Consider the following 56,289-nt stretch of genomic DNA (forward strand, 5'->3'; position numbering starts at 1 on the left):
GATCCGGTCCAGCCTACATCCAGGACATGATCAAAACCTACACCCCAGCCCGCCCACTCCGCTCTGCATCGACAAACCGGCTCTCTGCCCCCTCACTGAGAGGATCGCAGAGGCACTCGCAGAACTCGAGACTGTTCACTGTCCTCGCTCCCAAATGGTGGAACGATCTCCCCATCGACATCCGGACAGCTGAAAGCCTCCACATCTTCCGACGCCGACTAAAAACACATTTCTTCCAACTCTACCTTGACTAAGACGACAAAAAACAAAAAAAACAAAAACAAAAAAAACACAAACAAAACTTGTACATCGCACTTATGACTAGCACTTCATAGTTTGTTCTACTTGAAGCTCTTACTTACTTCTAGCTCTTATTTGTACCCAAATGTTTAAATGCACTTTTGTAAGTCGCTTTGGATAAATGACATGCTAAAATTGCTAAATGACATGTAATGTAATGTAATAAGCGTAGCCTCAGAAACTGGATCTTGATCCTGCAACCTGCATGATGAGAATACAGAGAGAGAGAGAGAGGGAAGGAAGGAAAGACACAAACTAGGGAGAGAAAGAGACAAGGTTAATGACATATAAAAAGTCATAATCAAATCCTGAGTGTGAGAGAGTGAATGTGCGTGTACCACAGGAAAATCCTCCAGCAGTTTAGTTCTATAGCAGCATAACTAAGAGATGGTTTAGGTTTCCCTGAACCAGCTCTAACTATAAGCTTTATCAGAAAGGAAAGTTTTAAGTTTAACTTTAAATACAGAGAGAGTCATGTGACAGAGTCATGTGACATCCTGAGCTCTACTGTGCTTAAATGAAAGACTGGGATGTGGAAGTTGTCCCTGTTATTTCGAGTTCATCCGTCTCCATAAGAGTAATTCATGTGTTGTGCATCAATCAGCTCCTGCAGAGTCGTTTATCGCTGTGCAAATAAACTCAGTAATTGACATCTCACATTGTCCCTCCACATGTAGAGCTTGTGTTTCATGAGCCTGGGACGAGGCAGTAATCTGCGTCTGCGACTCCACAGAGCAGCAGCAGCAGCAGCAGCAGCAGCAGAAGAAGGTGCAGCACGAGAGTTTGACCTCGTCCCACGTGGTCTCCATCCATGTGTTTAGAGGACGCAGTCAAACGTCCAGCTTCCCTTTGCTGACTCGGTGTAAATGACCATACAAGGTTCTGAGAGTTCTCCTCAGAAATCAGTCAAGACAGAAGATTACAGCAGATACTCAACCCTGTTCAGATCTTGTTCTCCTTCTTCTTCTGGTCCATTTCTTTCTCTCTTTCATCTGCATCTTGTCTTTTTCTCTTATCATTTCTTTTCTTTTTTCTTTACCCCAATCCACGCTTTCTCTTTTCATTCTCTTAATCTTCCTTTCTTAATCTTTTCTCTGGCTCATTCTAGTTCCCTCTTTGCTTTCATTCTTTCTTTCTTTTCCTCTCTCACAAATAGAGAGGGTACTCTCTCTAATAGACCTCCCTCAGGTCTCCTGTCCCTCCACTCCTCCCCTTCTCCCCTCCCTCACTCATTCCTCCCTTTTCTCAGCCAGATAAGAAGGGGGCAGAAGTATTTCTCCTCGGCCACTTCTAAAACTGGAGCCACCAGAATAGGATGAGAAGAAAAACTCCTTCTTTTTTTCCTGGGTATTTAAGGATTAGTAAGATCTTATTTACTTGCAACTTTAACCATTTTTGTCCTCTCACTGCTTCACATCCCCAAATCCTCCTCAGCTTTCTGTCTAACTCTGGATTTCTTGGAGGATCTGGACCTTCACCTGGAACATTGTGTTGGATCTGGTCAGGAACTCAGCAATGGACTTTTCCTGAGAACTTCATCAAAATGAAGACCTGAGGAAGAGAGAGAGAACGAGAATGCATTAAAACCAGTGAATAACTCATCCACACCGCGAGTGAGGGAGGCTTTCCAGAAAACTTCTTCTGGAGAAGTTCTCAGGAGACCTTCATGCACTGAGTGGTAGGAGCAGAAAGTCGTCCTGCTCTCTCGCACACACGTACACGTACACGCACTTACACACACACACACACACACACACTCAGAGAGCTCCTCTTGACCTCTGTTCACACTGCCAGAAAACACTTCAGCTGAGAAGAGCGTCATGCGAGGCCTCAGTCTCAGCCGGGGGTTTCTGGTCCTTCTGCTGCTTTGGTCGCTGTCGGTCATCGCTGATGCAGCTGGTGTCGAACGAGGAGGAACTGGAAGAAGCCAGAGGCGAGGAGGAGGAGGAGAGAAAAGGAAGAGGTACCACCGCATTCAACATGGCCAGTGCAGCTACACCTTCATCCTGCCGGAGCTCGACGGATGCCAGGACGGCACATCAAACTCAGAACTCTACGGCGGCTCTCAAAGCAGAGCGAGTGTCGTGCAAAGGGACTCGCCGCCGATCGACGGAGAATGGTCAGCTCAGAAACTGCAGCACCTGGAGAGCACGATGCAGAACAACACGCAGTGGTTGCAGAAGGTAAGACAGGAAACTGTCGTACGATCTCGGTATTTAGTAGTCTGTGTGTACATATATATATATATATGTACATATATATATAGATGTATATGCAATTGTTTAATGGCTCTTTTCTAGTATATACACTGACCATGCCAGTTTCAGTCATCCCCATGGAGAGTAAGGGCTGATCCTAATTAACCAGAACCTAATTGAGGTTCTGGTAAATTAATGGCACCTGGTGCTAAGCACCGGGAGTAACTAAAGGTCCACCTATAAAGCACACTGTGGCTTAAGTATATCTTCAAAATATGTTTTCCCCACATACTAGCCCCACCAAAGGAAACCAGCGATTTTACATCATGTGGTGTTGATCCACTGCTGCTTCCATCAGTAAGTTCAAATATAGAATTTTGTCACCTGGGTGTTTGAAATCCTTTTGTTCAGATTCACCTCAGTGACACAAACTGACCAGACGAGGCAGCAGTAGAGCGGCAGCTCCTGAGTCTCTGTGAGCAAAAATACCATGATTTTCTGTGGAAGGGTGTGCGCGTCACAAACTCCGGTTTCCAGTCACAAAACATCATCTAACAACGACAACGGTGAAGCACATATTTGTAAAAGCTATCGTAGACTTAGGCAGGTATTATAGATTATACGACGAGTGGGGGTTTGTTTTCAGTGAGGCTGGTTCCCTGTGCTGGGGGCACACATGGCAACGTTAGCGCTGATTTTATGTCAGTACTTTAAAAAAAACCTGCACTTCATTATAACAATGTGAGGAGATGTGGATTGTGGTCAGGTTTACGCAGTCTGGTTACATCTAAGGATCATGTTTTAGTTGTAATAGCTGAGTAATAGCTGCACAAACCTGTGTGTGTGTGTGTGTTCTTGTATTTGTTACCTCTTTAAGACTTTTTCTCTCATTAACACTGACCTTGTCAGGACCAGTAGTCCTTATGGAGAACAAAACCTGTTCCTAATGAGGCAGAACCTCATTTCTGATAAACTGGTTAAGTTTAGGATTAAGATTTGAATTGTGGTTAGGGTTAGTGATAAGATTTGTTTAGTCTGTCCAAATGAAGTTGAAGTTAATGGTAAAGTTAATGCAGTGTCCTCGGAAGAATAGCTGCACAAACCTGTGTGTGTGTGTGTGTGTGTGTGTGTGTGCCACATGGATGACCTGGACCGCTCAACCCGCTGAAACTAAACGATAAGAAAATATGTGCTGGACTGTGACTCGGGATTCTTTCAACACGAGCTACATTTGCTTTAGCAGCTGTGTATGCAGTGTGTGTGTGTGTGTGTGTGTGTGTGTGTGTGTGTGAGATTGTAGCAGCGCAGGTTTTGTTGTGTGTTAATCTGCAGGTTAGAGATCAGGTTTTGAGGTTGTGACTGCGGATGAGTGGCAGCTGGTTTCACTCAGGACAGAGCGGTGACTGTTCCCTCCTGTCGTCCTCACCAACTATTATTCTTCCATCTGTTTCTTTTACTCACTCTGTTCTCCGACTGTACAATGAAAGTCATTGTAAAAACATCGCCCCCCATTATTCTGCATCGATCCTGCATCGTAAAAACTTCTCACCATAAAAATAAGAAAACAACTAAACGCTTCCTTAAGAATACGCGCACGGACAATAACGAGCCTGTTATAGTGCAATTATTCTAGTAAATGTGTAGATGTGTAACATTTTCTCACGCAGACGTCATCCCTCATGGATTTTACTGAGCTGTTTTTCTCTCTCTGATCAAATATGAGAAGCTGTTATTACTTTCTTCTGTATTTTCCCGGCAGTTTGTAATTATCCCTGTTAGTGACTCCACTTTTGTCATCTTTTCACCTGCTTTTCACTGTGATGATGTGGCTCCTTGCACTCATGCATTAATCAGTTCATTGTGAAAATTAAGGTAATTAAGTTAATCATGCAGCTAAAATGTATGAAGATATATTTAATGTAGCTGTGACTTGAGTAAATCCATTTGCTGCACTCCAGTCCAGTAGGTGGCAGTGATGTTCCTGGACCTAAAATACAAGGGATTTATTAGACGTTTTATTTGTGTGACTGAAATATATGCATCACATAAAATGCATGTGTTCACATCCAAATGGATGGAAAAGTTATTTGCAATTGAAATATTGCAACGTAAATATATTTACATACTTTACATTTACCTATTTATAGCTAGCTAAACATTTGATTGTTCTATATAGTAGTGTTATATATATAGTTTCTACATATAGTAGAAAGCTGTGTTCCATTTACATTGGAACTCTTGGAGTGATGTCATACTCAAGTTCTCCGTGTTCCAGGTGAGAAGTCGGAAACCCAACTACATCTCAGGCTAACCGTTGTTAGCATTACCAGTCAATTACAGCGCTCTACATGGTACATAACATGTTTAAGATAAAATTACTACGTACTAGTACTACGTGTACGACTGATTTACTGTGCAACAAACTGCTATTAAACGCAAACGTAGCAGTGTTTGTATTTGTTTCCAAGTTGGAAATCCGAGTTCTGACTACAACTGGAATGCACCAAAAGAGTTCTCCAACCACCACACCCTCACCGAATGACTCAGATACAAACATAAACCATCAACAAATATTTTGTTTCAAAGTACTGTATATGTATTTGAATATGTCATTACAGTCCCTGTTGGTGTAATAATCTGTTTGTATATTGTACCTGTAACTACCATGAAGGTTCCACACAGCTGTTGTCAGAGTCTAGTGTTGACGTCCAGACTGAAGTGATTTCAGTGCAGCAGGTGATGTTGATCCATGAAATTGGATTAGTGAAAGAAAACGTTTTCAAAAACAAAATCCCCATTCATCATCATTAGAATCATTTAGCAGAAGAATGTGACTAATGATTCTGCTGTGAACACCTCGTGGATCTGGATTCCTACTGGAGGAATGTTGAATTATTTACTTTGTAAATGTCGCGTGTATCCGTCCACACTTAAACTGAAATTCTTGGACTAATTAGCCTGAAGTTTTGACTTAAACCTAAACCTAACCTTGTTTCTTGATTATTCTACTTAGCTTCGTTAATCCTTGTTTGGATGTTGTAACTAATCTCTCGTCTGTTCAGTGACCATTTTTCTACGTGGGGGGAATTTAAGGGATGACATCAACGTTTGCAGCTTAAACATCGTCAAGATTACAGGTGTTTGACCATGTGATCTAATCACTTGATTCGTCTATTGAGGCACCTGCTATGTTCTCACACGTGTTTGCATTGAGGACGTTCGTTTTGGCTAAAAATCTTTGATTCTTACCTTTAAATATATATCCATGTATTCACAAAAGATTCTCTCTACTTTATTTTGAAACTCTTGAAAGGACAGTCATTATTGTGAATAATCTGGATTATGTTATACACATAATTTCGAATAATTTTTGTCCGCTCGTCTTTTAGAGAAAAATACTGTGATTGACTGATTGATTTAAGAGCCACAGTCACAGCATAAAAAAAGACAAGGGAAGGTGATCCCAGTTAAAATAAAGGGCACATTTGTTGGCAGACAAACACACAAACACACTCTTTGTTTACTGCTTTACTGTATTTGAATATCCATATACATTTTTATTAAAAATACCACTTTATTTGTTCGACTACATTTGGATAATCCACATTCTCTGTTAAGGGCTGTGGACTCTGAACTGAAATTAAATTAATATCACAAATAAAAGAAAAACAGAGCTGCACTTTACATTTACTGTTTTAGGAGTCTTTGGTTTATTTGACTTGTAAGTTGTGTTTTAGTGTACTGTGTTGTTGTGTAGTTTTAGCATGTTTTATCATATTTTATTGTACTGATAATGCTTTATATTTATCATTTGATAAATGTTATTTAAATGTATTTTTATTGTAGTATGTAATGTAGTTATGAAGTAGGTTCAAGGGTGTTATACTGTGGTGTTAGCCCAACTCGGGACAAGAGTTGAAAACGAACATTAGCTATAAACTCTCCGTACAGAAAATCAGTTGCATTCTTTGTATTGGAACGATGCTAACTATATTAACCACATGTAAATATAATTCTATTCTATTCCAATAGCTTCCATGTAATGTGACTTACTGCAAAAACAGTCCCACCAGGAATTAGCCAACTATTCTTAAATGTATTCAATATTTGGTGTTGTAAGAAAATGAATCCGTCAATGAGGTGAGGAAATTTCGTTTGGCTAGAATTCTTAAAAGGATCTTGTAAATCTGTTCACTTTCAGACTGTAATGTGCCTGAAAAACAGACAAAAACACACAGTATAGATTTACAAAATACCACATTTTCAAGATAATCACAGGAGAGAGCAGAAGCTGTGCGGTTGTTTTTACTCTCCAAATAAGGGAAGAACAATCTTTTTCTTTGGTTCCATTTCATACAAACTATTTTTTTATCTTGTTACTGGTTGTTAAAACTTGAGCAGTAATGTACTATAATATGTGATAAATTGAACAAGACTATTCTTCTAGTGCAAAACGTGCCTGTTAAGATAATGGCAAAAAATAAGAACAATTTACCTGAAGTTTGGCTTTTTTACAGCCTTGAAATTCTGTTTTTACAGTGTAATATCTTTTACTTTATAAAAGTTTTCAATAATTTACTAATTCTCAGTAAAAAATATACTTTTTTTTATTGGAAAGGTGTATACGTCATGTAACACACTAACCTTTATATATTACAAATACGTACTGTATTTATATTAATAACATTCAGGAAATACCGTGAGATTTCAAACAAAGTCACATTTAGTGCAAAAACCAAAATATTTATTACAAAAACATTGGAATGATGGGATGACGCAAAGAGATCATGAAATAAACACTTTTTTCCCAGAAGAGAACGAGCGAATATTCATAACGAATCAAATTTATGACACAAATGCAAGTGAAAGTCAACAATTAAGCTTTTGTCCAGATTTTGAAACTCTGTTGAAACATTTCAGTGAAACTGAATCTCGGTCGTCCGGTGATGTTTTCCCTCGTCTCATGAGCAGAACGATGTTTTGTCTCCGGATGAGATTTTGGTCGTTTAACAATGGCAGCAGCTCAGACTGTGATTGATACTTTACAGAGGTTCAGATACATTCCTGAGTCACAATTTAATTATTCTGCTTTTCTCCAGAGCAGGTTTCTTTCTTCTAGTAGCTGAAGGATTGAATTACTGACAAGAAAAGATTTTTATCTGTGTGTGTGTGTGTGTGTGTGTGTGTGTGTTCACCACCCACAGAGGAGGTGTGACTCCACAGCAGAAGTGGAGACAGTTAGAGAGACAGAGAAAGTGGCTGACCTTTCACCTCCCACCTTCCAATATCTAATCATTGTCCGACTCCAAAACATCAGCCCATGTTTGTCACCATCTTCTCATCGCAGCTTTAATTTAATTCAGCGAGAAGATAACGGTGTCTCCTCAACTCGTGTCAGTGTCTCTGTCCTCCTCTTCACCTCCGTTTATTTTGTCCGCCTCCTCCTGAAACTTCAAATTTATTCTGAAGTGATAGTTATGTGAGTTGTATGAAGTTCTGTCAGAAACTGAACCTGTGGAAATGTGTTTAATCATCAAATGACCATCTACCTAAAGAGATACCTGATACCTGCTCACCAACCAAAATAGATACCAACCAACCAATCGAGATAGATAGCTGCCTACCAACCTACTTACCTAACTATATAGACACCTACCTACCTACCTACATACATAGATAGCATCAGTGAACACAAGACTGCTTACCTACCAACCAACCAACCAACCAACCAACCTACCAAGATAGATACCTGCCTACCAGCTAATCTACCTACAGCACATAGATAGATATCAATAGAAAAAAAGAATCAAAGGAAATGTGACCACAATAACAAAATAAACAGGAATCTGTGTGCACAAAAATATTGTATAATAGTTATTTATCATTGCAGTATCTTTGTTACACTTAACATACAAGTTGTATTGCATATGTTTCATATAATACAAATGACCAATAGGTTAAAACAATTAAGTTATTACAAAGACAAATTCTCTGATGAAAGAAGCTGGAAACAGGTTATTCTTTAAATAAATGAAGCTTTTCACATGATGAATTCAGTGTCTGCTGCAGATCTACTAAACCAGTGCTGTTAACAGACTTTTCCTGGACGTGAGCTGAAGATTTGCAGCAGTTGTGTGTGGGAGCCACAGCTGCGTCGTGTCTGGAAGTCAGGGAGTCAGAAACTGCTTCACCTCAGACACATTCTCTCTATTTGTTCAAATTCCTCTCTGTATTTGTGTTTCTTTTGTGTTGACGAATGTTTTCTCAGGAAGTCACAAATCAGGCCCGAAAGCCTTGAAAGTGTCCGTCACTTTGCTCAGAGTCAACCCGGTACGTTGTGGTGTTGTTTCACCTGGTTGTTTTTGTGATCATTGGTGCACGAGCTCACGTGACTCACAGCTATTACATGGAAATACACAAACAAGAAAACCTTTGTCAACCTCTAAATGCCATACCAATCAAAAATCGAATTCTAATTGAATTTTTTGACGGATCAATCGGAATTTTGTTCCCATTCAATTTTGGTAAGAAAGTACCCACTCATGACGTCACAACGACCAGATTTGTACAGGACCACACCCCTCCACCAAAGTCAAAGTACACATATGTTACCAGAAAATGACTTTTTTAGTTTATTAATATTACTTAAGTAAATTTCATTTACTGTCCTGTACTCATGGTGGCTCAGTGGTAGGGTGAGTTGGTTCATTTCCTGCCTTTGCAAAGACACTTAACCTCATGTTGCAGTGTATGAATGGGTTATGAAAGATGTGTGAATGGGTGAAAAATGTAGTGTCAAGACTACAAAGCCTCTAAACAGACCATAATACCAACTCTTCTTCTTCTGATTTTATTTGGTAGGAAGGAGTAACAAAGATATTAAGAGGAAAAGTACAAGTTGCTACAATAAGTCCAGATATGTGAATGTTTGTACTTAAGTACTTTGTTACATTACAACACAGATGGTAACGGCTATAAGCAGCTAAAGTTCTACACAGATCCAGAATCTCTGCAGTGGTTTGGTGGTTTGTGAGAGACTCAGTCTGTAAACAGCAGTAAGTGCGGTAGTTAGCAGGGGGCTTGTTTAGTTTTCTGCCAAATGACTGAGTTCAAATGGACCCGAGACACAGAGACAGAAGGACAGGGAGACGGGAAGAAAGACACATAGATAGAGAGAGACGGGAAAAGCACGCTTTGATGTGGTCAGACAAACCTGACAATTAGACGTCAGACGTCACCTGAGCAGTTCCTGTGCTTCATGTTGTGCATGAGTTACAAACATGTTAATGTTACATACAACATGTTTACGGCAGTGAAGTGTGTGATGCACGTGGAGAAGACTGAAACACTCGTTTTTGGGACGTTTATGGGACGTTTTGATGAACACGACGTGCTCCGCCTTCAGTCGGTGGGTTCGGCAGAGCGTAGTAGTTGCTAGGCAACAGGAACATGGACACCAGAGGAGACTCGTCATTCTACTCTTTTTTTCTTCTTCTTCTTAAAAGGATTTCTGTGAAATTCAGATATCGGATGTGCTTACAAATCAGATTTGGGCTGCAAATCTAAACAAGTTTGTTCATTCAAATATAATCACTGCTCTATTTTGCTGAATTACCGACATATGTCACCTCTCTTTTTCCGAATAAACCAGATAAATCTACCAGGAAAGAAATAGAGAATAGAGAAAGAGGTAAACATGTCCTGCTTGCCTTATTTAAAACACACTTTGACTTCATAGTGTTTCTTACTTTGGTAAAGACACAGAGTTGACCCTCCAAGACTGGGTCAATAAACACATGTTGCTATGCTGTTTATGTGATTTTCAGTAAAGGTCACAAAACTGGTTCTTTTTTGCTTTTCCATCAGTGATAGTACCTGGTACCTGTTAACAGTGGTATTTCAGTTCAGCTCCAGTCATGCAGGAAGTACTGTATGTAAGTACTGTAAGTACTGTAAGTACTGTAAGTACTGTGCAACCATTCTGTGGACAAATCTTTTTTAATCGACTGATTCTAATGATTCAGTTACACCCAAAACAACTGCTTTACAAGTCACTAGTTTGTGTGTTTGTGTCGTGAATAAAACAACGTCAAGGCAGTTTCATGCAGATGTGCTACGATAACTCCGCCCGCGTTGAGGAGGAGCTATAGTAATAGTAATAGTAATGGAGAACTATACCAAACTGCGTAGAGTCGAGCCGCGGTGAAACTGGGCAGTGGAAAAACGCCATTAAATCGCTGCTACATGTGTTTACAACTGGAACTTGTAATCGTGACATACACAATATGACGGGGGGGGGGTTTAACCATTCAGTGTGTAAATTGTAGGTTAAATAATTGTATGAGTTGTTTTTCATGACCTCAGAATGAGCGTTCTCTATTTATACCAGACGCCGGGCGAGCTCTATGGAGTCGATGGAGTTGATGTCACGAACCATCAGTGATATTTCTGTTATAATTCCATTCTGCTCAGTTATTGTTTCTGTCGGTTCAGATCTTGCTCGATCCTGAAGCTTCCTGCTCGCATTCCAGCTCCCCTGCTGCCTCCCTTCGTTGGCGGTTAAGTTGGACTGTTTTCTGATTGACCCTCCGTCTGACCTCTGCCTGGATTCTTTTTTGGAATAAACCCCCGAGCCGTGATTGGAGGCTGATTCTTTTTTGGTCGAGCTCGTGGGCTCCAAACTTATTGTCATTATTACAACAGCCCACAATGAGTTTTGATGCTAAGTGAAGGCTACAAAGGGTTCTTAAACACACAGAGAGGGAAAATCAGCAGCAACTTCACCAATAACTGTTGCTGAAGTTTACACACTTGCACACTTAAAGTGACACGGTGTCAGATTTGCTCTTGGGCTCCCCCCACAGTTGGTAAACTGCATTGTTTGTGACAACTGTAAAATATATCTCGAGGATACTGATGAACTTTCAAGCAGGACTTGTAATGACAGGTGAGGCAACATTTTAATGTAATAAAAGTGCGAAAAAGAATGAAATAAAACAAAAACTTATTTTATGATTTTTATTTTTATTTTATATTTATTTATTTAACCAAAATCCCATTGAGATCGAGATCTCTTTTACACGAGGTCAGCAACACACATTTGAAACTGGGTTATTTAGACATTAATTCTAACATAAGTTCTGCAAACGAACAACAAATGAAAATGTTCTACATCATAGAGTAAATAACACGCAACGAGCTGCTGTTTGTCAACAGAATTCATCACATAATCCACACGGGACTGAGGCACAAAAGACTTCAACACTGTCAATCCAAAACTGGCTCCGCCTTTCAGACAGTTCCTCCAATCCGCCGAGCTCATCGCGGTCAGAATTCTGACTTTGATCTCAGAATTCCTGTTGTTTTATTTATTTATTTATTTACATGTGGCACTGATACTCTTCCATAGAGAACAGCTGAAGCTGAGTTTCGAGTGGTTTTAACGCGGATACGAAAATCGCACACACACACACACACACACACAACCACTTCCTGTGTCGTTACATTTCCTGCATCACTTGTTGTTTTCCATGAAACGCTGCTTTATCTGAGACTTTCATAATCGTTTTTTTGATCTGAATCAGTGTCTCGTCTAAAATGAGCTCATATGAATGTTCTGAGGTTGGTGAGTGTTTCAGATCAGCACAAACATTTACATCACCGGCTTATAAACCCGCAGCTCCTCAGGCGGCGCTGTTTACGAGTCAACGCCGCCTCAGTGCAGCACAATAAAACCAGCCTGCTGCTAATGCTTCTGCTGCTGCGGCCGCTGCTGCTGCTGCTGCTGCTGCTGCTGCTGCTGCTGCGGCCGCTGCTGCCGCTTCTGCTGCTGCTGCTGCTGCGGTGAGAAACGTTTACATTTTCTGAACTAAAGGTTTGGGAATATTCTACAAATGTGTTTGAGTGACCCGTGACCCCTCAGCGCTCTTAATAAAAACACACGTTTGTTGCTTTAAACTAATAATAATGTGGAAGAAGACAAATGTGTGTGAGACAGACATAGTCGTACTCTTAATTATTTATTGTGCATCATTTCACTTGTAAGAATGACTGCTTCTTGAGCCTAAACATATGATAATAGTTATTTTACAGACATTTACTCCCCAAACCAGGCTGTCTCCGTGGCAACAGCAGTGTTTTTATTTTTGTTTTTCACACCAAAACATTCAGTTAGTTAGTAACTAGTTAACTGTCAATTCTAGCATCAGTTCTGCCGGGCCCAGATTCTGATGCTGACGGGTCACCAGTTGCTGACCACTGGCTTGGACCTTTAATGTCATAGTGGGACTTTTACTGTGTGTGTGTGTGTGTTTAGACTGAAGGAGGCCGAGCGGCAGATAATGGCCGTCATTAGGCTGCGATTAGAGCCGTCAGAGGCCGGCAGCTGTGTGAAGGATGATGGAGCGGAGAGCGGCGGCTCGGACCAGGTGCTCGTCCAGACACCTACGTGATAAATATTATTGATGTGCTCACATTTCTAAACCCGATGCCGAGCCTCGTGAAAGCACACGTTTCACACTTATATAGGTTATATAATAGGTTACACTTCTACTTAAAGCTGTAGTATGTAACTCTTCAGTCAGTACATGCACAGATGAATCAAGCCAAGGCTTCTGGCAAACAACTCTTCATGAAATCTACATTATGGAGAGGCTGACGTTCACTTTAAAACTGCAGTCGGAGGAAGTTAAGAGATGGTGGTGAAAACGGGACCACAGAGACCTGAACTGCTTCAAGTACCAGACTATTATCTATTGGGATCAAGGAAAACTGCTATCAGTAGATCTTGATGGGGAAACGAGGAAATGTGACATCCGTTTTTACACATTCTAAAAAATAAAAAAGGAAGAGTCATTATATGATTGTGCAAGTGCATGTTTCTGTGTGTGTATTATTGTACTGAGATGAACTTGTGTGTTTCTCCTTGATAAACATATAATAATCAAGCTAAGGCCATAGTCCGACTAAGACAGGCAATCAGACAACTTGAGAAAATTCATTTATTGGCCACGTACGTCTGACTCCGCCTCCGTAGGTGGAGCTGTATCTCTCTATAAGCTAGTGCGTATTGAATCTGTTTCCTGTTGACCTTTACGTCACAGAAAAATAAACGCCGAGATTGACGGTGAGATGGATCGCGCTGTGGTTCCTTCGTAGAAGCATAAATCTGTCTTTGTCAGTCCAACAGTGGGTTTTCTCTGCAGTTTATACGTCGTCTCTTTCTACTTCCGGGTCAAAGACTGGGTAGGACATTTTGGTGCATGCGCAGAACACCAAGTCTGACTCCAGTCTGACTCCAGTCCGACTCCAGTCTGACTAAGCATATACATGAAGATTAGAAATTGCATTATCCAGGTATGTTAGTCCAACTAAGACTAACTTGTTTACATGACGTTAAGAAAACCAAACTAATGTCTTAGCCTGACTAAAATTGGACTTTTAACATGCATTACCATTTCTCTGTGTTCTAAGTTCTAAAGCTTAGTTTTTTTTCTCTTGAAAAGTTAGTGTGGATGTGTGTGAAAGGAAAGACTAAAGGAAGATTATGAGAAGGATGAAACGGAGAGGAAGACATAGTTCAACACTTCCAGACACTTTTCACTCGTCAATCACTGCAGAGAGGCAGAAGAACAAAGAACACGATAAACATGAGATACATGGAGGGAGGAGACAGAGGTGAGAGGACACGTAAGACACAAACGAAGAGGTGAGACAGGCACAAGAGGCAGAGAAGTAGATTTACTGTGTCTACTTCACATTCAAGAGTCATTGGAGTGTCACTAACCTGATTTACATTTCAAAGTTTGGCAATTTTTCACAGAATTTTCAACAACTCTTGTTCTCTTATTTGTCTTTTTCATCGGCTGCTCTTAAGTGAATATTGAGAGTTAGTTTAGTTACATAAGCAGTCAAAGATAAATGAAGAATAAAATCTGTCAAATCTAAACCTGACCACGTTCATCATTTGTAAATGACTTTTTATACCAGAGATATTGATCTCTCTCAGTAATATTGTTATCACCACCGTTAAAGTACAGTGGTGTAAATAGACTCATTCGTTCAATTCCATGGTCCTCAAACTGTGGTATGTGTCGCACCAGTGGTAACGTTCCTCTGGTGGTACTTGGAGTAAAATCAGAAATTGAGAGTGGAGCTGAGGATTTATGGAATTACAGAGTGTGTAAAAAATTAAACAAATAACAAAAAAGTCACTCCGTCTTAATCTAATGTCACTGTGTGAAGTATATGTGAGGAAGAGGAGGACGATGAGAGAATAAATCTGCCTCCTGTGACTTTACATCACTGTATTTTAACGTTCACTGTTGTCTCAGGTCGTATTTGCTATGAAATGTTTCAGAACCACTGGTTTCATTTGAAATCCAGTTTTATTTAGTTTGGGTTTTGAGCGCTGGATGTTTCTCATTTCAGTAAAGTTGGAAAGAAATTCACACATTTGACCTTTAATGATCAACGTAGATCAAAGTTGTTTTATTTATAATAATAATAATAATAATAATAATAATCATATATATGTATATATATATATATATATATTCATTAAACAAAAACAATTGAGTTGTTTGACACACACACTCTCACACACACGCACACACGCACACACACACACACACGCACACACACTCTCTCACACACACACACACGACCACATTCTCTGGGTTCATTGGTCAGATGGTTTTTCCCAGAGAATCATTGTTGTCAGTAGAACAGCTGGAACAGAGACAAACACACCGTCAGCAACTTTCCCACTACTGTGTGTGTGTGTGTGTGTGTGTGTGTGTGTGTATACTTGTATTTATATCTTTGTGAGGACATTTTGTCTGGGCTCCACAACTTTAAAGGACGTTTACATTGTCAAGACCTGGTTTTAGGGTTAAGGTTAGGGTAAGGGCCTATGGAATGCATTGTGTCTCTGTATGTGTGTTTTTCATTCATTCATTCATTCATTCATTCATTCATTCATCATTCTTCTTGATTTATCTGGTTCCTTTTTCAGTACATTATTTTATTGGTTATTTTTATTGGTGTCAGTCAAATGTTTCGCTTTATAACATTTGTTAAGAAAGTTTATTAACAGTCGGAATCCATTAATATTGCATTTCTGCCTCTGAGTGGATTTAAACCTCCATTGCGTCTCCACTGATATTCTGTTTATGGTTGTTAGCAAGATAGTTAGTTAGTTTTTCATTGTTTTGTTTCTTGTAAGTTGTTTTGTTTAATTTTCTGGATTTAATCATCATTTTTGGTGGTTAGTTAGTTAGTAGTGGTTATTACACATATTACTTCTGATGTGGCGCTGTAACGCTCATTTGATTCTGACACAGATCAGTTTCAAAAGCCCATGAATGCTAATCTGAGTTGAACTCATGCTAACGCTAATGCTCATATGTAAAAGAAACCTCATTTTTGATTTGTGTTAAATTGTTAGAACTCACTTAAATCAGTGAGATTAAATGTCTCTGTGCAGCCCGGACAGGTGTCCAAGTCAAACAAGGACATTATGTCATTTAATCTTGATAAAGAGCAGAACTGAGGAAGTGATTTAATTTGAGTCTTTGGGCCAAACTTTGTGCTGAAATGACAACAAATCCATCAGTGCTTGTAAGAGTTTGCGTATTAAAGGCACATGAGCGTTTGCCAGCAGCTGATGATGGATACTGATATTTCACCTCTGACGTCTTTTGGCGAGTGTTTGTGTTCTTGGTGTAACACAGTACGTGCTGTTTGCGCTTGTAATGATTATTCACCCTGTCACCGAGCGCCGCGGCTACCGCCATTAGCTCGGTCCACTCCGCGCTACGTGCCACGCCACAGCAGCGAGCTCCGCTCTGATCCAGTTTTTCAATATTAGGCCCAATTATGTAAATCGCAGATCATGATGTAACAAAAGATTAAGATAATTTCACTGATTTCCCTGCGGAGACAAATTGAGATGAGATTATTGCAGAGAGTAAAGAGCAAAGAGTTTAAAAGTTAAACGTTGTCAGAGTTTAAAAGTTAAACGTTGTCAGTTAAGTTTCAACGGAGAGGTTAGCTAAATTTACACCCAAAGTAAGAAGCTGCCAAATAACAAGCAACTAAAATCTACACATTTTATATTTTATGTATGTATGTATATATATATATACAGTATATACATATATATATATATATATATACTGTATATACATCAGTTTGTTTGTTTTATGACCTTGTATTGTCTTGGGCCCACAGACCACCCATTGAATAATATTGAATAATATTAAATTACAATGAGTTATGTCTGTTTTTAGATTAACTTTGCATCATAAACTTTTTTTATTGTGATTTTTATATTATTCCACCTAAAAACAAACACATTTAAGTTGAAATTCTGTGAAATATCATCACAAATGTTGTTATTTTGATTTTGCAATATAAGTTTTTTTTTTCCCTTCTTGTCCAGACTATATGCTCATTTTATCAATTAATTGTATAGTACGTCAACACCTATTAGACGATTTTAGTTTTGCCCAAAACATAATGGCGGACATCTGCTTTAAGGCTGTTGCCCCCTGTTGGTCATTAAAGAGAATACAAAGTTCCATATGTATACACCATTATGTACAACACACTTCAGACTAACTGAACTGTTGTTTTGTGTGTAGAGTGTGTGGGAATTATGGGTAATGTAGGCGCACAGCTTTGATAATGTTCTCCTGTCCATCATGTGTCTGATGATGTTGTAAGAGTGGTTTCTACTGCTGAGTGTCCAGTTACTGTGAGTTCACACTGAAATAACACACACACACACACACACACATCTGAAGCCATTATTCTGTCGTTACTCGGGTTTCCTCTGGGGGGCAGATGTGGTTGATGATAAACATGGAGCGAAAGGTCTTCGTCTTTCTGATCCAATGAAAATGTTGTGCAAAGTTTACACTGTGAGGATTTAAGTATCTGAAATCCACTCACTCACTATCACACATGTCAATATAAAGCATTAAAAAGAGCTCAAATATACAATATGTAATTGAAAAAATAATTGAATTTCATTTTAAAGACTTTTTTGTTGATGACTGATTTATCGAACATTTTATTTAGAGTAGAAAATGTGTTTTTAAAGCCATGTGGCGGCTGCTCTCTAAAAACCTTTGACTGAGTTTTTAACTGGATTTTATTCAATATTCTTTAGATTTATGTAAATTTGTGCACAGTTAAAATTAATATTTAGGAAAAAAAGTATTTTATACGTAAAAAGAAAATGTACGTCAAACTCACACAGTGAAGCCAGATAGCATGTGTCACCTTGTCGTTTACTTCCAGGAAAGGCTAACACAGAGCGTGAGAGTAATCACGCTTTAATCACATGGTCGTGTGTTTATTCCACGACAAACTTTTACGCTGTGTGTGGATTTATATCATCTTTCACTGTGATGTGTCTCCACCCGTCCACGTTGGCCCTCTTCATTTATTGATGTTGTTTCAGTGCAGAGTTTCACTCCACGCTGACTTATACACACTTCAGTGTATTTACACGGTAAGAAAATCACATGAGGTTTGGATTTATTACAAACTGTTCCGTCGTCAAACCGGTACTTCATACTATAGATTTGTCCTCGTTGTTACTCTATAGTTGAGTTCTGATGAGTTCAGATGAGTTCAGTTGAGTTCTGATGAGTTCAGATGAGTTCAGTTGAGTTCAGATGAGTTAATTTTCATAAATTCTGAGTTCATTAATTGTCACATAACTTGTTTGCTCGGTGTTTTGTCTGTAAACATGTAAATACATCAGTCAACAAATGTAAGTACACAAATGTTGTCACATTTTTTTTTTATTTTGTAGACATATTAAAGGGATAGTCTGTGCTGTGAGGAGAATGTGCCTGTTCTAGCTGGAACATAAAGTTTGTGTCACTTTATAAATAACTCTCCCACACCAGATTCCACAGAGAAAATCATCGATTTTACATCACAGCGCGCAGGAGTTGTTGATCCACTCTGTCACTAAGTTCAAATATGTTACTTTGTGACTTCAGTGTGTGAAATCATTCGTTCAGATTTACCTCCAAAACACAAACTTACCAAAAAGAGGCAGCAGCCGACCAGAAGTGAGTATGTGGTGACTTGGTGAAATTTCGTAATACGTAAATTAATGTATTGGTGCCAAGCCTTGTTCCCTGAAGCAGAAGAAACAATGTTTACAACCAATGACGTAATCATTTCTTTGTTCTTAATGTCATAAAAGCCATGATTGATCATTAAAAACTTTTTGAATCATCAGCTTCTTAAATGTGAATATTTTTTGGTTTCTTCATAAAAAAACTGACTCATTTTGTTTTGTGGACAAAACAAGACACTTGAGAATATCATGTATCTCCTCAAATACAAGATAAAAACGCATAACCATGCATTCAACGTGGACAAAAAGTTATTACACGATTGGTCAGTTCCTATAAGAAGAGAGAAATGATCATTATTATTAGTATTATTATTATTATTGTTGTTGTTGTTGGTTATGACATGCTACAGGCTGCTACATCCTTGGATCGGACCTAAGAGCAGGTCAACATTGGAGACAACGCGTCGTCAGATCAGGGATCAGTTTGTTTTTCCAGTTTAACACTGCGAGGCCTTTACAAGCACCACAAATAAACTGTGTGGCTGTGAACATCTGAGGAGGAGGAGGAGGAGGAGGAGTCGCAATCACACAGCTGATTCACACCCGTTTAATCAGTGGGGTTGTACGAGGTTCTTTGCGAGTTACATACAAATGATCGGACTCAGGAAAGATTCGCAGTAACTGCAATGACACCTTGATTTTGACCCTCATCTATCTGCTGCATCGAGCTCAGTCTCACTGTGAGAATCACTTTCTTTGATTTCTCCAGTGCTTTCAACACCATCCAGCCACTGTTACTGGGAGAGAAGTTGCAGGTGGTGGGGGTGGACACGCCCACCATCTCCTAGATCACTGACTACCTGACAGGCAGACCACAGTTTGTCCGACTGGGTTGTGGTTTGTCTGATGTGGTGGTTAGTGATGTAGGAGCCCCACAGGAAACTGTGCTGTCCCCCTTCCTGTTCACCATAGACACCTCACACTTTAAATATGACCCTGTGTCATGCCACTTGCAGAAGTTCTCCGATGACTCTGCGGTGGTGGGGGGTATGAGGGATGGACAGGACAGTGGTAGCTGACTTTGTGAAGTGAGCCAGTGAGAACCACCTGATTCTGAATGTGACCAAGACTAAGGAGAGGGTGGTGGACTTCAGGAGGAAGAGGACAGCTCCACAACCTCTGAGGGTACTGGGGGAGGACATTCCTTGGTGTGAGGCTGAACAACAGACTGGACTGGAAGGCTAACACCAGTGCTGTGTACAGGAAGGGGATGAGCAGGCTCTTCTTTCTGAGGAGGCTGCGATGCTTTGATGTATGCAGCGAGATGTTCCCAGTCTGTTGTGGCCAGCGCACTGTTCTTTGCTGTGGTGTGCTGGGGGAGCAGCATGGAGCCGGTGAAACTAACAAACTCAACAAACTGATAAAGAAGGCCGGCTCCATCATCGGCTGCAAACAGGACACCGTGGAAACGGTGGTGGAGAGGAGGATGCTGAATAAACTTTTTTCCATCATGGATAACACCGATCATCCTCTCCACCACATCCTCCATTTGTGCTCGGAGCGATCTCACGTAGTTCTTACAAACGCGGCTTCTTTTCCTCTTCTCATCACTTGTGTTGTATTTGGTTCACAGTAAATCAGTGTCTTCATGTTTCCAGTGGCAGCAGCACAATATGGGAACACACTGCAGAGTCATCAATGACTACATGTCAATGAATGTGTTTTAACTGTCACTTTAAGGACATTTGAATACAGGAAAGAGTTTATATTCAAGTCTATTTTCATGCTTTTTAGGGTGTTTTGAGTTCATGTCGCTCACATTTTACTGAGCGAGGTGAAGTAACTCGTTACTCATGAGTTCTTCTCTTGTGTTTGTTTATGCGAGCCTGAGAGAGGAATCTCTCCTCTTGGCCCGGCGCTGCTCTTCCCCTCTGAGCAGCCGGGTCAAAGCACTCAGGCCCAGTTCTGGGGGAAGCCAGCACCATCTGAATTGCAAAGAAAACAGAAACTCCCGAACCCTATGATAACACGTAATTAATCAGCGAGAACCTGCAGGCGCAATCAAACCCTATCTACGTGTAATTATGAGTTAGAGGAGGAGAATATGAGTTTCTCCATATGAACAAACAAGCACAGGAAGTGTTTACAGCACGTCTTGTTTCTCTTGTTTTGTTTTGCATCGGGAACTTTTGTGCATACTGGAGGACAAATGGTTTGTTGATTAGCACATGTGAGAACATCTGATCAGAATCTGATCTTCCTGAGCAACTGTTCACACCACATATTGCAAGTGTCCATATTGACATTGTCTAGTCTCGTCTTCCATGTGGATTTCTATCGTTATACGCCACAGAAATCCGTGTCGGTCCAAAATGTCTTCCATGCGACTCCAATTAACTTAAGCGTCTTTTTGGATCTACGTCGTCGTTGCTGTTGTCGTTCAAGTCGTGCTGCGAGTGACGCAGAAGACACTTTGAGATCCTATCTGAGACGGATCTGTAAAAATTTGATCAGAATTGCCTTCAAAAAACCACCTCAGTATGTGGTTTGAAAAAAGTTGTATCTCATGTGTTTTTAAGGCCTTGCTTAGACCACATCCCAAATCATCTGAATCTGATCTTCTTCGTCAACTGTGATCTGATCTGCTTGTCCATATTGACATTGTCTAGTCTAGTCAACACCGGGGCTTTTATTCTGGGCTTAATGTTTCATGTATTCATGCGTTTTTCTTCCTGTGCCGCTTGTGAATTCTGAATTCTGCTGAATTGAAGCGTTGAGTTCCATTATCCGACTGGTGTATTTTCTGTGGAAGAATGACGGAACAGTGATGGAGAACGTACACGACGCAAAAACAGTCGGTGGAAGTCAACACGTTGACTAAAGTGAATGCATATCTCTCTGTGATATGTGACGGATTTAAGTCTTATCTGAGCGACCGAGACTGATCTGTAAAAATCTGATCAGAATTTCACTCGAAACCACCTCAATATGTGGTTTAATCAGTGTTGGAAAAATCAGATCTCATGTGTTTCTTAGCAAAAAACCCCAAAACAAACTAGATATAATCTGAATATGCTTAAAAAATCTGATTTTGGTTTAAACAAGGCTTTAATTCAAAGGAAACTGGAGAGAATCTGGACACAGTTCAGATTAACGCACGCAAAATGTACGTTTCTCTCCTCTCAGATTCTTGTGTTCTCAACGCCGCCCCCCTCTGTTCACACATGAAACTGTCCATGAACTCGCTCAACTCAAGCCTAATTATCAAAATACTAATATATAAAATTAAAATAATCAAGTAATAATTTACTTGAGTCATAATTAATTAACAGTGGTTGAATAACTGGTGTAGAGCTGAGTTGAACTTTTGCAATAAATCGAGATTAGGAAAAATAGTTATTGTTTGAAACGATGAGTTCAGGTTCTTCCTGTCATTCAGGAAACTTTCAAATCCATGATTTAATTTGCAGATGATTTATTTTCCTGTGAACTCACATGAACGTCTGCTGTGTGTTTGTTTCTCCGCTGAGTTCAGTGCGACAGGTATAAACAACGACACACTTCCCTTCCTGCCCATTTAATGACTTACAAACATTTGTTGCTCCATGTTATCCGCTTCCTCGCAGCAGGTGAAACGGTCAGTGATCTTATCACAGACAAACACAAAGTCGGACCACCGGCGTCTCAGGAGTAAACACGGAATAATAAGATAATAAAAATGACACTGAAAAGATGCTGCAAAATAAACGTGTTTATGAGAAAGAAGCATGTGGTCCTGACGTCACTCAGCTGAAGCTCTGCACGTTTGTATCCACGTTAAAACCACGTTAAAACCACGTTTGTAAAAAGCCCACGTTAAAAATCCGCGGTTAAAACCATGTTTGTATCCACCCACGTGTTTATCTTAAAACTTAAAACCACGTTTCCCGTTAAAACGTTGTATCCAAAACCATCCGCCACCACGTAAAAACCCGTTTGTATCCGCGTTTGTAAAAACCACGTTTGTATCCACGTTAAAACCACGTTTGTATCCATAAAACCAAAACCATGTTTGTATCCGCGTTAAAACCACGTTTGTATCCACGTTAAAACCACGTTTGTATCCAAAAACCACGCAAATCCACGTTAAAACCACGTTTGTATCCATTAAAACGTTTGTATCCGTTAAAACCGCGTTTGTATCCATTAAAACCGCCGTTAAAACCACGTTTGTATCCGTAAAACCACGTTAAAACCACGTTTGTATCCACGTTAAAACCATCCACAAACCACGTTAAAACCACGTTTGTTAAAACCATTTAAAACCCGCTGTTTTTGTAATCACGTTAAATTTTAATGTATTAATGAATTTCTTAGAAATGGTGAAAAGGCTATGATGAAAAGTTTAATATTTGTTGAGAGTTTGCTGTGGGCTTTTATTATATTTTTTTAAACTTACATTGTATATATTTGCATCAAAGAAAACCAATAAATCACATATGCTGAATTCTCTGATTGTAGTGATGATTATCATGAGATCACCGTGATGCTGAGGGAACATTTAAATGGTTCTGTGTCTTTTTCTCTCAGTGGATTTCAGGGAGTTTTTGACATTGGAGTTATTAAAAAGTTGTTTATCATGTTAAAGTGTGTATATACATTTGAACATATATATATATGTATATATATATATATGTGACCTCATGTGACACAGTTAACTAACTTAAGCCGTTTAAAGTTGCATCTGATGAAAGTCTTACTTGAAAGTGATAGACAGGGTATCAGTATCTGAAAATAGTGAGACGTATCTGGGGTCCTGAACCAGATATTGAGACACAACACACACAAGAGAGAAAGAGAGAGAGATTATCAGTGAGATTTCTCTTCTGTCCAAAAGGCCAACAAATGAATTACTGTTGCAGACGGAGTGTTATCAGCTCAGATACTCCTGTGTGTGTGTGTGTGTGTGTGTGTGTTCTTGTATTTGTCACCTCTTTAGGACATTTTGTCTGTCTTTAACACTGACCTTGTCAGGACCAGGAATCCTCATGGAGACCAAAACCTGGTCCTAATGAGGCAGAACCTCATATTCTGAGGAACTGGTTGAGTTCAGAGTAGTAAGATTTGAATTGTGGTTATGGTTAAGGTTATTCCATAAGTGTTCAGTGTGTGTGTGTGTGTCTGTGTGTGTGTGTCTGTGTGTGTGTGTGTCTTTGTGACGACCAAAGACACCAGGGAGTAAGGAATATTTGTTAGAGTGAGGACAATTTGACATGTCCTCACGTCCAGACACGTTTGTATGTGACTGTATCAGACTGAGTGTGTGCTCCGGTCATGGAGGACGTACTGAACAAATATGTTTAATTAGGACGTGTCAGAATGGTCAGTTATGACCTCTGTGTGACCTTTTCTTAACAATGTGTGTGTTTGTACGTCGCTGACTAAATACTGATGTGAAGTGGTGCGAACACACATTAGCTTCATATATAAAATCCTCTGTAAAACACTGTGCTCCACTGTGCAGCCACCAACAGCACACTTGTCCCTCCGCGTTGACATAATACCGCTCTTCCTCCCTCGCCTGCACTCTCGCAGATACTAAACTATGACGTTTTGGTGAAATTTTGGACGACATGCTTAACTATGACGTTTTTGTTAAATTTTGGACGACATACTAAACTATGACGTTTATGTCATATTTTCGACGCCATACTAAACTATGACATTTTTGTCAAACTTTGGACGGCTTACTAAAGTATGACATTTTTGGTGCAGTGGTTAGTAGCAAAAACGTCATAGTTTAGTATGTCATCCACAATGAGACAAAATAGTTTTAATAGTTAGTCATAGATGAATCATTTTAATTAAACAGTGTATTTGTATGTAAAAGGTTACTGTTTGGACACCGCAGTTTAAAAGCTTCAAGTTTTAAAGGTGCAATCCACCCAAAATCGTTAGCAAGAAGTAGGCATGATCAAAATTCCGCCATGTAATTTTCTAGTTAACGAATGTAAATGTCAGGTCAGTTCCACATCCTTGTCATTAACGGGAGTGGACGCCATCAGAAAGTCTACTAGAAAATGCAAGGTCATAATTCTGAACTAGTTAAAGTCTCATAAAGGAGAAAGAAATATGTTCTGAAATAGAGATTAGATTTTTTGTTTTAAACACTGGGAGACAAAAGTATTATCTTCACTCTGAGCTGAGATGAACAGAGAAAAACTCTGGTGATGTCTCTCTGCTAGTTGATTTCAGTGTAACACATGTCTTGTATGTATTAGTTATTAATGAATAATTTTATCCTTGATGCAGGAAAATCCCATTGGCCTTGGAAAACTCCTCCTCCTCTGTTGCACCAACCCATAGGACAAGCACAAACTCCCATGGTAGCACTCCCTCCTCAGGCTTCCTGGGCCCCCCTGCCACTTTGCCCCAGACTCCTTATAGCCAATCCTACGAGGGCAAATCCATGCTCTCCTATGGGACCACCTTAAATGCCCGTAGCTCCCCACAGGGCGGGGTTGAGCACCCGGCCTACGGCACCACGCAGGCCCGACAAGTGTCTTCGTTGCCGCAGATGCCTTCAGCCCACTCGTCCTCAGCTTCCTCTTCTTCAGCTTCCTCCCTCGCCTCAGGCCGGGCACTTAAGTCCCGCTCCTCCAGCAGCAGCAGCACTACCAAGTCGTCGTCGTCCTTCAGGCCCAAGGAGATCTCTTCCGGCTCCTCCATGGCCGTCATACCCAACACCATTGGTGGGAGCAGCAGTGGAGCCAACACTAACAGTAGCAGCACCGGCTTCAGCTCGGGGAAGAAGAGGAAGAATAGTTCGGTCCTCTCTTCATCGCACGGCTCCACCGAATCCTCCTCCAATACCAATTACTCCTCCTCTTTCAAGAAGAACTGTGCAAATGTCAGCAGCTCAGGGAGCACCTACCACCACAGCTCGTTAGGTTCCTCATCATCACTGTCCTCCTCCCACAGTGGTGTCCACAGCGTGGGACTCAACTGTGGCCCCAGCGTCCGGACCAACTCGCTCAGCCTGAAGGCCGAGTCTTCTGGAGGCTCGGCGGGCGGCTCCTCGGGGCCTCCTGCCCGAGGTCCTCCCTCAGGCAGCCCTGCAGAGTCCATCAAACGTATGAGTGTGGTGATGAACAGCAGCGACTCCACCCTCTCCCTGGGGCCGTTCGTCCACCACCAGTCCTCGACCGACCACCACACCAGCTTCAGCCACCACGCCTCAGACGGACGCCTGGAGGGCAAGAAGCGGAAAAGCTCTCCTGTCTCCAGCAGCACCAACAGTGGAGGAGGAGGAGGAGGAGGAGGAGGAGGACCAGGTCGAGCCAAAGTGGCCAAGTCACCCGCCATCAATAACATCCATGGGAAACATGGGCGGAGCATTCCAGGGACGCCAGGACTGCCCAACAACTCGCATCTACATCAGGTGAGTTTTTGTTTCAAAAGCTCCAGTTACTTAAGAGCAGCTGTCACGTCATTTCATTTTCTTGTTTTTCTCTTCTCTCTGTTTCTCTGCAGCCAAAGGCTCGTCCCTGACAGCGGTGTGTGTGTGTGTGTGTGTGTGTGTGTGTGTGTGTTGGAACTGGCACGCAGACGTGGGATTAGTCCGGAGTTCTGGACTGAACGAGGCCTTTAAAAGAAAAAAAAATTCAAACCCACATTACTCTCAGCTTCCCACAATCCTCAGGGTGGAGATGATCTGGACTGCCCAGTGAAGTCAATGTGGTCCTTACTAATTCTCCCAAAGCCATGTGTGTGTGTGTGTGTGTGTGTGTGTGTGAGCGAGTCTTGGACACGGTGGCGCTGTGGTTCCACCAGCGTCCCAGAGCTCTGTGAGGTCTTCCTGTTGAGGTTTTAGACATAGGAGAAATGAAAGCGGCGAGAGGAGCAGCCGTGTCTCTCGGCGTGGTCGTTCACGTTAAAGAGCTGCAGCAACAAACGTCGCAAATGCTGAGCAACGCAGGAAAAACGAGCCGATCTTTGTTTGTCGTAGAGCGTGTGTGTGTGTGTGTGTGAGTGTGAGGCTACATCCAAACTACTATGTTTTCTTTCTTTCTTTCTTTTTTTTTAAAAAAACAAACAAACAACAAAAACGGTGAAACCATGCTAGGTACGCTAGGTTAAGCATCGTGAAAAAACTTCACCGATGAAAACATGGATCTAAGGATTAAGGGTTTGGGTTAAAACCTGGTCCTAATTTGAATATTTCATGACACGCTAACGCTTCGCCGATATTCAGAACTCTCACTGCTCTAGTGTCGCGATCGTCCGCTCAAGTTTAGTTTAGTTTGTGACGGCGCGTTCATTTTTTTTAGAACATTGGCTAAAAAGGGCTAAAGGAGGACGTTTTTGGATTAAATCGAACACAAAAAGCCATCTCTACTTGAATCAAAGCCTTCTGTTATGAGAGAGTTCCAGTGTGGACCCTCTATCGCCCCCCTGTGGACAGCTGAGTAACACGTCTTTTAGTGTCGTAGCTTTGTAGTTTCTTGGCGTGTCATGTCGCGGAGCTCGGATGATTGCGTTTACGAGAAGCTGAAGACCCGTGCGACGGCGACATCAGTACGAACAAAAACTGCGAGAGAGAATAGAGTAAGGGACACTTGTTTACATTTAAACGTCACAAACTCCCGCAACGTCTTTGTCGAACAAAAAAAAACTTGAAAGTGTTAATGTTTGTTTTCAGTGAAAACAGCGTGAGTGTGGATGTAGCCTGAACGTGCGTCTGCGAGCGAGAGACTCTGCTTTTTGTTTGTCACGTCCAAGATTCTACTGGAATTTCCAACAACTCAATGACACCCCCAGCGCCTGATCTCAGAAGCCTTGGATTAAGAAGTCGTCGATGGAGAGCAGCAGCAGCAGCAGCAGCAGCAGCAGCAGCAGCAGGAGGATCAGGAGGAGGAGGACGAGCAGCAGCAGCAGCAGCAGCAGCAGCAGCAGCAAAAACCTGTTCCCTGCACTCAAACACCCGATCGTTCCATTTTCTTTTTTTAAAACGTCACCCCGCGTGCGTTTAAGCCTGAGGACGAACCCTCGAGGACGATCTGGTCAATTCTTTTATTACCCAGAATAATAACGATTATGCAAGTGTTAACTTTTTCCTTTTCCATGATTTCTAACGAGCTTTTTTTTTTTTTAAAGAGTTTTTGTAGACGCGGTGAAGTCGTGAAGTCGTGCTTTCAAATGTGAAAAGGACACCTGATGAGAGTGTGGTGGTGTTGAGGGACACGTGTGAATTATTGTCTTTTTTCATTGTGCTGAATGTTTGCCGCAGTCGACCTTCGACCTTCACCCCAACTGTGAACAGCACTAATTACCTGCTTTTCTCCACAGACTCTCACTCACCCTCTCACTCATGGCTCGCCAAAATAAAGCTGCTACCAGCTTCGCCAACTTGTAAACAAAGGTGGGTCAGGGCTCGTGAAGCAGTGACGGTGTTTTTCCAGCTTTTCATTTTATTATTTTTATCATTTTAACCTTGATGGGCAGATGTGAATTGTAATATTCAGGTACGTCTTAACTGGAACAAAATGTATGCACCGCCCCCCGCCCCCCCACTGTGTAACCACTATCCAACGTTTGAGATGACAGTGCAGGGATTTTTTGATTTGATCTACCGCTTGCTTAAGGTCTATATTCTCTTAAAATCTCACTGTTAAAGAGACTTTTCTAGACCAAAACCCATAGAGAAAAGCAGCTTCTTCTATTGTCACAGAGACGCAGGGGCCGCTGCTCTACTGCTGCCTCATTTGATGAGTTTGTGTCACGCGTGTAAATCGTCGATGTTACTGACGGAGGCAGCAGCGGCTCAACTACCTCCAGTGTGCTGTGAACTAAAAACGCTGGTTTTCTCTATGGGCTTTGGTGCCGGGGGAAAGTGAGTCATTTTTTTCCCTTGACAGAACAATTCTGTCTTAACAGTCGGATAAAGCGGCAAAGAATTAAGATTTTATAGACTTAAACTCGTGTAGATTTTTTCATTTTTAAGTGGTTAAAAGAAGAGCCTTGTTTTAACGCTGTGTGTTTGTTTGCGTCACACCCACAAACCAAAAACCTGAGCTGTCCCTTTAAGTTTCAACGCCTCGCTGTAAATGTAAATTTTGTCTGAATTAAGAATAAGAGACAACATTGCCAGGCTTTTTTTTTTTTTTTAATTCCTTTAAGGTCAATGTTTTGGTCTTCAGTGATCGGATACTTGCCCGGTGATTTTCACGTACATTTGCGCGTTTTTTTGCGTACGTTCTAGATTCATAGAGATGACTTCACAGGACATTATATTTGAACATCTTTAATGTTTTTTGTTTTGTTTTTAAACCAAAGCTCCAGTGATGTCAGATAGTGTGGACAAGTAAAAAAAAATATCGTAATTTAGCCTCTTTTTTTTTCTCTCCTCGTAGCCTGAGAATCAATCGAGTATTGAAGTTTTCCCCTTATCTGAGAATCACATATTTTGTTAACAAATTGTACATAGATACATAAATATGTATTTTTGCACAGGAAATGTTTTCTTAGACGCTAAAATTTTTTGGTACTTTTTAAGAAAAGTCAAAAATAACGTGACTATTTTGAAGTGGTTCACTGCCAAGTCTATAGAATGCAATATGCCTATACATATATATATATAGATATATATACAAGTGTATATATATCTATATATATATAAAACAGAAGCTGAAGCGTCTCATGAATCATGAACTGAAGAGCAGTGAAAGTGTTGCCACTGTAGCATGAAAAAAACGTTATTGTTTAGCGATCGAGGTCTCGATCGCGCGTTGCTTTTACGAAACATTTCCGTTGCCCGTGAATCAACGCGTTAAAAAGATTTCTGCGTTTACGATGCCGCGGCTCGTATTCTTTTATTTTTTTCCCCTTAAGGAGTTTCCTGGCGTTTGAAACCCACGTCAGTGAAGACGTTGTGTCCTCAAAATAACCCGCCGCTTCGCATCATCGTTGCCAAACGAGTCATCGTCATTTTTCTTTTTAAATCATCGAATTATAAAGAAAGTGCCTAAATTGGTTTCGCTGCGACTGTTTTTTTCGAGGACAGTATTTCTTCTTCTTTGCGTTGTTTCGTCTTTACTTGAATGTTCAAAGTGTTTCGGGAGTTTGTCGTTTTTAACGTCTGCCTAACAATCGAAAAACTAGGGATGAGCCGATGCGATACACCTCGATCGATATTTGGCCAAAGAGAAAAGACTTTGATACGATGTGATCTGTAAACTCTAACCATCACAGCGGTCTTGTCGTTCAGTAGGGCTGTCAAATTTTTACGTTGATTGTAAAAATGAACGGCTAACTCTGTTACGAAGAAGAGAAAATACTTAAACTAAGAGCCAAACTATGTGGTGATTACTTGAAACAGTGCTGCACTTCTGGGCTGTGTCCACATGGAAACAGAACTTTCCCTGTACAATTTTTATTCAGTTTTGTTCTTAAGGTTTCCCATAAAACATGGCATGGACTCTATAAATGCTGTAGTACATATGTCAGGCCTGTGTGTGGCGCTGTAACACTGCCACAGAAAGATGCAAAGAAGCTTGCAGTTTGCGATTGTATTTTCACTCTGAAACTTTGCATTGAAGTGCGGCGATTCCGACAACACGATACGTAGATTTTGCGAATGGGCTCCGTGGTGTTTTTTTAAAATACATTTTTTGGTCTTTAGCATATTTTTTTACATCCTTTCCTTGTGTTGCGTATTGGTTGCAATCTCTTTTTTCATTCCGGGGCCAGTTTATCCAAAAAAGCCAATTATGACACAAAGGTTTTACAAGAGACTTGCCCCACAATCATGTGACCAGCGTGACGACTGGCTGATGGAAAATTGACTATATTTACCTTAGCTTGAACAGATTTTAAGATGAAAAGTCGACAGCCCTGTGTGTCACGCTGATTATACGTCAATAGTGTTATTACAGCATTAAGTCACGTAAAAGATTGAAGGTTGTAATACACATAACAAGTCGTCCCTGCCCTGTTTGAAACACTGAGTCTTTGATTTTGTTGATGTAAAAGACGTCGTTAATCGTACGTCGGCCTCAGTGTGTGGCTGTTTCTACACAAAGAACGTTCAATCAAGTGTTTTTGTTTACCCTCAAACTCCACTGACATCTTGACCTTTTGTTTGTTTTTAAATCAGCACCATAGACTTGGAATGTGACAGCTGGAGTCAACCCACCGTTCAAACTCTGTAAAAGCGTGTATAGATTTCCTTTTTTTTTTTGTGTATACATTATCAGAATCATTTTCAGCTGGACTTGTATTGGCTGCTATGTAATTCATGAACAAACTTATAGGTTAGAATTAATATTTAAAAGAGGAAAAAAGATTGTATAGTATATTTGTTTTGTAACAAGTTTCTGTAAATAAAAAATAATTTATACTGCTATTTATATGAAAACATGCGTCTGCGTTGTTTCCTGGAGTCGAACACAGTGAACGTTTGGAGAAGAGTTAAACAAAAGTTTGTCGTTTTTTATTATATACATACACACACACTTTTACAGAAGTTTACTTTTAGTCAAAGAGGTTTGTGAGTTTGAGTTTTGTTTACATGTTGATGACTCGGGACAGTTTCTGGACTCTGTTGAGGAGCAGGTCGCCCTTCTTGATGGTTTCCTGGTACTGCCAGTTTTTACTGTCGGGTCTGGAGAAGAAGATCAGGGATCAGGTTTTTAGATTTCCTTCTACACTTTGTTACTGAGCTACATGTCAAACATGTGGAGGTTTTAAAACAATGGTCACCTGTTAGTTTCCACGATCTCGTTCACTTTATCGATTTTACAGTGGAGGCGCCCGGCGGCGATGAATCGTGACAGTTCCCTGAGAGAAAAGAAAACATGGAGTTGGATCACAACAGTTTTCCTGAGATTTCCTGAAACTTTAAGCAGGGTTCCCACACAGAGCTGGACCTCAAAGTCAAGGACTGAATGACACAGCTTAAGTCTTCGTCCATGATGGCGTCCAAGTGAAGTCAGTCTTTGGTGGGACAGACGTTGGAATTTTCATTTCCCAAACCTCACGTCGTGATTCACTCTCTCGTTTTAACTTTACTCGCTCACTGTTCTGCACGGAATCTCACGTCAACACCACCCGTCATTACAGCTTCACGTTTGTTCCGTGTTGTCTACGTACATCAAGCAATGCAGGGCATGAAACAGCAGGTGGCACCGGAACAAATGAAAATTCAAGCACTTTCAATGACCCATGTCGATATAAGGCTATTTTCAAAAGCAATTTTTTGTTTCAAATTCACAAACTTTCAAGGACCTGCGGGAACCCTGTTTGAGGGATCATTTCCAGTGTAGAACAACATTTAGTTTTCATCTGTATCTCACTGTTGAGCGTCAAATCCCATAGAGAAAATCACAGCACGCAGGAGTTGCTGATCCACTGCTGCCTCCATCTGTGACTTCAATTAACTTATTATATTGAAAATCCATCATTTGAATTGACCTCAGTGACAACGACTGACCACACGGGGCAGCAGTAGACCAGCATTTCTCTACAGGATTTTTCCTGCAGTGATGTCGACGCTGACTCTGAGTGAAACACTGATGAACGTGACGTGTGAACGTGTGACTCACTGGTCAATGAACTCCGTGCTGACGCCGAAAGCCTCTGCCATGTAGCCCAGAGTGAGCGAGCGATACGACTCCAGCAGCTGACTGTACGCCTGGATCCTCATCTCCCTGACGTAGTAACGATAGTGAGGAGCAAAGAGCCAGTCCTTCTTCATCTCCTGCTCCACCATGGCTGAATGAGGCAGAGAAGAGGAAGAAGAGTGACCACACGGCAGAGCAGGACAGTCAAAAATGTGTTCATCAACTATTCTTTTAATGCAGGGATGAAAACTTGACCTGGCTCTTAAACTGCCAGCTTTAATCTGCAGTGTGGTTCTTGTTAGTTCTATGCGTTTTGTTACGAGGTTTCCGGTTACTTTTTTTTAAAATTTTATTTTAGATACTTTATTAATCCTCTTAGGGAAATTATTCTCTGCATTTTGACCCATCCTAGAATAAGGAGCAGTGGGCCGCCACACTGAGTAGCGCCCGGGGAGCAATGGGGGTTGGGTACCTTGCTCAGGGGTACCCCCAGCCCTTTTCGACCTGGTGGGGACTTGAGCCGGCGACCTTCCGGTTACAAGCCAAGTTCCCTTTCCACTTGGGCGCGGGCTGCCCACACTTATTTATTATTTAATGTAAACGATGTCCTGTCAATCTGAAAACCTGCACAGATTGTGTACAAAGAAAATAGATCTCCCATAATCCTTTTTGACATTTATACCTCATCATGCTCTATATTTTATTTTGTCAGCTGTTACTATCCAACATAAACGTGACAAAACCATCCTGATCTGTTCAGATGTCGCTGAGATACACGTCTGAGAAATGTTACATTTAAATTGAAGCCGAATCTGCATGAAAATCAGTGTCTCACACACACACACACACACACATCAATAAAAACATACATAAACTAAATATGAAATAGAACGGCAACAAAAAAAAACATCTACCAACATTCTGAGAATAAGAAGGGTAACGGCACTTTTCCACTGTACAGTTCCAGCACGACTCAGCATCGCTTTCTATTACTAGTGGGTGGAGTCGTCATAGCAACGGCTTTTGGGTGTTACTGAATCATTAGAATCAGTTGATTTAAAAAGATTTGTTGAGAATCGTTCAGTATTTCCTGCATGACCAGAGTCACTGAACTGAAATACCAGTGAACGTTGGGTCGTGATTCGGCTCATGTTTGATTGATTAAATATTGACGTTTTAGACATTTCCTTTGTTGGAGATTAACATGTTTTCTGGGATTCTTAAGTCTTTTTAACTGATCTACAGTTCGACATTGTTCGCTTGGATTCTTGTGTCGGACGTTGCATTCGTGACTCTTCCAGTGACGACACTCTCTGACCAATCAGTGGACAGCAGTTGGTTGACGTCACATTTAAGAGCAGGCACTAAAAAGTCAGCCAGTACCAGTTATTAAAACTGAGCGTTAAATAACTAAGAGAAAAGGCTCGACTCACCCAGAGACTGGAAGAAGACAGAGTAGCGACACTCGTAGAGTGAGAACAGATACTGACGAACAGAAGGAAGACTGTGCAGCACCTCCAGGATCTCTGCTCCTTTTATCACCTGCACACAAACGTCTAAGGTTAACAACAGCAGCTCGACAGCCACAGTCTCTGCGACACGTCACGTAAAAACACCGTCTCATAAACACACACACCTTCTCACGCAGGTCTGGTCTCTTGAGTGCGATCATGCAGACGTAGACGGTGTAGGTGACAAACGTCTTGTAGTCCATGAGCTCGTAGGAGGTGAAGGTGGAGACGGTGTCGAGGAAAAGCTCGGCGGCTTGTTTGAAGTCTCTGATGGCCACGCAGTAGAGACCCTGGTAGACCTTCAGACGATTCCTCCTGTCCCAGTCCCCGCCCTCCTCGATAAGACTGCACAGGACAGACACAGAGACACAGTGAGCGGGGACAAGAGCTCTGTGTGGACATGTTTCCAGAACAAAGTCCTCACCTCTTTGCTTTCTCAGAGTTGCGTGTGATGAGGTCACTGTCCATGTAGAAGAGTCCGATCCTCAGCAGGTAGAAGACGATGTCCAGTCTGTGGCCAAGAGCAACCGTCTTATCATAGGTCTTCCTAAAGGCTGTTAGGGCGCCCTCCTGTGGACAGAACCAAATGAACCAAATAAAATGAAATAAAGTGTTGAGAAAGTTTCATAATACATATAACTATTCACATTTAAGAAGGTGAAAAAATATCAGAAAACTTATTTTTAATGTTCTTAAATGTGAATATTTCCTGGTTTCTTTGCTTCATAAAACAAATGAATGTTTGTGGACAAAAACAAGATTTCACCAAACCATTACTCGATTGGCCGAGAAAATAATGGAGATTAAAATATCAAAACATTCAAAGTGATTGACAGAGGATTAAAAATAGATCAAGTTTCATTTGATACTCAAATAATAATCGCACATTAAATGTGGGTGGTTTTATAACAACGACAGGGACAGATTTAAACAACAACTTTAATAAAACACAACTTCCACTACATCAGAGGGGAGAGTTCCAGTGTCTACAAACAACAACACGGCAGAAACGATCATTTTCTTGAATGATTCAGTTTTAATGATGTTTTTGTTATGATGGAGCAAAGAAACCAGAAAATATTCACATTCAAGAAAGCTGAAAAATCAACTTAAGCTGAATCTAATGCATGACAGGTATTTTTTTATTATTCCGTTTATTACCTTGTCTCCAATTCTGATCAGATATTCGGCTTTAGCCATCATGGCGTCTCGGATCTCGCTCTCTCCCAGGTTCTTCTCGGCGTCCTCGAGCACGTCGTCCAGGCGTTTGAGCTCCTCCTCGTTGGCCTTCTTCATTTTACTCAGCAGGTCGGTGTCCAGCTGCCACTTCAGCTCCTTACACAGACCCTCGTAATATGGAGCCATGTCTGGACACACAAGACAAGATACTTCTGTTACTACTGTTCCAGCACACTACTCTGTTTATTCTTAGAATCCCAGTATATTCTTTTCTGCTGAGTAATCGTTTGTTCAGAAAATGTCCGCAGCAAAGAAACCAGAAAATATTCACATTTAAACTGATTTAATCAACAGTTTGTGAAATACTCACACCAACAACAAACATGTGACATTTGCACTTTCAGAGCAAGTGTGGACAAAAATCACAAAATACATTATCGGCGCCAGATAAATTCTATGGCAAAGAAATTAGAGCTAGATTAAAAATGATTATTTATCGATGACTGAATGAATCGTCATCTACTCGTTTGGGAGTGTTTATTATAATTACCACAAGATTTCTGATTTTACAGCTTCTCAGATTATTTTCTGACAATAGCGTTTTCTGGTTAGAAAATCGGTTTGTTGACAGGTATTATTTCTAATTTAGTAACGATAAAGGATTAAAAAAAAGTCCGTGTTATTGGATCTCGACAGAAGATAATCTACACGAGGATATTAGCAAAGTTTGTATGTAGGGGTTTGGGCTATGTGGCTAGCTTTAGCTCGAAACGTTTACGAGCGTTGCCATCCGTCCTTAAAATACGGAAGAGACCATTTATATATAGAAAAAACAACACATACACCTGTTAAAACATGGTGTAATTACATTGATCTCAGCTACAGAGATGTGTAAATCAGAACGTTAAAGCTCCATGGTCTCATTTCAGACAGCGGAGAGAAATGCTAACTCACGGTTAACTTTGATAGCATCCATTAGCTCCGTCTTCACGCTCGCATCCTGCCGGTGTCCGTCCATGGTGAGCAGGAACTTCAGCTGCGCTATCCTCAGGTCTGGGTTCTTGGGCAGACCCTCCTCCTCCAGGTTCTCCAGCGGCATCTTGTCGGTCAAAAAAACGCACGAAAGTGAAGTCTTTTTCTTTGTGTGAACTCGCTGTTAGCAGCTAAACGAACGATGACTACAGAAAACACTGCGCGCTCCGTCGCTTCCGCTTCGGCGTCCGTCCGTGAACGGAGACACTTCTCATTCTCTGCCCCCTGCTGCTCAGGAGTGTCAACTACAAGTCCGTCACCTGAAATATTACTGCAATAATATGGAGGACGATAAATGACATAATAATAAAAATAAAAGAATGAATGAATGAACAAATACATGAATAAAATAACACATATAAATGAATGAATGGATAAATACAGAAATAAATGAATAAATAAATAAATGAATAAACCAATCAATCAATAAATAAATGAATGAATTAATAAATGCATGAATAAATAAATGAAATAATAAATAAAATAATCAATAAAAATGAATGAATAAATAAATAAATAAACCCTGACTTGAAAAACCCATGTTCCCGGATTTAATCCTGGAATTAAAAATTCAACCTGGGTTGAATCCCGAGGTCCTGCCTTTAATCCTGATATTAAAAATCCATTTTCCTGGGTTTAATCCTATGAATAGAAATCCACGTTCCCGGGTTTAATCCTGAAGTTAAAAATCCATGTTCGCAGGTTTAATCCTGAAGTTAAAAAGTCCATGTTCCCAGGTTTAATCCTGAAAATAAAAAACCCTAACCCAATTATAATAGTGGTACGTTTATTTGACACTGTGGTTAAATGTAACACTAGTGTGAATGTGTATGCATGTGATATTATATTTAAGCATGGCACAATGAAAAGAAAATGCTGATGTCACTCATCACTCAATCATTAAACACAGAGGTCTGTCAATCAAAGACATGTGTTTACATGGTTTCCCTTGTTATTACATCACAACAAGAACCTTGCACTAAAATGGGATTCGTAAAGCAGCACACGCACACACACAGTGACATTGACTTTATATCTCGCTAGAAGGTCTGAAAAGTTAATGATATCCAGCCTAAACTACTTAAGCGTGTCCATGTGTCCAGACTGGACACACCTAGAATATTGTCCTCTCCAGAGACGACACGATGGGATCAGTTTTACAACAGCTGGTAAGCACTCGGTGAATTTATTACAATTTACTTGACAGAAAACCGATAAGTGTGTGATAAGAAAATCGCGTAAATGTACAAAAAGAAAAAAAGATGTAAACCTGTCAGGAAAGGTACACATTTAGTTCGACTGTTACGTTTTGTGTTACACTAACACAAAAAGAGTTCCAATTCAGTTTCAATGTGCTAAATGTTCACTGGACATTTTTGTTAAATGTTAAAAAGTGTTCTATATGTATATGTTTCTACATAATACATATTTACACTGACCATGATGACTCATCAAAACAGGTTTAGGTGATTCATTGCACTTCTATATATTATTTTATATTATATTATAATATAATATAATGATATTATAATGTACTCTGGACAGTAAATGTATTGTAAGTGTTAAATTTTGTGTACAAAAAGAGTTCTGATTAGGATTAAATTTGCTAAATGTTCACTGGAGATTTTTGCTAATTGTTATATATATATATATATATATGTATATACATATGTATATACATATGTATATACATATATATATACATGTAAATGCCATTAATGTTTTAACTGATTTATTTTGTCATGTAAACTGGTCAGGAAAGGTTCAAATCAACATAGTATTACATAAAATGACATTATATTCTATAACATTACATTACATAGCATAGTGTAGTATATTAAGCTATAAGTTACATTTTCACTTATTTTTGTCATCATGTGAACAGTTTTGTGGCAGTACGTAGCGCTGTTGCACGTCTGAATAAATAATAAATAAATGATTAGTGGAGCGTGTCCTGTTGTACTTCTGTCCCTGTCCTCTGTCTCTGTCCCTGTAGTGCAGAGGCAACGCTTTGCTGGTAATCATTACTCTGGGATTTGGAGGGACGTTTCATCTCGGCTACCACATGACTGCTTTGAGTTCCCCGTCACCGGTGAGATATTTTTCCACATACGACCTCATGTTTGTCACTTCACATCTGTCGGTCTTTCTGGTTCCCCATGGCTCAATTCTAGGGCCGTTGTTGTTTCACACTTTTAACACTTACATGCTTCAGTTAGCTCAGATTCTGACAAAAACACACATAATCTATTACATTTACATCACCATGTCACCTGACATCACCATGTCACCTGACAAATGTGCCGCAGGTGCACCCTTGACACATTTGTGAGACACAAAATTCAATTTGATTTAAAAGTTGTGATAAAGTCGTAATATTATGAGAAAATGGCGGCAAGACCCTCACTAAAAGTACATGATGACAAAAGTGTTAATTACATTTTAAAAACATTATGTACAAAACATTACAAACATAACTGTGGGTGTGTCTGCAGTTTATCCAGAGCTTCATCAACAGCAGCTGGTTTGACAGATACGGTGAGGCTCCGCCCCCTCAGACGGTCACTATGATCTGGTCTCTCATTGTCTCCATGTTTGCCGTCGGTGGACTCTTTGGAGCCGGAAGTGTCAAGATCGTCTCCGGCAGACTGGGCAGGTGAGTGAGTGAGTGAGTGAGTGAGTTTGATAGTGAATAAGCTTGACAGTGAGTGATTGAATGAGAGTGAGTTTGTAAGTGTGTTAGAGCTAGTGAGTGAGTGAAGTTTGATTTTCCTCATGAGACTAAAAGTGACACATTTTGCTTCATCAGAAAAAAGGCGATGATGCTCAGCTGTTGTGTCTCCCTCGTTGCCATGGTGATCATGCTGAGCAGTAAAAAGGCCAAGTCGTATGAAATGGTGATTGTGGCCAGGATTCTGTACGGCTGGTCCACAGGTGAGACAACAGGACAGTCTGTGGTGAGACAAACACACAAACCTGAGCAAGAAGCTGAAGACGACAAACTGTACAAATATCATGTTTTCTGGTGTCGTCCAGGTGTAGGAAACAGCATCCATGTGATTTACCTCAGCGAGATTTCACCCAGGAAGATAAGAGGCATCGTGACTCTGACCTCAGCGACCTTTGCGTCCCTCGGCAAACTGTCTGGACAGTTTTTTGGATTGAGGTGCGTGCGACACAAACTTTAACATTTAAGCCATTAAACACAAGACTCAATGAACAAAATCGAGACCCACTGAAGTTTACAGTGTTCTAATAGACACGAGACAGTGTTTTCTGACAGGAAGCTGACCTTTGTAAATCATTTACTCTCCTGCACCAAACTCCATAGAGAAAATCTCCATTTTTGGCTCACGTGGACACAGGAGCTGCTGCTCTACGTTTGTATCTCTGAGGTAAAACCTGAATGACATAACAACACATTTGAACTTACTGACAGAGGCAGCAGTGGATCAACGACTCCTCTGTGTGTGTGATGTAAAATCATAGATTTTGTCTATGGACCTTGGTGTCGGAGTCAATCTGTGAGATAAATAAGGAGAGAAATCATAAACATGAGGAGGTGATGATTTTTGAAGTTGCAGCTTTGATTCCATCTTAATTCTATTGTTTATTTTTGATTCATCTAACACTCAGTAACTCGCTCGCTCACTATCAAGCTCAATCACTCACTCTATCTCTAGCTCACTCACTAGATAGATAGGTGAATGGATGACTATTCACCCCCAAAGGGAAATTAAGGATGGCCTCTTCCTCTTTTCTTCTTCTAATTTCTCGCTCTACATTAAAAGGCGCAGCGCTGCCCTCCACAGTTCAAAGTTCCCAAAAAAACACATTTTAAAGTCTGAAGTTCTTCACCCATACCATAATTCAAATCTTAGCCCTAAACTTGACCACTTGAACTCAGAAATGAGGTTCTGCCTCATCAGGAACAGGTTTTGGTGTCCATGAGGACCACTGGTCCTTACAAGGTCAAAGTGCGAGTGAAGCCAGATCAGTTCTCATGTGGTCACAGGAGACACCGTCTGCGCTTGAATCACTGAGGTTGGATGTTAAATTTCGGTTTTGTTTTTTTCCAGTGAGATCCTCGGTCGCAAGGAGCTGTGGAACGTCCTTCTCGCTGTCCCTGGTGTTTTCGCAGCAGTTGCGCTCATAACTTTGCCTTTTCTCCCCGAGGCTCCCAGATATTTGCTCATAGAGAAACACGACGACGAGACGTGTAAGAAAGGTTGGTACAGTTCTTCACCGTATAAAGTAAAATGGACGTAGTTTTCCGTAGTTGCACAACTAACGTCTGTTTGGAACCTTCGAGGTTTGAGATTTGACCGACGGCGTGTCAGTTTTTGAAACAGGAAATTCACAGATGTATGTTGGTGTCAGCCGTTGATGTGATTCCTGCGATACATGGGTCTCCTCGAAGACATAGCTCGGTACCACAGTCCTCGTCTTTGTTTGTTATTGTTGTTTTTAAATTCCAGCTCTCCAGAGTCTGTGGGGAAAAGGCGTCTACAAGGAGGAGATGGACGACATGTTGGCCGAGCAGGCGGTCATCGAGGCAGTGCCACCAAAAACCCCTCTGCAGCTTCTGAGGGACAGAATGGTCCGCTGGCAGCTCGTCACCATGGTCCTCATCTACGGCTGCAACCAGCTGTCAGGGATGTCCGTGGTGAGGATGCAACTTAACGGAACACTTTGAGATGCTTTGAGAGACGAGCTGAAGCTCTGAGCTTCATATAAATCTGTTTCTGTAGCCTCACAAGATCTAATGACTTCCTAATGACTCTGCGTCTTAGATCAGCACCTTCGCATTTGACATCTTCTTGCAAGTTGGAATCCAGCAAGGGCAGATCCGCTACATCACTCTTGGACTTGGAATCGTTGAAATCCTCACCTCCATCGCTTCTGTGAGTAACTCACTTCATGACAAGACCAGGTTTTTCTACGACCAATGACGATTTTTAGTAAATGTCTGATAACTGAAGACGATTCTTTGGCCCATACATTGAGCCAAGTTTCCTTTTCTCCCTCCATGTGATAAAATGTAACATTTAACGCTAACAAATGATACAAAAATGTTATTGAACAAAACCAATGGTCTGACTCTCCAATCTGTATTTTATGACAGGGCAAATTATCTACAGTATTTTAGGAAATTGCAAGTATGGGATTGAAATAGCCTCGGAAAGGTTTCCATATCAAATAACACTTTTTTACCAGGATTAATTTTTTTGTTATCATGGAAAATGATGTGTTATGATGTCTCTAGAAAAGTAGTTCAGTAGTTCATATACAATCGTTTTCGTCAATCGTTTTTGTTTTGAATAAGTTTAATTTCAAGACATGTCAATATTTCAACGAATAATCCTGACCTTTGGATGATGTGATGACATTTGTGGTCAAAGGTCAACCACCACAGGAAGTAAACAAACAGCTTTGATAACGAATAAAAAAATCAGACGATACCTAACTCAACAGGCTACCCATTAGTCCTAGTACAGGCTTTGGTCATCTCCCGCCGTAAATACTGCAACGCCCTGCTAACAGGCCTCCTGACCTGTGCTGTGAAACTGCTACAGACAGTCCAGAATGCGGCAATGTGCCTGGTCTTCAATCAGCCCAAAAGGGCACATGTCACCCCTCTGTTCATTGAGCTCCACCAGTTGCCCTTAGCCACCCGCATCAAATTCAAATCACTGATGCTAGCCTACAAAGTGCTTCATGGCTCTGCTCCCACCAACTTACAGTAAATGCTCTCCTAAAGGCTTGAGGAGAGCATTTACCCCTTGTACGGGGTGCACAAGACAATCCAGAATGTTTTCATGTGGTGGAATGACCTACCGAGCACTACCAGAACAGGGGTGTCCCTGTCTGTCTTCAAGAAGCTCTTGAAAACCCAGCTCTTCCAAGAGCCTCTTCCGTCCTAGCACTTACCTTACCCCTCTCCCCTGCCTGATCTCCTTCTGCACTTGGATCTACCTTAGCGCTCTCACCCTCTATCAGTCGACTGTTCCTATCTAGTGGAGTTCTTTCCAAGACTTCTTCCTCTGTTGTAAGTCGCATTGGATAAAAGCGTCTGCTAAATGCTTTTTCTCCACTTGTCCTCAGGGTTTGTTGCTGATCGAGCGACTCGGCAGGCGGCCGTTGATCTGGGGCGGTTACATCATCATGTCGTCCTGTTGGGTGTTGGTGACGATCATGCTGAACGTGCAGGTAAAATGGTCACCTTTGAACCCAGGTGGTTTATGAATTTATAGCAGAGACATGAGCATGTTTTATGATTTTATGATTTTCCTACCCTACACATGCCAGTGTTTATATCTTCTTTTATCACCACTGTATAGCAATCTATATAACATTACAATACCTGCAAGATACTCTATATATAGCAGTGGAATATATACTATATATAGCATTATTGTTCACACTCTGGATTATGTAATTGTCTCTTGTACAGAATCAGAGTGAATGGATTCCTTACGTAACTGCGAGTTTGATCGTCCTCTTCATCATCGTCTTTTGCGGAGGACCTGGTATGTTCTCTACAAGTTTTACCACGAGCCAAGAGTCCAAATTAGTATTTAAAGGACAGTTCACGGTTTAGTGAAGAGTGCTTGTGTTTGAGATTCTGACCAGTGGCGGATTGGCCATCGGGAGCACCGGGACACTTCCCGGTGGCCTGACTTGAACAGTCACCGGACTAAGTGGACTGACGAGGAGTTACCGGACTCCCGGTCCAATCAAATCAATCCATCTAGTTACGTAATGACGCCGCTCGGCGACCTGTCGGCGTCACACTACAATCAATTAGCTTCGCTGTCTTCACTCTAGTAGTCGAGAGAAATGGAGGGACAGAAGAAAAGGAAAGGTGGAGCAGAGAGAGAGACAGAAGAAAGGAAAGGTGGAGCAGAGAGACAGAAGAAAGGAGGGAGCAGAGAGAGAGACAGGAAGAAGAAAGGAAAGGTGGAGCAGAGAGAGAGAGAGAGGAAAGTGGAGCACAGAGAGAAAAAAGGGAAAGGTGGAGCAGAGAGAGAGGGAGAAGAAAAGGAAAGGTGGAGCAGAGAGACAGGAAGACAGAGAGAGAGGGACAGAAGAAAGGAAAGGTGGAGCAGAGAGAGGGACAGAAGAAAAGGAAAAGTGGAGCAGAGAGAGAGGACAGAAGAAAGGAAAGGTGGAGCAGAGAGAGAGAGGACAGAAGAAAGGTGGAGCAGAGAGTGGAGCAGAGAGAGAGGGGACAGAAGAGTGGAGCAGAGAGAGAGAGAGGACAGAAGAAAAGGAAAGGTGGAGCAGAGAGAGAGGACAGAAGAAAAGAAAAAGTGGAGCAGAGAGAGAGAGAGGGACAGAAGAAAGGAAAGGTGGAGCAGAGAGAGGGACAGAAGAAAAGGTGGAGCAGAGAGAGAGGGGACAGAAGAAAAGGAAAGGTGGAGCAGAGAGAGAGAGGGGACAGAAGAAAAGGAAAGGTGGAGCAGAGAGAGAGAGAGGGACAGAAGAAAAGAAAAGGTGGAGCAGAGAGAGAGGGACAGAAGAAAAGGAAAGGTGGAGCAGAGAGAGAGGGACAGAAGAAAGGAAAGGTGGAGCAGAGAGAGAGAGAGAAAAGGAAAAGTGGAGCAGAGAGAGAGAGAGAGGGACAGAGAAGAAAAGGAAGGTGGAGCAGAGAGGGGGGACAGAAGAAAAGGAAAGGTGGAGCAGAGAGAGAGAGGGACAGAAGAAAAGGAAAGGTGGAGCAGAGAGAGAGAGACAGAAGAAAGGAAAAGGTGGAGCAGAGAGAGAGAGAGAGGGACAGAAGAAAAGGAAAGGTGGAGCAGAGAGAGAGAGGGACAGAAGAAAAGGAAAGGTGGAGCAGAGAGAGAGGGGACAGAAGAAAAGGTGGAGCAGAGAGAGAGAAGAAAGGAAAGGTGGAGCAGAGAGAGAGAGAGACAGAAGAAAGGAAAGAGTGGAGCAGAGAGAGGGGACAGAAGAAAGGAAAGGTGGAGCAGAGAGAGAGAGACAGAAGAAAGGAAAGAGCAGAGAGAAGAAGAAGAAAAGAGAGAGAGAGGACAGAAGAAAGGAAAGGTGGAGCAGAGAGAGAGGGACAGAAGAAAAGGAAAGGTGGAGCAGAGAGAGGGGACAGAAGAAAAGGAAAGGTGGAGCAGAGAGAGAGAGGGACAGAAGAAAAGGAAAGGTGGAGCAGAGAGAGAGAGGGACAGAAGAAAGGAAAGGTGGAGCAGAGAGAGAGAGGGACAGAAGAAAAGGAAAGGTGGAGCAGAGAGAGAGGGACAGAAGAAAAGGAAAGGTGGATGGAGCAGAGAGAGAGAGGGACAGAAAACGGAAAGCCCTTATCACAGACGCAGCGAAATAAGTGACATGTTCACAGCAGGGAAGGTCAGTCAAAAACGCGTTAGCTTTCATTGTGTTTATCGTTCGATCCCCGTCACCACCGCAGACTGTGTGTCTCACGGAGGGTTAATTCCGTCACCTCTTAAGCAACAATAGTGGAAGTCACATGCGCCGCCCCAGCCCCCTCCACACACACACACACACACACAGGCAATTCTGCCCCATAAATGATAGTTTGACTATCATTATAATATATACAAGCTCTATATTGTACGACTACCTAGACACCTAGAGGTATGGTGGCCTGCATGAGAAGGGTGGCCTGGAATGGCATCAAATTCCCGGCCTGAATTATTGTCCCAGTCCACCACTGATTCTGACACAAATGCAGATTTTAGCCATTTCACTAAAGGCTCACCGAATTAAATCTACACCAGCTTAAGTCTGCAGCATCTTAACGATATATTCACATCTTTTTCTCATCAGACAGCTTTTTCTGAACTATTTTAATGGGGAAATATGGTATAATATGTCCCCTTTAAACCGTGCCATGTTGAGGCGAGTACAGCACCATTAGAAAAACCGGAATGAAGCATTTCAAACCAAGAAAGTCACAAAATAATATATTAAAAATGACTAAAGGAGGCAGCAGTGGATCAACAACTCCTGTGTGCCGTGATGTGAAATCGCTGATTTTCTCTATGGACTTTGGTGCAGCTGAATACTAACTTTTAACATTTACACTTTCACTCAAGTATCCCTCTGAGGTACTTTATACAAGACTGAAGATGTTGTAAAATGATAGATTTTAGCCATGTCAATACCTCATACAGCCACTCTTCAGAGAACCTGAACTATCCTTTCAAGTGAAGTGCATTAAACACTGATTTGATAAAACATGTTTTGTTCCTGCCATTCATCGACAGTGGGAGCAATTGCTGCTCTCAACAGTGAGTTATTTATCCAGACTGACCGAGTGGCAGCGCTCGTCGTGATAGGAGTCCAGCGCTGGTTGACCTTCGCTACCGTGGGTCTTGTCTTTCCATTCATTTTGGTGAGTACGGCTAAAGTGAGGCAGTGTTGTAATGTGCGGCTGCACACGAACATGAAGCTCATCGTTCCTCTCTGTCCTCAGACGTCCCTCGGCTCTTACAGCTTCTTGGTGTTTGCCATCATGAGTCTGGTGGGGTGTTTATACACCTTCTTCTTCCTGCCCGAGACTAAGGGGAAGACCATATTGGAGATCTCCGAGCAATTTAGAGCAATCACCATTTGTGGGAAATCCCTCGTGGAGAAAAAGCACATTGAGACCAAGTTATAAGTCGGTGGTTCGGATACTGAAGCTGCAGACTGTTGTTTGATGACTCAGTGTAGCCACAGCCTCTGTTTGGTCCAGTACGCGATGGTGTGCCTGGTCTTCAATCAGCCTAAAATGACACATGTCACCTCTCACGTTCATTGAGCTCCACTGGCTACCCTTAGCCACTACCAGCCATGTTATCGCTTCTAGAAGCTCTTGAAAACCCAGCTCTTCCAAAAGCATCTTCTGTCCTTGCACTTACACCCTCCACTATCTCCTTCTGCACTTGGATCCACCTCGGCACTCTCACCCTCTCCCTCATCGGTCCACTCTTCCTATCTAGTGGAGTTCTTTCCAAGACTACTTCTACTTCTGTAAGTCACTTTGGATAAAAGCGTCTGCTAAATGCTTAAATGTTCAATGTTATTAAGTCTTTTATAACTGATCTACGGTTCGACATTGTTCGCTTTGATTCTTGTGTCGGACGTCACTCTCATGCTTCTTGCAGTCACGAAACTCTCTGACCAATCAGTGGCCGGCAGCCTGTAGACTCAGCTAGATTGGAACCTAGCTGATGCCAGAGCAGGTACTGAAAAAAAGACCAGGTACTAGGTACTATCACTGATGGAAAAGCAAAAAAATTGAGTGGAGTTGAGCCAGGTGCCACAAGTGGTGTTCAAACTGTATGATGGAAAAGCAGCAATTGGGATAATAAACACATGGGAAATACAGAATCAGACGCCATTTTACCTCGGTAACGTTACCTTTGGTAAGTTCCATTTGTAGTCAGAAGTTGTTATTTCCAAATTGAGGCAGCGTTCCAGTTGAATGAATGCCCCCTCAATAACTCGGAAAAATGGAACAACCTCGCAAACTTCAACATAGGATTCCAAAATGGCTGCCACTCCTGACAATAGTTAAAAAAAAATCTACCTTTTAAAATTAACTGCACTTCTGTCTTATTTTACAGTAAATCAGTCATACACATAGTAGGCATACTGTTAAATCTTTATCTGTGGACATTTTTGTGTGTTGACTGGCATTGCTAACAAGAAGGATTTCTTCCAGCTCCTTCATTAAAGTCACTCCCAGTTCCGACTCCTGATGTAAATAAAAAACGCACAGGCAGCAACACACTGAGCTAGCAACGTCACTGTGTCTAACATGAGAAACAAACGACTGAGTTTAAAGCTACAAATGTAGCTAACCTGTTACATTAGCATCTGTTTTTCTATTTTTTCTCACCTGGCAAGACAGGACTCAAAAATTAGCGTCATTGTGCGGGAAAAACACATGCATTGTGAATGACGTTACAACAATGCTGTTGTTGTGACACGCACATTTTGAATTTACCAGCAACCAGCAACCCTCCATTCCTGCGCTAACTGGCTTTTGCAACATTGGGTCACACAAACTTTCTGTTAAAGTTCAAATTGATTTTGAGTCTCCTCGAGATTCACGTCGCCCCGGGTGCGTTGTGTCTTCGCATTAAAATGAATGTTATACCTCTGAATTTCCTCTGTTTTTGTCAAGTGTTTGTTGTTTTCTGCTCATGACAAAGTGTAAAAAACCAAAACCAAAGGTAATGCAGATTTTACTTGACATGAACTCATTAAAACCTCCTTTACTTTAAATTAAAATGATGTAACTGGTATATTTGTCTGATTACAGCTTATTAGTTGTGTCCAAATGAGTGTTATTAATATACTGTATCTATTGACATTTTTTTTAAAGTGTTACTATGTACATATACATCCATGTATATATGTATGTATATGTACATATATATATGTACATATATATATAAAGTGTAGTATATATTTGCCGTGTAAATGGATGTGAAATAAACTGATGTGACAAATTGAACATGGTTTTTAAAAGACTAAACTCAATAGAAGGATGAATGGATGGATGGATGATTTTTGCAATACATGTAAAAAACAAATGTACATACTCCCATGATTTACTGTAATGACTCATTTACATCAACAGATGGCACTGTTAGACTTCTGCCTGCACTGGAAAACCCTCACAGTCTACTGTATAACTGTGACAAAGTTGGGAAAAAAACAAATTTTTACTTAACGTACACTCTCGTTAAAATTAAGACAAATACTACTTTATTTATTTATTTGTTGGTTTATTTTTTTTATCCAATTTGTGCTTATGTATTAATGTACTGCTTTTTATTTGACAAATTTTATTGTCTCAATTCATTCTATTTATTGCTGATAACTAGTTTTTATATATTGTTACTGAACTCTGTTGCACAGTCAATTTTATAGAAATCTTTCAAAAATCTGTTTAAGACTAAACATGTTATTGTTATTTATTCTGCAAATAACAAACTGAATTCACCTTTTTTTTTTTATACCCAAATATGAGCCAGAAATGAATCAAGCACAACGATAACCTCAACAAAAACTCTGTTCAGGAATGTAGTAGTAAACAAAGTAAACAACTTTAATTTAACATTTTAATCAAGAAATAATGACGTGCTTTACTATTTTTTAATTTGTTTTCTTTAAAAACAGCACATTTGAAAATTCATAGATAACAATAAATAACTTGAATAAAACATATGGACCGAGTTTGATGTGGCTAGCGCAAACATGCTAAGATAAGTTTGTTCAAATTCATTTTTGTTTTTCCAAAATGGCCACCTTCTGGGTGGGCGGAGCTAATGGAAATACATTAGAAATGTTTGGAATCATGAGAGCAACAAGTGTACCAAGTTTAGGGATGGGTATCGAAAACCGGTTCTTGTTGAGAACCGGTTCCGACTGTTTTGATTCCTTGGAATCGTTTGCCAGTTTTGCAAACGATTCCCTTATCGATTCCGAGCGGGCGCGAATGACGTCACCACGCACGTTGCGTAGCTTACGCAAGATAGGTACGCAACGTGCGTAGCGACGTCCAGTGCAGTGCAGCCGGCAACATGGCACCCAAGCGGTACAAACGCTCGAAAGTGTGGTTACATTTCACGAGAAAGGGTGACAAGAGGGTAACTTGCAATATTTGCAAAGTGGAGATTTCATCAACGGGAGGAAATACTACCAATATGCAGAAACATTTGCGCACACAGCATGCGATAACTTTGAATGAATGTCGCGTTTTCGATACGCTCCGAGTCCGGAGTGATTCTCAACCCAGCAGCAGCAGCAGCAGCAACGTTAGCATGTCCTCCTCTGCTGTTAATACCGCAGTAACAACACTGCCTATCATGTTAGCGCCATTTGCCTCGTTGTAAAACCTGCTATTACTAACAGTTAACATTAAATGAATGCCTTCTGCATTTAATTTAGAAAATGACCGTGACAACTTCGTCATAGCTGTAATAATGCACAGTTCCATTGAGTTTGACTGAATTCGTCACTGGCTATTAGAAAAATGTTACTGGATGTTACTGGCCATTCTTGTATTTGCCACAGAATAACTTATCTTGTATTGTATGTTGTTAATTTCTAAATACAAGAATATTTATTTTATTATTATTATACCTCAAGACAGTTTGTAAAGTCATGTTACTTCTAACTGAACTAAAGTTGATTCTAATTGACCTGTTTGTTCTCCTTTTTTCCAAATGAGAATCGATAAGAGAATCGATAAAGAACCGAATCGTTTAGCAGAATCGAAAATGGAATCGGAATCGCAAAAATCTTATCAATACCCATCCCTAACCAAGTTTGGTTAAAATCGGAAAAAACAATTATGTGCCACTAGACATTGAAAACTAGACCCGACCTCCGTGCCAAATTACATTTTAACATTAAAAATATCATTTTGGTTAAAGAGCTGCAACATACTGGTGTATGAACCATTACGGAAACATACAAAAGGATTTTGCTGTTAATTTAGGGCAGCTGTGGCTGTGGTGAACCCATGACCAGCAAAGAAAAGGTGAAATAAAGGCCGTTATTGTTCTGCCTGAGCTCGTTCACTGCACGAGAACTGCAAATAAGATAAGACGAGGGAAGAGTGTTACAGATTAAATAATCCACTGATTTCTGTCTTGCTGTGTTCGACACATGTGAACGTGATTATTAACTGGAACAACCAGAGGAAGTGTGTGTGTGTGTGTGTGTGTGTGTGGAGGCCGCACACAAACACTGTCCATTGTGTCTGAAGATTATTTACTTTGTCTAAGTGGACGAGGATGAGGAGCAGATGTAGGAGGGAATTAGCAGCTCACGCTGAAGTGGAGGGCGATTTTCATTTTTTACTTTCCTGCTACAATGGCGAAATTTATGAGAGAAACATTTCAAAAGGAGAGGAAATGCAAGGTGCTTTATGGGAAATATAAAAGGCATCGTGGGAAAAATAGCAAAAAAGGGACACAAGGCGATGCAAAGAAATTGTATTGCGAAAAATCCTTAAATTGGCAGAACATGGCATAACAGAAGGGAACTATAGCCTGTACCTACAGGTTAAACAGGTGATATTATCTTAGAATTATATCCTGATATTCCATCTTGATAAAGCAGTAACAACATTTTTACAGAATTTCAAAATAAAAGTGTAAAGCCACATTTATAAAGCTAAATGAATCTATAAATATCAAAAATTGGAACTTGATATTGAGTTGATATTTAGTCCCACATGTTTGGGACTAAATGGAACCCAGCAGCAGGGGGGACCACAACCAATGTACATCTAGTACCGGTCCCAAGCCAGGATAAAAGGGAGGGTTGTGTTAGAAGAAAGATCTCTGCCAACTCATCTGCTGTGGCGCCCCCTATAGGGAAAAGCTGATAGCACCAACAAAAGGGTTTGAGTTAAGTTTTTGTGACGTGTGGTTGTAAGAGGTATGACAAGTATATGCATTTGTCCTTTTATATTATTTTAAATACGCTATGTTCAACTTGTACTTTAGTGAAACAATTTAATGTACTTTTGTAAAAATGTTTTTTTGCACCCCTGGACTGAGAGCTTGTATTTTGTGAGTTGGTTTCTTCCCATGATGATAATCAAACACACATGACGAGGCTAAACTGAGGGAAGAAAGACTGCAGGTAAGACTCCAGTCCGTCCAGTCACGGGTCTCTGATTTACCAGCACAGTGTGTGTGTGTTCTTGTGTTTGTGACCTCTTTAGGACCGTTCCTGTCATAAACACTGACCTTGTCAGGACCAGTACTCCTCATGGAGAACAAAACCTGGTCCTGATGAGGCAGAAGCTCATTTCTTATGAACTGGTTACGTTTAGGACACAGATTTGATGAATTGTGGTTATGGTTAAGGGTTCGGTTTAATCATTAACTGGCTAGTTAAGGCTAAAGATAAGGCTTTGTTTAGGTCGTCCAAATGAATGGAAGTCAATGCAGAGTCCTTAAAAAGACTGCTGTGTGTGTGTGTGTGTGTGTGAACACACCATTGGCATTCTTCATTTGTAAATAATTGAATCAGGCGATCTTAGTTTGCTGAGAGCGCTGCAGTCATTTCTCTTAAAGACGGGTAATTATGGCTTTTTAGAGTTTCCCAAAACAGCTTCAACGGCTTCAACTCATGACAGCTGTGTTCTCACACACACACACACACACACACACACACACACACACACACACGGGTCCACACAGCTGTCTTGTAAAAAGGGCTTTTTCAGGGTTACGGTAAGGGTTAAGGTAAGGCACTTAGTTGTGATGGTTAAGGTAAGGGGCTACGGAATACATTATGTCAATGACGTGTCCTCATGAAAACAGATGGAGAGATTTATGAATGAATGAATGCTGTTTTTTTTCCCCCAATCTATTTTTATACGGGTTAGGGTTACATCATTATCAATACTGGCTTCTATAAAAAATAAAAAAAATAATAATAATAATCACGGGTACTTGAGGTGAACAACAAATAAAAAACCCCAAAGATACAAAGAAACACACTCACTTCATTTTTGTTTCATTAGAGAAAGAAAACCGTTCACTCAAAGTTGAGATACGACTTGTTTTGTTTCTGACGCGTTTGTTACAAAATAGGAGTAAAAAATTGGATAAATTGCCAGATTTCAATCCCGATCTGGTCCTTCCGACATTTGTGGGTGTCTGTTACAACCCGGCTCGACGGAAGTAACATAAAGTAGACAAACAAGGATTAAATATAAGAAAACTGGGTTTATTGTTATGAATGGTAATCAGACTGGTAAATGGGAGCCATGCGGCCGGCCCTGCCTAGAGAGTCCCATGAGTGAAGCCTCCCAGGCTTTTAAGGCAGCAGCAGGTGCCAGGTAACGAGGAGAAGGAGGGGCTGAAGGAGGAGCTCCAGGAGCACTGCAAAACAAGGAGCAGATCTGCACATAACAGTGTCTTTTCCGATTTTTGTCTGATTTGAACAGATTGTTTGGACAAATTATCCCGTAGTGTGAGGGACCAACAGACGCCATTTTAAAGTCATCAGACTCTTCCCGATTTCAAATGTTAAGTATTAAACATGTTTGATATTATAAGACTTGAACAACGATGGGTGTGTGTGTGTGTGTGTGTGTGAAGTGAGCAGAACCTGGGAAACGGATGTTGCGAACCTTTGTTTAGAACCAAGTTCTGTCACAGTTTTTTGTTGCGTTTCTCAGCACAAAACATCGCACATAAAACAGCCACCGACAGTCTGTTTATATCGCGCTGGTTTCTGGGAGAAATCCCAGGAAGTGTTAAAGTGTGGAGTCTTGACTGGATCGTCTAGTCTGTGCTTTCTCAGGATTAAAAGGTTAAAAATCTGTGAGAAATTTCATTTGTAAAAACAGACTTTAGTTACATGAGCTACAGATCCTGATTTTCTAACAACAGCAGAAAACAGGGTTTGACCATCAACCGTGACAAGACGATTTTCACGCCGTCACCTGACTTACACATACCTCAGACTCAGCCGTCTGTTCTGCAGACACTGCTCACTCTGTCAGACGTGAGTGAACCACAGTGCAGCAAATCCAATTCAACGGGGTAATCACTGTGGACGTAAGCAAGGTTTACTAAGACTGTAAACATGTTTGTGTAATATAAAGAGCTTGCAGTGTACTGTAATAACAGTTGGTGTTGCTTTGTGAACCACTCTGTGTCTCCCGCGCCAAAGTCCATAGCACAGCACTCAGGACTTCAAATTATTATTATTATTTATTATTATTATTTTGTCATTTCATAATCCGTTCAGATTTACCTCAGTGACATAAATTGACCAAATGAGGCAGCAGTAGACTAGCAGCTCCCATGTCACTGTGAGCCAGGGGTCGCGTTAACCGAATACTTTCCACCATTGACCGTTTTTTTAAAACAGTGACGGAAAAATCTGAGGGCCATCCGTCGTTTTGACAGATTGCAGTTCACACCCCTGACCACTTGGTGGTGAAGAGCATATTACAGTAAGTAGAAAGTAGAAAGGAAGAGAAATGTCACGGCAGTCGAGTGTCAGTAGTTTCTTTAAAAAGCCCCAAAACTATGTCAATAAAAGAGGTGAAAAAAGAGGGATAGATGCAGATGAAGATGAAGGACAAACTCAGCGGCAGTAAGGAGGTTAGGCGGGAGAACAGAGTTCAGTGGGAGTGGGAGTTCTCCTGGCTGAGGAGGGAGGATGGAAAAATGTTGTGCGACAAAATAAAGATTCCCATCGGAGAATCTGAGCATCATTTCTGACCTGGACACCAATGCATCTCAATGCATCTCAATGCATCTCAATGCATCTCTATGCATCTCGCTATCCTTGTAGTGCTGACAGCGTGTTAAAGAGCTATGGACAGGAGGCATTGGAGCGCGTCTTTGACCGGTGCAGCTGATCCACTGGTGCAGAAGGAGCGCATGCTGCGGGATTTCCTACCACGCGCAACTACGCGCAAGCAGGCACGCAATTTAAGTCCATGTGGACCAGGAGGAAGGAGGTGTGAGACAGGTGAAGTGTTCATATTCCACTGCAATATGAACATGTCATTATTATCATTTAAAGTCAGTCAGTCATCATCTAACCGCTTTATCCTCCACCAGAGGGTCGCGGGGGGTGCTGTGCCAATCTCAGCTACATCGGGCGATAGGCGGGGTACACCCTGGACAGTTCGCCAGTCCATCGCAGGGCCACACACAACTAGAGACAAACAACCATTCACCCTCACACTCACTCCTATGGTCAATTTAGAGTGTCCAATTCACCTAATCCCCACATTGCATGTTTTTGGACTGTGGGAGGAAGCCGGAGAACCCGGAGAGAACCCACGCACACACGGGGAGAACATGCAAACTCCATGCAGAAAGGCCCTTGTTCCAACCGGGGCTCGAACCCGGGTCTTCTCGCTGCAAGGCTACACTGCTGCACTTGCTACACAGCAAGGCTTAAATGATGGGCCACTACGCCACCGTGTGGCCCATCATTTAAAGTGACCGGTAAAAATTGATTATGACGGGATTTTTATGACCCTGTCAGTCAAAATGACAGACAACGAAAAAGTCTTGCGCAACCTCTGCTGTGAGCTAAAAATGCAGATTTTCTCTATGGACTTTGGTGCAGGGGAGTGACCGATTTACAATCTTTTACAAAGTTTCTCGTCCAAAATAAAAGCTGTGAAAGTGAAATAAATCGTTAAGCAGACACTGAGTTTTATACAAGTGAATACAATCAGTTTTTCCTCGTGTCATACGACAACAGTTAACAGTTAAAGCTGAACTGTCCCTTTTTAGGGTCCAATGTAAAAGAATTAGTGACATCTAAAGGGGAGACTGCAGCTTTCTCAAACACATCAGGGAAGTACGGTGGCCCTCACATACCAGAAGCGATGAATTTCTTCTTTAATTGAGTGGTAACCTTACTCTTCAAAGGGTCTGTAAACATGGCAAAACGTTGCAAACGTGACCTTTGAATGGGAGATTGGTTGCACAGTCAAAGATAGCGCCACGGCTCTGCACATACGGCTGGACAGAAGAAGCTGAAGGTCCTTGGTGGCGTTTGATCAGAGGGATGACACTTGAAAAGATTCTGTCCTGGAAGAGCTAATATTTGGCGCAGCATCACCGAGGTATATTAGTTGTATTTACATGTTGTACATGTAGCAGAGACTGGACTATGCAACGCGGAACGGTCGCAACTCTGTCGTCATTATGTTAAGCCCGCCCACAGACTCTGTACATGATGTCATTGGCCAAACCAGAGTTCGGATTGTGCAGCTCGCGAGCTAACGAGGAGTTTCTAGGCGGAACCCTGGCTGCAAATTAAATTTGCTACCACTAGGGTGAGTCTAGATTTCTGGGTCGCAATAATGTTTAATTTCTGTTTAACTATAAAAACTCTTTGTGCTGCAGAAACCTCCAAACCTTTTGTTTCTCTCATGTTCTGGCAGGAAGACGTACTTAGCATCCACGACCTTGAACGTGGCAAAGGCCCGGTGAGCATATGGCTGCAATCTGTGGCACCCCCTCCATTTGCTTCTAATTAAACACATGGTGATACTCCACCACCCCCACCCCCTCCTCAACCACATATACACTGGGGCAAAAACCTGGCACAGCACACCCTGCTGGTGTTGACATGACCATCCACACTAATCCTGATTTAAGTTGAAATAAGTTAGTAAGTTTTTCAGCAGTACAAGCCACTTTCCATGGCTAGCACGATGTAGCTTTAGTGCTTTTAAATCCTACTTTGCTCACAATTTAACAGTTAAACAAGTTATGCATCATGGAAAGAGTTAAATGTCCAAAGGTGGCTTCTCTGACAATGGATTATACAAGTGAGCGCACATTCATATTAACTATAAATATACATAATAATACACACATACATAAACAATAAATTTCAAATATTAAAGGAAACACTTTTTATGTCTTAATATGAATTGTAATTCATCACTAATATAACATTTAATATAAAGTTTATGAGACTTAATAAAGTCCATATGAGTGTTAAAAGCATAATTAACACATTTATTATTGCTTTTAAGACACTCTTAATTATTAACAAGCCGCTATTAAGACTTTATAAGATTCTTATAAATAGGAACAAGTCTTCATAACATTTATTAGCTGTTATATAGCCTTGTTATTCATTTAGATAAATAAATAAATAAAAATAGATTGTGAATAAATCCAAATACAGGTATGGATATAACTCTAAACGTCATTAAACAGCTTCTCTGTTATTCCTACTGTTTTTGTAAATTTCTTTTCTTATTTCTTATTATTAATGATAATGAAAGTGTTAGTATGCATCACCAAAGGATAACTTCCGGAAACTCAGGCTTTATGGATATTGAATTTCAAAAACAATATCAAGAAATCTGTTTAATTGTTTTAGATTACATCTTTTTATTATTATATTCTGGATTCTAATTTAGCTGTATGTGTAGATTGTGTTAGAAAAGACATCAACATTTTTCTTTTCTCCATAATTACAATCTGTAACTGCTATATTTAACAGATATTTGACAGAATTTCAAAATAAAAGTGTCTGTGTTGACATGGAACAATAAACAAATTCATAATAACAATGCATTTATGATGCAAAATTAATCTCTCACTATAATGAAAATACAGAAATGCCACATGAAACACACTGGAGAGCCACTTTTTGAGTTTGAGCCAGAGTTTGAGACCCCTGATGAGTTTGAGGAAGCTTCTGTTTGGAGAGGCGTCGCAGCCACAGAACTGAAGACCGAGGCTTTGTGTCTGTCTGTCTCATTAGTTTAAAGACGAGTGAGTAAGAGTCTGCAGCCGGGGGAATAATCCACACTCACAGAGCAGAATGTATCTCACATGTTTACGCAGCTGGCTTTGTCGTATCACGGCTGACTTAAT

General features: G+C 41.0%; 3 protein-coding genes across 3 annotated transcripts; 2 read left to right on the plus strand and 1 right to left on the minus strand.

Moving 5' to 3' along the window:
* The first annotated feature begins 24,786 nt into the window (after positions 1-24,786).
* Positions 24,787-26,637, plus strand: LOC122767979 (ataxin-7-like). Its single transcript, XM_044023564.1, has 3 exons — positions 24,787-24,806; positions 24,892-26,020; positions 26,113-26,637. The coding sequence occupies exons 1-3, from the start codon at positions 24,787-24,789 to the stop codon at positions 26,128-26,130; spliced, it is 1,167 nt and encodes a 388-aa protein (XP_043879499.1). The 3' UTR covers positions 26,131-26,637.
* A 4,410-nt stretch (positions 26,638-31,047) lies between these two features.
* On the minus strand, positions 31,048-36,106 carry psmd6 (proteasome 26S subunit, non-ATPase 6). The gene is made up of 8 exons (XM_044024058.1): positions 35,843-36,106; positions 34,871-35,076; positions 34,134-34,279; positions 33,835-34,054; positions 33,632-33,740; positions 32,181-32,349; positions 31,339-31,416; positions 31,048-31,240 (listed from the first exon to the last, which is right to left on the minus strand). Exons 1-8 carry the CDS (start codon positions 35,985-35,987, stop codon positions 31,144-31,146), a joined length of 1,170 nt encoding a protein of 389 aa, XP_043879993.1. The 5' UTR covers positions 35,988-36,106; the 3' UTR covers positions 31,048-31,143.
* Positions 36,107-36,987: 881 nt separating this feature from the next.
* Positions 36,988-45,857, plus strand: slc2a9l1 (solute carrier family 2 member 9, like 1). Its single transcript, XM_044023202.1, has 12 exons — positions 36,988-37,089; positions 37,917-38,012; positions 38,416-38,576; positions 38,730-38,854; positions 38,957-39,086; positions 40,000-40,148; positions 40,399-40,586; positions 40,714-40,824; positions 42,026-42,130; positions 42,375-42,450; positions 45,160-45,287; positions 45,369-45,857. Exons 1-12 carry the CDS (start codon positions 37,066-37,068, stop codon positions 45,552-45,554), a joined length of 1,479 nt encoding a protein of 492 aa, XP_043879137.1. The 5' UTR covers positions 36,988-37,065; the 3' UTR covers positions 45,555-45,857.
* The last annotated feature ends 10,432 nt before the right edge of the window (positions 45,858-56,289 follow it).

This window comes from Solea senegalensis, linkage group LG4 (genome assembly GCF_019176455.1).
Source record: "Solea senegalensis isolate Sse05_10M linkage group LG4, IFAPA_SoseM_1, whole genome shotgun sequence".
Lineage (NCBI taxonomy): Eukaryota > Metazoa > Chordata > Actinopteri > Pleuronectiformes > Soleidae > Solea > Solea senegalensis.

What these genes read in the sequence shown, in the direction of transcription:
- LOC122767979 (XM_044023564.1), top strand. Translation starts at nt 24,787, where the DNA reads ATGAACAGAGAAAAACTCTG. An exon ending in ATGAACAGAGAAAAACTCTG is followed by an intron (nt 24,807 to 24,891) that starts GTGATGTCTCTC and finishes TCCTTGATGCAG; the next exon opens with GAAAATCCCATTGGCCTTGG.
- psmd6 (XM_044024058.1), bottom strand. Translation starts at nt 35,987, where the DNA reads ATGCCGCTGGAGAACCTGGAGGAGGAGGGTCTGCCCAAGAACCCAGAC. An exon ending in GGATGCTATCAAAGTTAACC is followed by an intron (nt 35,077 to 35,842) that starts GTGAGTTAGCAT and finishes TTGTGTGTCCAG; the next exon opens with ACATGGCTCCATATTACGAG. An exon ending in TGTCTTCTTCCAGTCTCTGG is followed by an intron (nt 32,350 to 33,631) that starts GTGAGTCGAGCC and finishes TGCCTCATTCAG; the next exon opens with CCATGGTGGAGCAGGAGATG.
- slc2a9l1 (XM_044023202.1), top strand. Translation starts at nt 37,066, where the DNA reads ATGGGATCAGTTTTACAACAGCTG. An exon ending in GATCAGTTTTACAACAGCTG is followed by an intron (nt 37,090 to 37,916) that starts GTAAGCACTCGG and finishes CTGTCCCTGTAG; the next exon opens with TGCAGAGGCAACGCTTTGCT. An exon ending in CGATCATGCTGAACGTGCAG is followed by an intron (nt 42,131 to 42,374) that starts GTAAAATGGTCA and finishes TCTCTTGTACAG; the next exon opens with AATCAGAGTGAATGGATTCC.